The sequence below is a fragment of the Coffea arabica genome, chromosome 9c, assembly GCF_036785885.1.
Source record: "Coffea arabica cultivar ET-39 chromosome 9c, Coffea Arabica ET-39 HiFi, whole genome shotgun sequence".
Lineage (NCBI taxonomy): Eukaryota > Viridiplantae > Streptophyta > Magnoliopsida > Gentianales > Rubiaceae > Coffea > Coffea arabica.
This window is the reverse complement of record NC_092326.1, coordinates 7,833,391-7,904,871: the sequence shown is the minus strand read 5'-3', so window position 1 is coordinate 7,904,871 and position 71,481 is coordinate 7,833,391. Positions and strand designations below refer to the sequence as shown.

The window sequence follows — 71,481 nt, the reverse complement described above, 5'->3', positions numbered from 1 at the left end:
TAAATATTCCTGGGCTTCCATACAAATGGATGTTAAACACTTTTCTGGGAAATAGGAACTGGCTGCATGTCTGGTGGTGATGGTGGCGGTGGCTACTGGTGAGTTAACTAGTTTGGGAAATGAGATTTGAATAGAAAAGAAAACAAAGGAAGAGAAACGTAGGTGTTTCCATCGTTTGGGAGTTTTAGTGACATAGAAAAAAAAAAGGTCGAATGATTTGGAAGTAGGTAAAGATCAGCTATAATTAAAAAGAATCTTCCGTCCAATATGGGCAAGAAACGAGGAAAGTTGTGGAAAGCCTACAAAAAAAAATTTAAATTGTCCATTCTATTTTTGAAAAGCTATTTAATGAAATTTTATTGACTTATGTGTTTAAAATCATCTCCTATCTTTTATAAACTCCTAAATAATATTAAATTTTCTTCTCTTCCTTTTCGTATAACTCAATATTTCTCTTTTTTTTCTTTTTTATTCTCAACTCCTAAATTAGCTATAGATGATGGAAGGAGTTGTTTTGGACTTGGGTAGAGGATAGAGAAGAGAAATCAAAATACATACCTCACGTGGGGTGTTTTAAATGACTGCAATTGTGCGATTGCGTAGCGACCATAATATGCGACTGGGGATTTGGTGCCTCTTAAGTTTCACAAGTGCCAGGCGGTTATGCTCGACAATGTCTGATGATTTGACTTCCTTCAAGTATAATAAAAAGAGAGTGGTGATCACTGTAGCAGCTCTTTTTTTGACAAGTGGCTTGGTACTTATTTGACACTTGGCTGGATTTTTTTTAATGAGAGCGACAATGGAACAAAGGCATACAAGAAACCAACAGAACCAGCAAGAAGACATTCCATTGCCCGTTACATTGTAATAGAACCAATGGGACCCATTTCATTTCAAACACTTCAGACGAACACTTCAAACAACCAGTCCATTTCATTTCAAACATTTCAGACAAACAAGAAACCAGCATCTCTTCTTTTCTTCTTCTTCGGGTGAAAGTACCAGCAAGTACTCTTCCCTTCCTATAGCAAAGATGGCTCCTTCACATGCTTATTGTACTTGGAAGGATGGAAGGCTTGAAATCCCTAAGAGATTAGGTGTTTTCTTTTTCCCCCAAAATTCAGGGATTTTTCCCCACAAAAGTGGCCAGCCGTTTGATTTCTTTCATTTGTACTAGAATTGGTTTTGCAACCATCCAATTTTCCCATGAACGCCGTAATTCTAAATCATATTTTCAGGGATTTGATGTGATAGACATTAAGTGAGTAGTAATTTAGGTTTTTAGGTTTTAAAAAGGAAAAGAAAAGAAAGTGCCCATATAAAGGGTGTATTTCTTTCTCTGAAGACCTTGCGTTTGGAACGGAGCTTTTTCTGCCTCTAGCTTTGGTAAGGGTCCTTTTCATTTGTAATATTTCAAATGGTTTTTTTGCTCCTGTAATTCGATCTGTAATTCAATATAATACTTCACTTAATCAGGTTTATTCTTCTTTTCTTTTTCCTATTTAATTTGCATTGCTTGCATTCTTTGTTGTTCCTTTTGCAGTTGTGTTTGGGTTAGCCGTTCAATTAGCTTTTTGATTTTTCATTTTCGGCCAATTTAGAAGCTTAGATATTTTGATGATCAGTTTCGTTTAGATAAAGTTCACTTCTTGCCATTGATATCAACCTCTTGACTTTACTTAAGATATTGGAATTGATACTTTGTTTTTTTCTGAAAAAAAAAGGATGTTGCTTTTTCAATATTTGTTGACAAATTTTCGTTCCCTTTCAAGAAATTTTTTGTAAATCAAATTTTGGTAGGTTATGGTGCAAAAACTACATATATCATGAATCAAAAATACTACTGCAGAAACTATAGTCACTTAAGATTATGATCTATGAAGAACCTGTATACTTAATTATTTTCCATTGCACTTTTTCTTTGGCCTCTCCTTAAAAAACAGATTTATCAGTCTACTTATTAATTAACTAAACATCCATGTAGAAGCCATGTATTATAGCAACTTAGGAAACAGCTGCAACTTCAGCCATATACAGGGATATAGGAGACCATGGCCACGTTGACTTCCTATCAACAATAAAGACTAAAATTGTCACTAAGAATATGTTAATGATTCATAAATGCCATGATCTCAAAGTCTCTAAATCTGCAAACTATCACCTCTACCACAGGTAGACATGTCTTCATAACCTTATAGGATCAAGTTTTTTTTTTTTTCTGATTTTCACCATTATATAACAATATTAGTAAACAGCTTATCTAGACAATGTTTTGGGCTCAGATCATTTGACTGTGTTTTCGCTAGCAGTAAAACTTAACGTAATAGTTAATGGATCAATAATGAGAGTTATAAGACCATCATTTATTAATTTGATTGATTTTCTTCTCACAATGTGCTTACTTTACTTGAAAGCATATTTTTATACTTCTAGCTCATAACTAAACAATAAGTTTTATGGAGTTATGAAAACGGCGTCTAGCACTGCTACTGTAATTCTTTAGTTTTTTTTTTCATTGTGAATCTTTATTCTTCCTTTTCTTATACTGAATTTGCTTTTTTTTTTTTGCCTATGCTTACAAAATGTCGACCTGTCTCTTCAACTGAAGCTGGCTATTCTATTTGGTGTGCATCTTTTGCTCCAACAAGTTGGTATATTCAGTTCTCAGGTTTGTCTAAGAAACTAAATTTTATGCTGCTTCTTTTTGTTTAAGGGATTTGGATTTTATCGGCTGTTGATTATATTACAGGTTGTGTGTCTCATGTTAAAAGTTTTAAGCTTCAGGCATATTAATTGTTATCTGTTTCATTTTTACATGATTGTGAGATACACGATGTAGTTAATGGTTTTCTTTCTATTATGAGAGTAAAAGCCTTCACATGATGAGAATGAATGTCTGTTCCATATAGAAAGCCTTGCATAGTAATTTTCTTTTTTTGTCATGGACTCTGTGATCAAAGAAAATTGTGATAATGTGCCTACTGTGATTTCTCAGTTTGAGGTGGGTCAAATGATGAGGAAAAAAATTATAGAAAAGATGCAGTTCTCAGATGGAAAAAGAAACGATTAGATAGAGCAATAAAATGTCATAGTGTAGGAGCTTTGCCTTCTGCTATTGCGTCTTCCTCGCCACCTGTAAATTTGAGTAATATGCAAGTGTGTACGCCTGCACTATTCCAGTTTACAGGGAGGCACACTTCCAACCTGACAGAGTATCCTACACAAATGAGTGTGAGATCACAGGCCAAAGCATCTCAAACAAACCAACTTTTTGAGGTAGCCTCTTTAGAAAATCAGATTGTAGACCTTCCTAAGATTGTGACTGAGCTTTCTATTGTTCAGTCTCTTCCCAGGTTGTCTTTATTCGATATAAATTCAAATAGTACGCAAAGTGGTATGGATGCGTCATTTGAATTTGCAAATAGCCAAAGCGTAACTTTAAGACATCATCGGAAAGAGAAAGCTCATGCATTGAAAGTTCAGAGATCTCAGAAAAAACATTCAAGTCAACAAGAATGTATGAGATCGCAGATTATAGGCCCTCTTCCAAATGTCTCTAAATCTGTTCAGCCTCTAATACCGGATTTTGTGTTAGGATCCAGGCGCGGAATAAACAACTATTGAGATATCAAGTGCACAACAATTTAATGAATAAACAAGTCACAAGCATGAAAGATAGATGACACACAATATTTAACGTGGTTCGGCTCCACCATTGAGTCTACGTCCACGGAGAGAAAACCTATTATTTATTATGAGAGGAAAACCCTATACAAGAATACAACTTGAACCCAAACCCAACCCTTGTATACCATCTCTCATCTCCCAAGAATCTTCTCTCACACCCCATGTATAAGGCTACATGATGCCCCTTGTGTCCCTTGTGTGTCTCTTGTGTTGTATGCTAACCCACCTATTTATAAAGAACATTACTACCAAAAAAATAAATAACAATTGAAAATCAATACTATTTCTTAAACTCATATAGAGTAGAAAATAGTATCTAGTTAAATAGGAATTTACTTGACTACTACTTCAAGTAACTAAATCCAATTAGGAAACTAGGTACTTCCCACACCAAATAAGAATTCTATCTAAAAGAAATTAAGCCAATTTCCTAACAAATCTCCACCTTGGCGAAAATTCCTTTTAGCAACCATTTGCCTTCAACTACCAAATAATATGGTACCAAGCTACACACCCGAATCAATACAGTCCTGATACCAAATTGATTCAATCGACAAATGAACATGTGTAGTTATCCCGAGTCCAACCTCTAGTTGACTCGTGAGAAGGTGCCTCAATTCACCATCTCCCTTTACAGAATTTCTTCTTACCACCACTTGCAATCTGGGATCCCCTTCTATGAGCTCTAACCCTAATCATTGAGGCAATCAAGTGGTAAAGTCACCATACTTCTTCCCATTCTCAGGACTGTCTCGCCACATGTGGTTTCCAAGACTCCACCTAAAACGAAAAACTCGTACCTGTCAGAGTCTTCTGGCGCATAGAAATTAGATCTCCTTATTTTTTTGGGACACGTGCCACACCACCCAAAAAACATAGCCAAAATCTAAAATTCATCGGGATAAAGAATCAACCGTTGGAGGTGTGAGAATGTCTCTACCGATTCACGTCCAAAATCAACGTTGGACTCCACCTTTTTCTTGACCCTTGAATCACCTGCCTAGATTCACCGTCAAGCATTTCCATGCTTTTCGACTTCCTATCCTTCACCATCAATGCTTTTTGTCAAACCATTGAAACAAGAATACCACCCATTAAATTGTTCAATTGGTGACAACTACCAATCCACTTGATCTCAATAGTTAACTAGGATCCAACTATGAATCTTGAGCAGCCCAGTCTCACAACCAAGCTCTGATTCCACTTGTTAGGATCCAGGCGCGGAATAAACAACTATTGAGATATCAAGTGCACAACAATTTAATGAAGAAACAAGTCACAAGCATGAAAGATAGATGACACACAATATTTAATGTGGTTCGACTCCACCATTGAGTCTACGTCCACGGAGAGAAAATCTATTCTTTATTATGAGAGGAAAACCCTATACAAGAATACAACTTAAACCCAAACCCAACCCTTGTATACCATCTCTCATCTCCCAAGAACCCTCTCTCACACCCCATGTATAAGGCTACATGATGCCCCTTGTGTCCCTTGTGTGTCTCTTGTGTAGTATGTCAACCCACCTATTTATAGAGAATATTACTGCCAAAAAAACAAATAACAATTGGAAACCAATACTATTTCCTAAACTCATATAGAGTAGAAAATAGTATCTAGCTAAATAGGAATTTACTTGACTACTACTTCAAGTAACTAAATCCAATTAGGAAACTAGTTACTTCCCACACCAAATAAGAATTCTATCTAAAAGAAATTAAGCCAATTTCCTAACATTTTGCTAACACATTTTCGCTACCAAATGCAAACTTGAATAGTTTGCAATCATGTATGTCTATCCCGTCGGAATTTTCAATAGCTGAATCTTCCACCTATAGAAATCGACGGAAACAGAGAGTGCTTAAGATGACAGCAAAAAAAACTAAGCAAAATCAGCTGGATCAAGCACAGAATATAGGATCTAAAAGTTTGCAACCTCTCATAAGTACAACTGAACAGCATAATCCTGAGGGTGTTGAGATTTTAAATCAGTCTAATCAAGTTGTTCACCAATCACAATCGAATGCGTCCCCGTTTTCAGGTACTTAATATAGCACTGCTTATTAATATAGTTCTTCCCATCAAGTAACTGATTTTATGTATCTTCAAAACATTTTTAGCTTTAAATTGAATACTGAAAATCATTTTCTTCCAATTATTTAATTTATCTAATTCAAGTGGTTGATATTGGACTCTACTTTACAGGAATACTTGAACAAAATCAACGGAAAACTAACAGAAAACGTACAGGTCTTTTAACATTTACATTGTTAAATAACTTGGGTATTTTATATCTTATTATTGTTTATTAAACAAGTTAAGCCATTTGAAATCGATCTTTTATTGATCATAGGAAGAGTTCAAAAAAAGGGCGAGACTTGTTAGATTGCATTCCAGGTGCGGCAAGCATTCTTCCAAAACAACCAGATTGCCCACATTGTGGTGCAAAAAAATTTTCCCATGAAACACCCAACTCTTGCTGTTCTAATGGAGACATAGTGTTAGCCAGCAACCCAATTCCAGCTTCTTTAAAAGAGCTATTAACTTCATCTTCAGAAGAGGCAAAATTATTTAGAATATGTATAAGAACAATTAACAATATTTTTGCTTTCACTTCTTTTGGAGTTAAGTGCGACAAGAATCTAGCAAAGAGAAATAAAGGGGTCTATATATTTAGGATTCAGGGGCAAGTTTATCACTTCATTAGTGACCTAGAGGCCTCAAAAAATTTGCAGTTGTATTTTCATGATACTGAAAATGAGCTGACAAATCGTTTAAATGCATGTCCAAGGCTAACAGAAAGTATTATCCAGAAGGTTATGAATATCCTTTAACACAATCCATATGCTCGATTTTTTCGTGGTTTAAGAGAAGTTCATAACCTTGATACTTATTGTATTGTCTTGAGAACGCTACCTGGTGTAGACCAAAGGGTATTTAACAAACCTACGGTCTCCCAAGTTACTGCATTGTGGATTGAAAGAGAAGAAAATGGGGAAACAAGCAGGAGAAATATTCGAGTCCATACTCATGGTGGTCATTGTCACAGTATAGAATATTACTATGGCTGTTATGACCCCTTGCAGTACCCTCTTCTTTTTCCTTTTGGTGAACTCGATTGGCATCAGGGAATCCAAAAAAAAGGAAAAAAAATCCACAAGAAAAAGACTCGAAATAAGAATTCTGAAAGTTCAATTTCCCCAATGCTTGCTGCTACTGTTGAAGAACTATTACAGATGGAACAAGATGGTAGGTGTAGCCAATCTTATTCATCTATTTGTAGTTCAGTTCAGTATAGTAAATTAACTAATTATTCTGCAATTTGTCTACCAGCAATGGCGAAGATTGATAATGATCCAAATTTTGTTTATGTGAGAGAGTATTATGCTTATAAGTTCCAGATAAGGGATGATAATGAGTCTTTTTTGCTTCATTTTGCTAGATTAATTCAGCAATTTATAGTGGATATGTATGTTAAGCTTGAATCTTAAAGACTAGATTTTTTTAGATCACAACAAAAGGAAATAAGGAGAGTTTTTGCAAGGAATACAAGACTCTGTGGCTGCTGGTGAAACTCAGGTAGCAAATATTTGTCAGAGAATTTTTTTTATTGACAAGTTTTATTAGAGAGCCAAGAAATATGAGAAGAAAATACATAGATGCAATGACCTTGGTCCAAAAATTTGGCAAACCGGATATTTTCTTGACCATGACTTGCAATCTTAATTGGTCAGAAATAAAAGAACACCTAATTGAAAAAGAAGAAGCACAGAATCGGCCTGATTTGATTGTAAGAGTCTTTCGTGCTAAACTTGAAGAATTAAAAAATAAAATCCTGAAGAAAAATATTTTTGGTGAAGTAGCAGCCTATACATAAATTATAGAGTTTCAAAAAAGAGGCTTGCCACATGCACACTTCCTCTTAATTTTGAAATGTAAACATAAAATGTTCAGACCTGAAGAGTATGATAAGATTATCAGCGCCAATATTCCAGACAAAGTGAAATACCCACACTTATATAGAATGGTTAAAAAAACACATGATGCATGGTCCATGCGGTGTTTTAAATCCATCAAGTGTGTGTATGACAAAGAATGGCAAGTGTAGGCATTCCTATCCAAAGGATTTTTGTGAGGAAACAACCCAGACCATTAATTCTTATCCAATATATAGGCGAAGTACTAATGGTGTTAGAGTCAAAGTTAGACAGCATTCCTTAGATAATAGATGGGTTGTTCCCTATAATGCCTATTTACTAGCTAAATTTGATTGTCACATTAATGTTGAAATTTGTTCAACAATTTAGGCTGTTAAGTACATCTATAAATACATTTGCAAAGGACATGATAAAATCAATTTTCATGTTAATTCCGATAATCCAAACAGCCATATTGATGAAATCCAGCAATATCGGGTAGCTCGCTGGGTCTCACCACGTGAGGCTAGATGGAGACTTTTTTGTTTTGCTATGGGCAAAATAAAACCTGTAGTAATTCATTTGCAGCTTCACCTAGAAAACTATCAGCCTATAAGTTTCAAAAAGCATCAGAATTTGACCAGTGTTGTGAGCAATCCAAGAAACAAAAAGACAATGCTCACTGAATTCTTCTACATGAATAGAACAGATTCAGAAGCTCAAACTCTGAACTATACATATTTTGAATTTTCAGACCATTTTGTTTGACTTCCTGATGAGAAACGTTGGAAAATGAGAGATCAAGGGGACTCTATAGGAAGAATAAATGCAGTCCATCCGACTGAAGAAGAGAGGTACTACCTTAGGCTTCTTTTAACAAAAGTCCGTGCTCCGAAATCCTTCGAAGACTTGAAGACTTATAATAGTGTACAGGTTAGAACCTTTCATGAAGTAGCACTTTTAAGAGGGCTACTTCAAGATGATAACAGCTAAGAACATTGTCTTGAAGAGGCTTCTCTCTTTCATATGCCTTATGAATTGAGAAGACTTTTTACAACCTTTTTGGTATATTCCTGTCCTAACAATCCCAGACAATTATGGTTAAAATTTGAGGCTGTAATGTCAGAGGATTTTCTAAGGTGTTCAGATTTGACTCCTAGAGAGGTCAGGGAAAAGGTACTGCAACAAATAAGTGGTTTTCTTGCATCAATGGGAAAAAGCATAGCTTCATTTGGATTGGTTCCTAATGATCTATCATCCTTTGATGTTGAGAATTAAACAAGGGAATTGTTAGCTGAAAGAAGCATAACAGTTCATGAAGAAGATCTGAATGCAATTTCTTTGCTTAATGAAAAACAAAGGCATGCATTTGAGATCATATCTCACCGCATATATGAGAACAAAAGTGGGGCCTTTTTTGTAGATGGCCCTGGAGGCACTGAAAAATCATTTCTCTATAGAGCATTGCTAGCTGATGTAAGGTCTAAAGGGTATTTAGCACTAGCAACAGCCACTTTGGGAATTGCTACTTCTATACTACCAGGAGGTAGGACTGCCTATTCACGATTTAAAATCCCAATTGATCTTTTAGAAGGCAGAGCATGTAGAGTTAGCAAACAAAGCAATCTGGCAGCAATGATTAGAGAATCCAAATTGACTATCTGGGATGAGGCTCCTATGTCATAAAGATCTGCAATTGAAGCATTAAATGATCTATTGCAAGATCTTATGAACTCATCAGAAATATTTGGTGGAAAAGTTGTTGTCTTTGGTGGCGACTTTAGACAAACATTGCCAGTTGTTCGTAAAGGAAATCAATCTGAGACTATTAATGCTTGCATAATAAATTCTCCTCTATAGCCTTCTCTTGAAAAATTGCAGTTAACAGAGAATATGAGGGCTCGATTAGAACCCTCATTTACTGATATTTATTGAGAGTTGGCAATGGAACTGAAAAAATCCAAGATGATAGCTACATAAAGATTCCCTCTTCAATTTTGCTTGAAAATAGTGAGGCTGATTTTGCACTAGATAATTTGATAAATTTAATGTACCCCAATACCATACCTGGATCATCAGATGCTAACATTCCAGTCAACCAAGCAATTCTGTCCACAAAAAATAATTTTGTTGATGAGGTGAACGACATTCTCATTAGCAAATTTCCAGGTGAAGCAGTAGAATATCTTAGTTTTGATAAAACCTTAAATCCAAATTATCAGGGACAGTATGAGGACTTTTTGAATTCTCTTTCCCAAAGTGGACTTCCACCACATAGGCTAATCTTGAAGGTTAATGCACCAATAATCTTGCTTAGAAATTTAGATCCTACTGAAGGCCTTTGTAATGGGACAAGATTAATATGCAGGAATTTGAGCCGAAATGTTATTCATGCTCAAATAGTTATAGGTGATTTTGCTGGAAAAGATGTTTTCATCCATAGAATTCCGTTAGAACCTCCCACTGATGAGCAATACCCTGTCCCATATAAGAGAACTCAGTTTTCAATCCGTTTTTGCTTTGCAATGACAATTAACAAAGCTCAAGGACAAACATTAGATTTTGTAGGTATTTATTTAAGAGAACATGTGTTTTCTCATGGCCAGCTTTATGTGGGGTTATCACGTTCAAGAACAGTTTCACAAGTCAAGTTACTCATTAAGCTTCCATTTTTTGATAAATCTAGAATAAATCAGACAAGAAATATTGTATATAGAGAAGTTCTTGAAGCTTCTCAATTAGCTGTCAAGTAAATGAACATTCTTCTGCTGTTTCTTCAATTTTTAATTAATCCTATCATAATTGTAGTCTACATTTAGAATTAAATTCATCTGTTTGTACCATTTATAAATAAGCATGGCAAGACGTTACCTTCCAGTGAATGAGGTCGTTGAGGGAGTAAAAGGATGGACAGTACTGGCTCAGGTTGTTGCGAGAGGACATGTTCAGTTGAGTCGAGGAGCAAGGCCTGTGAACTACTGCCGCTTCCTTCTTACAGATTCTGAGGTAACAAAAAAATAAAGATATTTCTTCAATTTTTGCATATATCTTTGACTATTTTACAAATTTACAACTTTTCTTCTTTATGATGCAACAGGAAACAAAGGTTTCAGCAGTCATCTATGGCAATGATATCCGTTTTTTTGCTGGCATGTTGATGCCATTCAGGAGATACTATATCTCCAGTGCAGCTCTTCGCAAAGCAGAACCAAGGTATAAGGTCAGTGACTACCCATATTCTTGGGTAATCCATAACAGAATGTTGGTTGAGGAGTATGTTGAGCAAGTTCCACCGGTTATTCCGTGTCACTTTGAGCTCACAGCGTTTGAAAACTTATTCAGATTTGCTGACACAGAAAATTTGCAAAGTAAGTTCATGTTTTATCTTAGATAATCCCAATGTATTCCTTATGTTATCTTCAGCTTATCCTTAGATTGAAATATTCCTTTGAATAATAGATATCCAGGATATTGTCGTGCATGCTTTTCCTTCAAGGGAACAAAGTCTTGATTCAACGACTAGAGACTTGGTTGTTATTAATCAAGTGTAAGCCAATTGGAACAAAAGAATAGACTTTCAATTTACTAAATAAACTTATTACATTCTTTAATTTTTATCATATTTATTGCTTTTTTTAGAAAAGGCCAATGCTCCTTACTCTGTGAAACGAATTTGAAGCAAATGAAGGAGCACAGCTGGCAAACACTATCGCAAACAACAACATCATCATAGTTATGAGAGTCAAAGTAACTACTTTTAACTGTAAGTTACAGCTCCCATTGCTCAAGAAATTATTATTGCTTTGCCTACCATACTTCAACTTTAATGAGCTAATTATATACTATTTTCATAGATCTATGTCTAACAACAAGGCTTGCAAGTTGTCTACTGGTGAATCCACCAACTCCTCAAGCCACTGTATTAAGGCAATGGTAAGCATATCATGCTTTATAATTATACATAAAGACTGAAAAATATAACATATCATATTTATGTTCACAGGTATGATCAGAATCAGCAAGAAATTGCACAACTAATTGAGGAGGCCAGTTACAAAGACTCAACCAAATTGCTGCCTCCGTCCAAACTGACTTATACTATTTTCTTACCTTTTACATTAGTGAAAAATGAATTACTTAACTTTGCATCTAATACAATATAAACTATAGGTCAAGATTGCTTGGATACAAGGAAATACTTCTTTGGCAGCTGAGCAGCGATCTTTTTGGTATGCTGCATGTAGTAACTGTCAAAAGGCTGTAGATGCTAATTTGGAATGGATCATTAGATGTCCATCTTGCAGAGAAGAAAGTGCCGTTGAAGCCAGGTAAACAAGGCATGCAATTTTACAACAGTGCTCTTAACAATAATTCTGTTTTATTTCATTGATTAACCATTATTCACTGCTATCATATACTAGATGCCGTATTGGAATTATCATTGATGACGGAACAAGTTCAATGTATGTAGTATTATTTGGTCTAGATGCTGAAAAACTCATTCCATTCACAGCAGTACAACTAAGTGAAGCTGATGAACACGTAAGATGCTGAAAAACTCATACTATTAACATGCAATATCTCTATTTTCTTTTGTCTATGGTTGCATTGATTGGCCTGCAAATCTGGTAATGTCCCTCTAGTTATTTTGCTATTCTTTCCAAGGACAAGACTCAATCGTAGTCAAGAAACAAAATTCCTAACTGGAACTAGCTAAAAGTTTCTTTTAGCCAGCATTAAGATTGCAACAATCTTTTAATTATCTGGTATAACTGAATTCTTAAGTTGCATGTTGAATTTTAGCTAGGAAAAATGAGTTTTAGTTGAGGAAAATTCTGTTTAATAACTGATTAGCTATTGGAAAGAAAAAAAAATAGCAGGAACCGACAGAGAAAGCTGAAGTTGCAGCTTGTTATCAATGTTTCTTTGGAAAATAATGTTAGCAAATGCATGCAATATGTTTATCTCAAGTGTTATAAGATGTTTGGCTGAAAACTTGTAAAAAGTTAGAAATTTGGGCTGGAATGTTAAAGGAAAGTTCCCAGCTCATGTCGTCGGAACTTCCCAGCTCACGTCGCCTTCAATCTATGTTACTATTAAGCTTTCTTCTGAAATTGCATCATGTTTACATTTTCTGGTAGTCTATAAAATTTCTGAAAATACAGGGTATTGAGCTTGTTTTTTTGTTTATTTGCAAAATATAGGGTGTTGAGGTATTTTCTGAAATTGCATCTGCAATTGATAACCGTGAAGTCCTATGCTTTGTCCACCATTTTGACTCGAATTATCAAAGGCAGAAAGATGATAAGTATAGCATCGTCAAAATATACACTGCTAAAGAATTGGCTGAAATCAACCCGGCAATCATGCGCACAGTTGTCTCTAATCCTGTGGAAGAGCCTGTTCCAACTGCTCCAACCATAACTGAGAAGCCGACCAGCACCATTGAACAGGTTGATTTAACTGCTCGCTCCACTGTCACTGACCAACTTGCCACTGAAGGCAAATCTTCAGCCCAACAATAAAAATGATCCTAGATTCAATTGGGCGCAAGTCTGATAATGCAGATAAGCTAGCCTCTTCAAACATTACTGTAAAAAGAAGCTTAACTTTTAAAACTCCAATTCCCAGAACTAATGTACGTTCTGCTGAGAAGACAACCATTGAAGCTGTTCCCTCAATTGCTGGAAAAAATGGTCCTGAAGACAACAAGCTTGCATCTTCAAAATCTGCTCATATGAGCCCTCTCAAGAAACCACGTGAATCTGCAAAATGAAGCAGTCACACAGCCTCATGTCCTCTTTTGTTCATTCTTTTGTTCATCATGGATGCTACTGAACTTTTAGCATGCTATCATTTGCCATCATATTAGAATCCATTAACATTCTCGCTATGACTAGAAGTTAATGAATTCTAATATATGATATTATGTAACTATTAGCATGCATTATGTATCTCTACTTGAGACTTAATTGTATTGAAAGGTGTGTAACTGCTACTGAAATTATTGACAGCAATCTATGAATGGTAATTATGATATTATGTACCTATTTTGCAACTAGAATTGTTATATATGCTTTTCCAATGATCAGTATTTTTAGGAGGGCCAAGGCTGTGCCTTGCACAGCTTGGTTCCTCTAGTGTAATACTATGAAGAAACCTAAGTATTAAATGTGTGGATTATTATCACTTTACCCCCTTAACATTTGGTGCTCCTATTAATTTTCCCCTTAACGCTATTTTTTAGTCACTTTACCTCCAAGACTAACGGTCAAACTTAACGGAGTTTGTTAATTAAAGTAAAAAGACATGTTTAACCCTTAAAATTATTATCACTTTACCCCCATAAAATATAGTCTCATTATCAATTTACCCCCTAGAGTTATTTTTTTAGATAATTTATTCTACCATTAAACCAACTTAGTAAATTAAAAAACTTTAGAAGAAAACACCCTCCTCTTTGCATAATAAAAATAATAAAAAATTTAAAGTGACTCTTCTCCTTTTTAGTATTACGAAAGTTTTTTGCAAATAATGGATTATCAAAATGGTTTATTTTCCATAATTTCATTTTGACTTGGCAGATGCAATGTGCACTTCTATTTTCTTTGAAGAGGTAAATTACGCAGATCATGCATCAAGAAAACCATTGATCATGCTGGATATTTTGAATGGTAAAACATGTGTAGAACTGACTTTTGAATTCTTATGGTTTGCTTAGTTCCCCACAAAATCTATTTTATGTCTTTGTTCTCATGTTTCTTGCAAAGGACTAGCTCCACTTTGTACCCCCAAAATTTTTACCATTTTTTTCACTTTACACTTTAAACGTCAATGTTGGATACTTTACACCTTAAAGTCTCAATTCTAAATAATTAGCAACATAAACTTTCAAGTTTACCGTCTTTAAATCCAATCAATGAGTACGTCAGCAAAATTAATTGCATAGAATACTCTATAATCAATGTTAATTTGCTAACAATGGTCAAATGGGACCAAGGTAATACAATTATAACAAAATGATACATTGTCATTAATTTGTACTATCTTTTATCTCGTTAATTTTACTAATAATATTAGCAAATGAAACCATATAAATCAATGACAATATGCTGCAATCGGTCAAATGAGCCAATGGACCACATTCATAAAAAAAATGATACATTGTTATTAATTTTCACTTTCTTTTATCTCATTTATATTGCAAACATTGTCATTGATCAGACTTAAATGGGACAAAGTTGAAGGTTTATCGTATAAAGTGTCTAAAATTAAGAATTTATATTACAAATTGATTAAAATTGAAGTGTAAAAAACAAAGTGAGAAAGTGGTACAAATTCAAGATTACAAAATTAAATTAACGTGAGGGAGATCCTGAGGGGTGCCCTTCCTTACCTCGAAAAGTTATTAGGAAAGTTTTTACATCCCTCTAACAAAAAAAAAAAGTTTTCTTTTAGAAATCCAATTATATCTCCTTAAAACAATCAAAATTTTCACATATATCCTTTTAAATGTTATACTTTATCCTCCAAGCATTTCAGAAAAGTATAAAGGTGCTCTTTTAGATATACTTTTTCCCTTTTTTAATTAAGCATTAAATATAAATCGTTATTAGTTTTGCCCTTCTCATTCTCCTTTTATTCTGCCAGTGGTTTCTCACTACTCGGGATATCAATACTTGGACAGCTGAAATTTGTAATTTGTATTAAACAAAGGGAAGTACAATTTCTAGCAGCCAATATGGCTTGACTGACTATGAATCGTTAGGGTACTTATCATTTCTTCCCTTCGGAAAAATAGGACTCATCTTGGTGGTGAATGACTTATGCTCATAATACTCAATACAATTAACTTTTTTATTTTTCAATACAATTCACTTACTGATTCGATATCAATAGCAAATAGGCAGAAATGCACACATCTATAGTTGAAATTTTTGACCTTTTAGTTTTCATCCTTTCTGGCTGAAGCTTTCTCTTGATTTGACCAAGATGTCTCCTACTGTTAATCTTGTGTCTGGAGTGTATTGATGATGGATATGCTACCTTCATTTTCTTTGTGGTTTATCACCAATTAACTTTTGTCTTTTTTTTTCCCAACAAACGACAACAGCTTTCATTTATATTAACACTTGATAGTACAAGAATTAATTACAAAAAGGGATACTACCCTCATTTCCTTCTTCCCTAACTCAATCAGCCATATTGGGAAGTCATGTTCCCATTCAATATTATGCACCAGTTTAACTGCAAAATGAGCTAGTGCATGACTAATTTCATTTTTTGTTGTAGGAATAAACACAAAAGAACATCTGTCAAAGCCTGTTCTAAGATCCTGTACATCTTCTAGAATAGTTGCAATGCTGTAATCATATTCACTGCATCTGTTAATTTGCTCAACTATTGATTTGCAGTCTGAATGTACTATAATTTTTGTCCATCCAGGCTTTTTGGCCATCAGTAGAGCATTCCTTACTGCGAGAGCTTCTTCTTTGCTCACTGTTCCTTTCCCCTGGTTTACAATTCCTTTGGCTCTCATTATCGTTACTTTCCAATTTCTTGCAATGATACCTTGTCCAGTCCTGATCCTTTTTGCTGATATGGCAGCATCCGTATACAAACATACCACGTCTTCCCTTAGTTGCTCTCTTCTTGCTTGTTGTCCACTCATGTTCTGGCTTGTGTTGCTCTCCTGTTCTGACTCCCTTGGTTGCTCGAATTCCAACCACTCTTCTTGGGCTTTCTGTACTGTGTTGTGAGGTTCCTGTTTAGCACTATCAAAGATTCTTTTGTTCCTGGCTTTCTAGATTTGCTAGAAGATGTTGATGGTGAGATTAAGTCTATCCTGACCTTGTTCCATCGAGAGTGATTGAGTAGCTTTCTCCCACCATAGCCATAGGTTATGTTGTTCATCTTGTAGCCCATCCCACCTTACTGGAGCCATTTTCCATACTTCTGCTGCATTTTCACAAAAAAAGAGCAAGTGTTCGATGGTTTCCACTCCTTCCCCACAGCAACCGCATCTTCCCTCTCCTTTCCCCGGCCTTTTTGACATAATCTCGTACGTAGGTAGGCAATTCGGTAAGCATTTCCACATAAAATGTTTCAGCTTTGCCTTCACCTTCATGTGCCACAGCTTCTTCCACACACTGTGCTTTCTTATTTCCCAGCTTGTCTTAGCATCTTGTCCTCCCTGTCTGCATTGTCAATACAAAGTCACACGTGAGTGAAAGTATGAGAAAGCAATATCCAATATCCAACATAATTAATAACATCTTATGCCATTCCACCTATTTAGAATGTATTCGGATTTAAGATTATTTAGATAATGTTTTGAGAATAACATTATACCATTGTCCGTAAATAAATACGTATGTGTGGAAATGTGATTAATAAATGTATTCAGCGAATAACACAATAAAAAAAATTCAAATAATGGCCTGGTGTGTATATCGGGTTAATCACACAGATCATGCATTAAAAAAGTCATAATTCATGTGGGATGTACTGAATTAACACGCTTGCTGGTTGTATCCTACTAATTCAGGTCCAAGTCCTTTATCATAGTCAATCCAGTTAAAAAATTGACTCTTTCTGAGCCTAATACGTACTAATAAAGTACGGATTCCAGCATCCGTTATTCTTGACTAACTTGGATTCCATTTTCTTGGTCAAAAAAAAAAAAAAATGCAACGAGACGATAAATGTTTAGGCAATTGATAAGAATTATATTTTAGCAAATGAACTCTTTGCTAGGAAAATTTTTTTTTTTTTATACTCTTGCTTGGAAGAGTAGCAAGACAAAAATAGTACGAATAGATATATCCAAACAGAAAATAATACGAGTAGGTAGAAGATTTAAGTTTCTTCCTATTGTTCTCGTAGACTTTCCATGTGAAGAAAATAAGTGCTGATTCTGTTCCAATAATAGTTTCTTTCCCTTAATCATTTTTTTTTTTATTAATTTTTCCTAGTAAGAAAGGAGTGGGATTTAACAAGTAAAGTAGAAAAACCGAATTTAAATCCAAGGCCTCGAAATCGCGTGGCTTCAACCATAGCCACTTTTTCTCGATCACTTGCAGATATTAAAATGTTTTTTCCTCCGTGGTCCCTAACCATATTTATAAAATAGAATAGAGTTAGGGCAGACCTTCCGCAGCCCCCAGAAAATTGCACTAGTATCCACAAAATTTTGAAAAATTTTCAGTTTTGCGCCAACTAAGTTGTTGAGAAATTAATGGATCACTGAAAAATCCAAAACTACAAGCCTTCTACTTTAGTCAGTTAATTCTCTTAAAAAGCGATATAGTTTTTGATTCATTAGTTGAGTGGATTGTGCGGATTTTTCAATAAAACAAACTGTACAAACTATTAATTAGCTAAGAAAAATGCAAAGATGACTTCTTTGATCAACAAAGCAGAGGTGACATTTGTAATAAAAACAAAAACTTTTCTCTCCTTCCCCTCACAGAATTGCAGGGGCACGAGCAATTGTACAAGGCGCTGCATGTTTTTTGAAAGAAAATGATTGCTTTATTTATAAATTCAAATATGTCATTGTCTGCTCTTTTATCGGGGAATAGAAACTTTTACTTATTATGTGATTTTTTTTATAGTATACATGAGAGTGTTCGAATTCAAAACCTCTCCTTGAACAACCTGAAATCTGTACCTTTGGTCCCACTCTATTTTTCTAAAGTGAATTTATTATTCCAAAATCAAATGACGAGTTTTGTAATTTGATGGAATTGAAATACTAAACAATCCAAAATCACAAATTTGTTAAATGCTCTGGACCTTTTTTTGTAAAACAAAAAAAAATACATGTTGTTAATATAGAATTTACTGAAAGGCAAGAGTATGTTGCTTGTTCTGTTACACAATTAAAAACGTGAATGCACTAGAGCAGAAAAAAGTCTTCCATAGCCTGACTTTGAGGTTCAGGTATGAGGGGTCATTCCCCACACTTAGGCCAAAAACACTTACCAACGAATCTTACAAAGACTAAAACTTTTTTTCAGATGCACCTTCAAAACATTAATTTTGTTCTTTGGAAAGTTTCACAAGCACTAAGGTTGCCCCTAATGTATTTTTGCAAATTGCACCTGCGATTGATTCATATATAGACATAAATGCCGATGTAATATCTTCTCTTACTGTTCTTTAGGGTACAGGATAGATTCAACCAAAATAGTTTCATTCTTTAACAAATTGAACAGACCTTGATAATCTGCAACCACAAAATAATAAACAAGGGGCCTTGAGGAATGGTACGACAAGTCAACAATGGGACCAAGAAGAAATGCATAAATATTGTACAGTCTACAAAATTTTAAGTAAATCTTCACTGCTGAACTTTGCCAAAATTCTTTGCATTGTGTTTGAACTTATTTAGTTCAATTACATAATGAGGCTTTCTGAGACTATGCATCAACACTTTTTCTATTTTTTTTTTCTAGCAGGAGAGGGGTGTGATTTAAAAGCAGGAAGGGTGCAGGGGATTAGAACCCAAGACCTCAAAAGTTGAGGGTCTATTTCACAAGCATCAAAACTATACATCATTTATACAGCCTGCTAATTATGATTTAGCTGATTAATGTCTACAGAAAACACGAACTCTAGAATAGAACATACTTCCTTCTTGATATGTTCTTGACAATTTCTTTGAAGTCTTCAGCACCACATGAAACTCTAAGTAACCCGTGCTGCGTATATCCTAAATCCAAGACGGAATCATCAAGTAAAGAGGCCAGAGAAGGATGATTTATCAGCTTAACAGGAATGCATAGTCTCTCCATGTCTTCATTGTCAGTTCCCACAAGTACAGGAACATAACCTTTCCTAGGAGAGCTTGTTGCCTCTGCATCATTGCTGCTGGACAATCTTACATAAGTAGGGGAAGAGCTCATTTCCCTCCCTTTCATGCTTCTTATCTAGATGCTTGAATGATGTTTTTCTTGTTTGAAAGCAAATCTACTTAGGGAAGAAAGCTCCCAAAGTAGTGAAGTTGTGATGGACTAAAGATGGCTTTGTATGGCAATTGAATTAAAGCCCAGCCATTATCCAATATATAGAACATGGTGGCCCTGTGCTATAGCCGGCATCCATGACTTTTTCATGAAAAGAATTAAATAATGCTTAACTTCCTGATAGGTTGTAATTTTATCATTTATTTTATTATTAATTTTCCCTATTACCTGACCTAATGTGGATTAATTGCTAGATTCTACTCACTTTTGATATTTTGCATTTATTTCAGGGAGTAGAACGAAAATATAACAACAGGTGCTAATTTGGCAAGAAAAGAGTTCAGATGATAGAGTTTGTCCTAGGGGCATTTTTGGAACAACAAAACGTGAGCCCTTGTTGGGCAAATTGGGCCGAAGTCTTCATTTTTCCGCACAGGAGCCGCCGCAAGGAGCACTACTTTATATAGGAAAATTGCGCAAGAAAAAAGGGGTCTTCTTCTTCCTCTGCGGAAGGAGAGCCGCCGCGCAGAGCTTCTCAAAAGAGGACATTAGATCGGAATAGAGCAAACAATGGCAGACAACTCTTTAGCTTAGTCTTTTGACTTTTCCTTGTGGGCTCCAAGTAGCTTTTCCTTTTCCTTCTCGTATGATTGGACAAGTAGAAACCATAGAATCAATTGCTGTAGCTTTGCTATCTTTTCAAACATTGGAACCGAATTGAATTTCCCCAATTTCAAGGGACAATGGCTGCGGCTCTCTTTACAATTTCTGGTGGGTTTAGTTCATCAATTATGAACTAATTTTCCAATTCTAGTCAAGGAGCAACGAAGGCTCTGGTTCATCTAAAAATTGTGAGATCGTTTTAATTTAATCTTTTCCTTTTATTTATTGGTATCCGCACATTTCTTGATTGCTATGCTTATGGTTATTTAATTAATTGATTGTCTTGGATCCAGATAATTAGTTGATTGGGTAATCTATTGTCAATTAGGGCATTAAATCCGTAATTGTTTAATTGCTCTAAAATAGTGACAATTGGCATGATTAGGTTTATGTCAGGGGAATACGCGGGCTAATCTAAAATAACCCTGGTAGTGTGTTATTTGGTTAGAATAGGGCTCCTCTAATACGTAAGACAATTGGGGAATTAAATTCTATGGGCGTACCTAGGATTATTTCTCAATTAGAGCAGTGATTAACGGGCGTACCTTGATCACCGACACAGTAAGGAGGGGTTGACTGCCATCGCTTGTTTGGTAGTTATAACCTATTTATTGATAAATAATTGGAATTGCCTTTGTTTCAATGATCAATTAGGTGAACCATTGCTGAAGTTATTTCTTGGTTAGATCCTTAATTATCACTCATTTGATTTTAGTAATTGGTTATTTAATTTTTAGTAGTTTCTTAGATTTTAGTTGAATTGCTTAAATTGTCACCCCTGAGATAAAAACATCCCCCTTTGTCACTGTGAATTTAAAAAGAAACAATTACTCCCAGTCCCTGTGGATTCGACCCTGCTTACCGCTATCTACAGAAATTAACTTTAGTTTGAGCAGGTTTTATTATTGCACAGGCTTCGACACCCTGTCAATTTTTGGCGCCGTTGCCGGGGACTGGTGCTTGATTAATTAGTTTCTTTTTGAGTTCATTTTTTTTTAAAATTATTTTCCTCTTATTTTTTTTATTATATATATATAGTTTATGACTGCTAACATTCCGTATTTTGGTGATAGACTGGATTTTATTTTTAGAAAGGGTTATGAAGCTTGTGCTTTTTCTAATGATCAATGGGCTGTTGCAAATTGTGGAACTTATTTTGACTCAGGTTATTCAACTGACACATGCCCCGTATTTCAAGATAATCTAAGTTCTCCACTTGATACTTTTGGAGATTTTCCACCCCAATATCAAACGCAGTATGACCCTTATTCAAACGGGTATGATCAAGAATGGTGGGATAATTCCAATTTTGATTATGCAACCAGGCCAATGGATTTTCAACAGCAAGAGTCTCAGCAATCATCCTCCGTGTCAGGTATGTCTCTTGAAGAAATGATGGAATTACTAATTGCTAATACAAATCGATTTCATCAGGAGACACAAGCGAGCCTAAATCGATTTCATCAGGAGACACAAGCGAGCCTTCGCGACCTGGCAGATCAACTATGTCTATTGACATCCAGAATAAATCGATTGGCTCCTCAAATGGAAGAATTGCCCGCACAAACCAATATCAATCTTGAGGAAGATGAGAGTGCAATTGTCCGGCCAAATGACATGGAACTGCAAGAGTTTCAAGAAAACGGATTTAAAGATGCAGTTGAAAAGGAAGCTGAAATGCAAGAAATGAGACTCCAAGATCAACTCGCTCAAGTGAAAGAATCCAGTGAACAATCTCCAAATGCGGTGACATCTCCTCCACTCCTTCATCAATATTCTCCTGACTCTTACTCTCCAATTCCTGTTAACGAAATTGACTTTATTATACCAGACAATTTTGAATTTCATGACAGGAATAGATTAAGAGTGGCGATGGCGAGATATCTTGAACCAATAAATGCAAGTGGGGGAGGAGTGAATGGAGAAGGCAAATTATCATCGACTCGTTTGACGCCATTCACTAGTCCATGGAAGCAAAAAAAGGAAAAAAAATCCACAAGAAAAAGACTCGAAATAAGAATTCTGAAAGTTCAATTTCCCCAATGCTTGCTGCTACTGTTGAAGAACTATTACAGATGGAACAAGATGGTAGGTGTAGCCAATCTTATTCATCTATTTGTAGTTCAGTTCAGTATAGTAAATTAACTAATTATTCTGCAATTTGTCTACCAGCAATGGCGAAGATTGATAATGATCCAAATTTTGTTTATGTGAGAGAGTATTATGCTTATAAGTTCCAGATAAGGGATGATAATGAGTCTTTTTTGCTTCATTTTGCTAGATTAATTCAGCAATTTATAGTGGATATGTATGTTAAGCTTGAATCTTAAAGACTAGATTTTTTTAGATCACAACAAAAGGAAATAAGGAGAGTTTTTGCAAGGAATACAAGACTCTGTGGCTGCTGGTGAAACTCAGGTAGCAAATATTTGTCAGAGAATTTTTTTTATTGACAAGTTTTATTAGAGAGCCAAGAAATATGAGAAGAAAATACATAGATGCAATGACCTTGGTCCAAAAATTTGGCAAACCGGATATTTTCTTGACCATGACTTGCAATCTTAATTGGTCAGAAATAAAAGAACACCTAATTGAAAAAGAAGAAGCACAGAATCGGCCTGATTTGATTGTAAGAGTCTTTCGTGCTAAACTTGAAGAATTAAAAAATAAAATCCTGAAGAAAAATATTTTTGGTGAAGTAGCAGCCTATACATAAATTATAGAGTTTCAAAAAAGAGGCTTGCCACATGCACACTTCCTCTTAATTTTGAAATGTAAACATAAAATGTTCAGACCTGAAGAGTATGATAAGATTATCAGCGCCAATATTCCAGACAAAGTGAAATACCCACACTTATATAGAATGGTTAAAAAAACACATGATGCATGGTCCATGCGGTGTTTTAAATCCATCAAGTGTGTGTATGACAAAGAATGGCAAGTGTAGGCATTCCTATCCAAAGGATTTTTGTGAGGAAACAACCCAGACCATTAATTCTTATCCAATATATAGGCGAAGTACTAATGGTGTTAGAGTCAAAGTTAGACAGCATTCCTTAGATAATAGATGGGTTGTTCCCTATAATGCCTATTTACTAGCTAAATTTGATTGTCACATTAATGTTGAAATTTGTTCAACAATTTAGGCTGTTAAGTACATCTATAAATACATTTGCAAAGGACATGATAAAATCAATTTTCATGTTAATTCCGATAATCCAAACAGCCATATTGATGAAATCCAGCAATATCGGGTAGCTCGCTGGGTCTCACCACGTGAGGCTAGATGGAGACTTTTTTGTTTTGCTATGGGCAAAATAAAACCTGTAGTAATTCATTTGCAGCTTCACCTAGAAAACTATCAGCCTATAAGTTTCAAAAAGCATCAGAATTTGACCAGTGTTGTGAGCAATCCAAGAAACAAAAAGACAATGCTCACTGAATTCTTCTACATGAATAGAACAGATTCAGAAGCTCAAACTCTGAACTATACATATTTTGAATTTTCAGACCATTTTGTTTGACTTCCTGATGAGAAACGTTGGAAAATGAGAGATCAAGGGGACTCTATAGGAAGAATAAATGCAGTCCATCCGACTGAAGAAGAGAGGTACTACCTTAGGCTTCTTTTAACAAAAGTCCGTGCTCCGAAATCCTTCGAAGACTTGAAGACTTATAATAGTGTACAGGTTAGAACCTTTCATGAAGTAGCACTTTTAAGAGGGCTACTTCAAGATGATAACAGCTAAGAACATTGTCTTGAAGAGGCTTCTCTCTTTCATATGCCTTATGAATTGAGAAGACTTTTTACAACCTTTTTGGTATATTCCTGTCCTAACAATCCCAGACAATTATGGTTAAAATTTGAGGCTGTAATGTCAGAGGATTTTCTAAGGTGTTCAGATTTGACTCCTAGAGAGGTCAGGGAAAAGGTACTGCAACAAATAAGTGGTTTTCTTGCATCAATGGGAAAAAGCATAGCTTCATTTGGATTGGTTCCTAATGATCTATCATCCTTTGATGTTGAGAATTAAACAAGGGAATTGTTAGCTGAAAGAAGCATAACAGTTCATGAAGAAGATCTGAATGCAATTTCTTTGCTTAATGAAAAACAAAGGCATGCATTTGAGATCATATCTCACCGCATATATGAGAACAAAAGTGGGGCCTTTTTTGTAGATGGCCCTGGAGGCACTGAAAAATCATTTCTCTATAGAGCATTGCTAGCTGATGTAAGGTCTAAAGGGTATTTAGCACTAGCAACAGCCACTTTGGGAATTGCTACTTCTATACTACCAGGAGGTAGGACTGCCTATTCACGATTTAAAATCCCAATTGATCTTTTAGAAGGCAGAGCATGTAGAGTTAGCAAACAAAGCAATCTGGCAGCAATGATTAGAGAATCCAAATTGACTATCTGGGATGAGGCTCCTATGTCATAAAGATCTGCAATTGAAGCATTAAATGATCTATTGCAAGATCTTATGAACTCATCAGAAATATTTGGTGGAAAAGTTGTTGTCTTTGGTGGCGACTTTAGACAAACATTGCCAGTTGTTCGTAAAGGAAATCAATCTGAGACTATTAATGCTTGCATAATAAATTCTCCTCTATAGCCTTCTCTTGAAAAATTGCAGTTAACAGAGAATATGAGGGCTCGATTAGAACCCTCATTTACTGATATTTATTGAGAGTTGGCAATGGAACTGAAAAAATCCAAGATGATAGCTACATAAAGATTCCCTCTTCAATTTTGCTTGAAAATAGTGAGGCTGATTTTGCACTAGATAATTTGATAAATTTAATGTACCCCAATACCATACCTGGATCATCAGATGCTAACATTCCAGTCAACCAAGCAATTCTGTCCACAAAAAATAATTTTGTTGATGAGGTGAACGACATTCTCATTAGCAAATTTCCAGGTGAAGCAGTAGAATATCTTAGTTTTGATAAAACCTTAAATCCAAATTATCAGGGACAGTATGAGGACTTTTTGAATTCTCTTTCCCAAAGTGGACTTCCACCACATAGGCTAATCTTGAAGGTTAATGCACCAATAATCTTGCTTAGAAATTTAGATCCTACTGAAGGCCTTTGTAATGGGACAAGATTAATATGCAGGAATTTGAGCCGAAATGTTATTCATGCTCAAATAGTTATAGGTGATTTTGCTGGAAAAGATGTTTTCATCCATAGAATTCCGTTAGAACCTCCCACTGATGAGCAATACCCTGTCCCATATAAGAGAACTCAGTTTTCAATCCGTTTTTGCTTTGCAATGACAATTAACAAAGCTCAAGGACAAACATTAGATTTTGTAGGTATTTATTTAAGAGAACATGTGTTTTCTCATGGCCAGCTTTATGTGGGGTTATCACGTTCAAGAACAGTTTCACAAGTCAAGTTACTCATTAAGCTTCCATTTTTTGATAAATCTAGAATAAATCAGACAAGAAATATTGTATATAGAGAAGTTCTTGAAGCTTCTCAATTAGCTGTCAAGTAAATGAACATTCTTCTGCTGTTTCTTCAATTTTTAATTAATCCTATCATAATTGTAGTCTACATTTAGAATTAAATTCATCTGTTTGTACCATTTATAAATAAGCATGGCAAGACGTTACCTTCCAGTGAATGAGGTCGTTGAGGGAGTAAAAGGATGGACAGTACTGGCTCAGGTTGTTGCGAGAGGACATGTTCAGTTGAGTCGAGGAGCAAGGCCTGTGAACTACTGCCGCTTCCTTCTTACAGATTCTGAGGTAACAAAAAAATAAAGATATTTCTTCAATTTTTGCATATATCTTTGACTATTTTACAAATTTACAACTTTTCTTCTTTATGATGCAACAGGAAACAAAGGTTTCAGCAGTCATCTATGGCAATGATATCCGTTTTTTTGCTGGCATGTTGATGCCATTCAGGAGATACTATATCTCCAGTGCAGCTCTTCGCAAAGCAGAACCAAGGTATAAGGTCAGTGACTACCCATATTCTTGGGTAATCCATAACAGAATGTTGGTTGAGGAGTATGTTGAGCAAGTTCCACCGGTTATTCCGTGTCACTTTGAGCTCACAGCGTTTGAAAACTTATTCAGATTTGCTGACACAGAAAATTTGCAAAGTAAGTTCATGTTTTATCTTAGATAATCCCAATGTATTCCTTATGTTATCTTCAGCTTATCCTTAGATTGAAATATTCCTTTGAATAATAGATATCCAGGATATTGTCGTGCATGCTTTTCCTTCAAGGGAACAAAGTCTTGATTCAACGACTAGAGACTTGGTTGTTATTAATCAAGTGTAAGCCAATTGGAACAAAAGAATAGACTTTCAATTTACTAAATAAACTTATTACATTCTTTAATTTTTATCATATTTATTGCTTTTTTTAGAAAAGGCCAATGCTCCTTACTCTGTGAAACGAATTTGAAGCAAATGAAGGAGCACAGCTGGCAAACACTATCGCAAACAACAACATCATCATAGTTATGAGAGTCAAAGTAACTACTTTTAACTGTAAGTTACAGCTCCCATTGCTCAAGAAATTATTATTGCTTTGCCTACCATACTTCAACTTTAATGAGCTAATTATATACTATTTTCATAGATCTATGTCTAACAACAAGGCTTGCAAGTTGTCTACTGGTGAATCCACCAACTCCTCAAGCCACTGTATTAAGGCAATGGTAAGCATATCATGCTTTATAATTATACATAAAGACTGAAAAATATAACATATCATATTTATGTTCACAGGTATGATCAGAATCAGCAAGAAATTGCACAACTAATTGAGGAGGCCAGTTACAAAGACTCAACCAAATTGCTGCCTCCGTCCAAACTGACTTATACTATTTTCTTACCTTTTACATTAGTGAAAAATGAATTACTTAACTTTGCATCTAATACAATATAAACTATAGGTCAAGATTGCTTGGATACAAGGAAATACTTCTTTGGCAGCTGAGCAGCGATCTTTTTGGTATGCTGCATGTAGTAACTGTCAAAAGGCTGTAGATGCTAATTTGGAATGGATCATTAGATGTCCATCTTGCAGAGAAGAAAGTGCCGTTGAAGCCAGGTAAACAAGGCATGCAATTTTACAACAGTGCTCTTAACAATAATTCTGTTTTATTTCATTGATTAACCATTATTCACTGCTATCATATACTAGATGCCGTATTGGAATTATCATTGATGACGGAACAAGTTCAATGTATGTAGTATTATTTGGTCTAGATGCTGAAAAACTCATTCCATTCACAGCAGTACAACTAAGTGAAGCTGATGAACACGTAAGATGCTGAAAAACTCATACTATTAACATGCAATATCTCTATTTTCTTTTGTCTATGGTTGCATTGATTGGCCTGCAAATCTGGTAATGTCCCTCTAGTTATTTTGCTATTCTTTCCAAGGACAAGACTCAATCGTAGTCAAGAAACAAAATTCCTAACTGGAACTAGCTAAAAGTTTCTTTTAGCCAGCATTAAGATTGCAACAATCTTTTAATTATCTGGTATAACTGAATTCTTAAGTTGCATGTTGAATTTTAGCTAGGAAAAATGAGTTTTAGTTGAGGAAAATTCTGTTTAATAACTGATTAGCTATTGGAAAGAAAAAAAAATAGCAGGAACCGACAGAGAAAGCTGAAGTTGCAGCTTGTTATCAATGTTTCTTTGGAAAATAATGTTAGCAAATGCATGCAATATGTTTATCTCAAGTGTTATAAGATGTTTGGCTGAAAACTTGTAAAAAGTTAGAAATTTGGGCTGGAATGTTAAAGGAAAGTTCCCAGCTCATGTCGTCGGAACTTCCCAGCTCACGTCGCCTTCAATCTATGTTACTATTAAGCTTTCTTCTGAAATTGCATCATGTTTACATTTTCTGGTAGTCTATAAAATTTCTGAAAATACAGGGTATTGAGCTTGTTTTTTTGTTTATTTGCAAAATATAGGGTGTTGAGGTATTTTCTGAAATTGCATCTGCAATTGATAACCGTGAAGTCCTATGCTTTGTCCACCATTTTGACTCGAATTATCAAAGGCAGAAAGATGATAAGTATAGCATCGTCAAAATATACACTGCTAAAGAATTGGCTGAAATCAACCCGGCAATCATGCGCACAGTTGTCTCTAATCCTGTGGAAGAGCCTGTTCCAACTGCTCCAACCATAACTGAGAAGCCGACCAGCACCATTGAACAGGTTGATTTAACTGCTCGCTCCACTGTCACTGACCAACTTGCCACTGAAGGCAAATCTTCAGCCCAACAATAAAAATGATCCTAGATTCAATTGGGCGCAAGTCTGATAATGCAGATAAGCTAGCCTCTTCAAACATTACTGTAAAAAGAAGCTTAACTTTTAAAACTCCAATTCCCAGAACTAATGTACGTTCTGCTGAGAAGACAACCATTGAAGCTGTTCCCTCAATTGCTGGAAAAAATGGTCCTGAAGACAACAAGCTTGCATCTTCAAAATCTGCTCATATGAGCCCTCTCAAGAAACCACGTGAATCTGCAAAATGAAGCAGTCACACAGCCTCATGTCCTCTTTTGTTCATTCTTTTGTTCATCATGGATGCTACTGAACTTTTAGCATGCTATCATTTGCCATCATATTAGAATCCATTAACATTCTCGCTATGACTAGAAGTTAATGAATTCTAATATATGATATTATGTAACTATTAGCATGCATTATGTATCTCTACTTGAGACTTAATTGTATTGAAAGGTGTGTAACTGCTACTGAAATTATTGACAGCAATCTATGAATGGTAATTATGATATTATGTACCTATTTTGCAACTAGAATTGTTATATATGCTTTTCCAATGATCAGTATTTTTAGGAGGGCCAAGGCTGTGCCTTGCACAGCTTGGTTCCTCTAGTGTAATACTATGAAGAAACCTAAGTATTAAATGTGTGGATTATTATCACTTTACCCCCTTAACATTTGGTGCTCCTATTAATTTTCCCCTTAACGCTATTTTTTAGTCACTTTACCTCCAAGACTAACGGTCAAACTTAACGGAGTTTGTTAATTAAAGTAAAAAGACATGTTTAACCCTTAAAATTATTATCACTTTACCCCCATAAAATATAGTCTCATTATCAATTTACCCCCTAGAGTTATTTTTTTAGATAATTTATTCTACCATTAAACCAACTTAGTAAATTAAAAAACTTTAGAAGAAAACACCCTCCTCTTTGCATAATAAAAATAATAAAAAATTTAAAGTGACTCTTCTCCTTTTTAGTATTAAAAAAAAAAGTCAAAGTATTAATTTCTTTCTTCTTGACAATCTTATTAATATTGAAAAAAAATAGAAAGATGGAGAGAGGGAGGGGGAGAGCTCAATTCTTTTTTTAAAAATTACAAATAAAAAAGAATTACATACTTTTATTATTTTAAAATTATTTCACTTTTTTGTTTACCACCAAATTCCAATCCTAATCTCGACAACCTTTAAGTAATACGATAATGTTAGACTTTTCTTTTTTTTTCTTTTTTTACAAAATCTAATTTTTTGTCTCCTTCTTTCCTATCTCTTTTCCTTTTCCTAGTATTAATAAAAGTGAAAAAAAGAAATTTGACAAAACTCTTTTATTTTTATGTTTTTTGATCTCTTAAAGTAAAAAAAAAGGAAGAATAACCATTCCAAATTTTTATTTTTAATTATATATAAAAAGGATAAATATATTTAAAATTTTTTGACCATACTAGTTAGATTAACGATGAGGTAAAATGCCTAGAAAATAATGTTAGAAACTAAAGTGATTGTGTCACTATAATCTAAACGAATAAAGTGATAATAACAATGTAGTAATGCTATAAAATAAAAGAGTATTTTTGTCCAAAATTTCTTAACATATTGAATTGAATTACTTCTGGCGGTAAAGTGACTAAAAGATAACGTTGAGGGGTAAATTGATAATAGTGTGTTGATCTTGATCCCTATCTTTTGATGTTTACAAAACAAATGGATGATACTAATATCTCTCCAAGAAATATTTTCAGTTATGAAGTTATGTGATTTCATGAACAAGTGCTATTGAAAGAAGACAAAGGTTGCTGAAAGCTGTCGGACGCTCAAAAAGACTGCATCGGACGTCCGACAACCATTGAGTATCTTCGGACGCAGAAAACCAGCCTACCGGACGTCCTAAGGAATTGAAGAAAAATTCCCAGTTTTACATCATACCTTCGGACACAGAAAACCAGCCTACCGGACGTCCGAAAGAATTGAAGAAAATCTCTTAAACTCTCTGCCTGCTGTCGGACGCATAAAACAGGGCTATCGGACGTTCGACACTGCCAACGGATAGTTGACTGTTCAGCTACTTTCTATCCGTTGGAAGCATTTATGAGGCACTTTCTTGGCTCTATATAAATAGTGGTTGGTCAGATATTTCAAACAATTTTGGCACACTGAAGATACAAAAGATCTAGAGAGATTTTAGTGAGAAAATACTCTTCAAAGAAGATTTGTAGTCTTAGTGGTGTGAGGTTCATTGTAAGCTTTTCATTTGTGAGTGAATACTTCATGAGTGTAGCTCTGTGAGGGTTATCCGAGTGATAGTAAAACTTTCTTGCTTGACCAAGTGCGGCTTGGGGCGAGGAGGAAGTGATCCTTCCTTTGTACACAAGAGTGATTGTAATTCATCAACTTGAAGTAACTTGTTTGAATCAATCTACAAGCTCAAGAGGAGTTGGGTAGTTAATTGGTTTGCAATTCTTTCCTTTTTATTTACTTATTCTTACGTTTATGATCTTTAAATTGTTTATCTCTTCTACTCACAAGCACTTGTGCTTTCTTATCAACTGCTCCATTGTGTGGTCGCCTAGAAAAGGGTTGTTTTCGGGCCTTACATAGTAATATAGTTTAAGAGAGTAAAGCGATAATAACACTAAATATGTTAACTGGCTTTGTAGAGAAGTGTATTAATTATGGGCAAGTGGCAGCTTTTTCGTATAGGGGACAAAGAGGACTGAAGATTTGATGCGGTTTGTGCAATTCTTTTTCAGTGTTAACTATGGCCCGGCATGACAAATGGTGTTTTTAGTTTCTAAAACTCCTTCACCAATTTTTTTTTTGTTTATCTAAAATTTTATTGTAATTTATTATAAAATTTGTCAAAAAAACATTTTGAGGTATGTAAAAATTTTTCTTTAACAAAAAAAACTTCATTTTTCTCCCTTTTTTTCCTTTCTTTTTTTCCCCCTTTCTTTTCTTTCCTTTTATTCTCCCCCATCCCACTACAATCTTCTTCTCGCTCCCTTCCTCCTAAACGGCCGCCGTTGCAACAACATCTTTTTTTTTTCTCTCTCTCCTTCCTTGCTCTCCTCTCTTTCTCTTTTCCTCATATTCCTCTCTCTCCCTCTCCCCTCAGAAGAAGAAAGGAAGAAGGTAATTTTTTGTGTGTGTTTTTAGGTATTTTGAATTGTATATTTTAAACATTTTGAGAAATTTTTTAAGACTAGCATTCTGACCCATGCTATGCACGAATTTATATTTCAATTCAAAACAATACTTATATATTATAGTATAAAATAAAGTATATAAACAAAAAAAATTTAAAGAAGTGCATGCTTAACATGTTAAAAAAAAATTATTTCATAAGTACAAAATGGACTTTCTTAATTTTAATATCTTAAATAAGTTGAAATCAAAATTTGTTAACCTATTATTTGTCAATATATGGTAACAATTTTAGTAAAATAATTTAATTTATAACGATTTATATGATAAAGCAATTGTAAACTTATTTATCAATATATCATTTTATACCCATATATCAAAATTTTTAACATTAAAAATATAAAGTATAACTAATTCATTTTCCTCAATTTTAAAAAAAATTTCTCTCATTTTGTAATCCTAAATTGTTGAGTACTTATAGAATAATGCTCTTCATAAATTTTAATATATATTTAAAATAATCTTTGTAAGATGTGTTTCAAAATTTTCAAAATTTTTAAAAACTATCACTCTTTCTATCCTCTCTTACCTGCTAATTAACTATCCGCTGCCTTCTATGATTTTCAAACCTCTTACCACGGTGTCATCTTTCCTGTCATATCCTTACAATCTCATGCTTTCTTCTCCTCTCTCTTCGTCCGATCTTGTAATAATTTATCTTTATTTTTTGACTTTTCCCACCACTCTTTAACTTCTTGATATTCTCTTTCTCTCGTTTATAGCTAACCTCTAACTTTCTATTTTTGCCACCCAATTTTCTATTCGTTTCCCTTCACCATTCTCTCAAACCCTATAAATTCATAATTTGTTTTTTAGGCTAGTAGTACTTTGTTTTCTATTTAGTAATTTCATAATTTAGGATTCACAAATGGTACTATTATTGATATTTTAAATCCATGACCAATGAATATTATTTTTTTTCCATATAATTTGCCCTTTTACTTAGGATTACTGAGTTGAAGAGTAAAATATTGTTATTTACTTTTTTACTTTTAGTAAGGTTGGTGAATTTCCTCTTTATTTACCCTCACATTAATAGATTTCAAATCAAATTCCTATATAAGTAAGCCACTTCTTACATTTAAATTCAAAAGACATGAAAAAATATATAACAATTAAAAAATTTAAAATTCTATAAAAAATAATGAGGAGTTATAAGTATTCTGATTTAATCATCCATAAAACCATCCCCATAATACCTATAGATATAGATTTTTATAGTATTATGTGTTTTATCCTATTTCTTAGGTTAGGCAAAATTGCATTTCCTATTCCTTATTTTCTTTGTAAGGTTATTATCTTAATTATTTATTTAAATCAGAGCTCAAGAAATGGAATACAAACCCAAATGGTAGTCTCACATTTGACTCATTCCCTCTTCATATCTCCACAATTCAGTGCCTGTTACTCATTCACTCTAGAAAGAAGTTCAAAGAGATGGTAAATTGCAGTTTTTTGTGAAATTATGTTGTTATCTCTTATTATTGGGTTGGAGGAGTTTTAATTGAAATGGAATTGTTGATTGGATGAGTATTAATTAGAGTGAGAAGTTGTGTGAGGGGAGGAGTATTAGTTGGAGTGGTATTCTTATTTGATGAAAAGGTGGACATGATGTATTTTACAAAACAAATTAAATATAAAATGGTAGAAAAATGGAATTGAGAAAGGGAAGGTGTGTGGAAGTTTATTACTAAAAAACGCTTCTCAAATTTATATAGATATAGATTATTGTAATTAAAGTTGTTAAAAAAACTTATAGGAGAAAAACTTAGCAAAAAAACTCCTTTGTCAAACAAGCCCTTAGTGTAGAACTTGTAGAAAAACTTAAAAAATTTTCTTTTTCTATCTTTCCTTTTCCTTTTTTTTTTTTTTTGCTTTTTTTTCTCTCTCTCTCTCTCCCCCTCCTTTCCCCTCTCTCCTCCTCCCCTCACCTCACCCCTTCTTCTTCACTCTCCCTTTCCCTGCTACCTTCCAATTAAATGACAGGTCAAGTTTTGGCTAAATTAGGGTTAAATCGATTAAGACAAAACCTATTTAAGAGCTTTAAATGAGTCGAGTTCAAACCAATATAGAAGATTTTTCTTTGGGTCAAGTTTGAACTTATTGAAATTCTCATTCACAAAGGCCAATTGATAGGATTGTGTATCCATATAGAATTTAGTTGAGAAAATAAGCTTAGTAAGGGTAATTTAGTTTAAGGGCAATATAGACCTTTTATTGTGATGTTAGTATGAGCAAATTAGTCAAAAAATTTTTAATATAATTAGTAGGAGCTAATTAATCCATTTATTATCATATTATTATGTGAGAGTATGGTTTTATAATAGTCAGTATGAATTTGTATCATTCACAAGAGCAAATTAGTTCAAATATTTGGGTTTGTTTGGATAGTGTATTATTTGAAATATTATTTGGAATAATTACTGTAACACTTTTTGTGATGTGATGTATGTGAGATAAAAAGGTGATTGAAAATATAAAAAAGTGCGTTGAAAAATATGTTTATGATGCAAGCAAAATATTATTTGGGATAAGTTTTGTATCCAAACACTCCCATTGTTATGTTGGTAGTAGAGGCATATTAGTCAAATAACTTTGAAATTAATTAGTAGAGGCAAATTAGTCCATTCATGTTATATTTTATAATATGGGAGTAGGGTTATATAATTATGAGAGTATAAATTTGTACTGTTTATAAAGATAAATTAGTAAAAAATTTTATCATCCTATTTGTTAGTCATTCCAGAATGACTAATATCACCTTGCCCATAGGAGTATTTTATCCCATAAATAGAAAATTAATTCGGATAGTTTGAATGTATCATCCCATATATAAAATATAACCAAATATGGGATGACACCAGATGATTAATTGAATCCTGTGTGTCATCCCGTGAATCAAATGGGCCTTAGCCCTAAGGCCCATTTGTTTGGGTGAAAAATGTTTTTGGGAAAATATTTTCCATTATTTGGCTGATAATTAATTCGAAAAAATAATTTCTAACAGAAAATAAGTTACGCCGTGCGGAGGAAAATAACTTTTATTTTCCTTTCGTAAGCCTCCAGCAGTGAACCATCGATAAAAGACCAATCCCTTCTTCGTCAGTGATAATAGACCATCTCCAGCAACGTCTCATCGGCAAACCACTCCCTTCTTCGCCGGCGGCATCTCCAGCTGCGGCAAAGACCCGCTTTCAGAGGTAAGCAACTCTTCCAATTAGGTTATTCTCCTTTTAAAAATCAGCTACAATTATCATCTCTCTCTCTCTCTCTCTCTCTTTTCCTTTAAAAGCAGCCAATGTTAACGGCTCATACCCACTCTGGCAGCGACATCTCATCCCCGTTCCTGCAACAGCATCTCTAACAAGGGTGAAGACTCCTCAAGTATTTCCAGAGGTATGATGGTCTCTTATTAGTTTTTTTTCCTCCCTTTTCCTTTGAAAAATTGTCTAGAATTACTGGTGTAGATTCTTGAAGTTGGATTTGAATGAATTTTTGTGGTTGCTTTTGTTTTAGTTTGTTTTTGCCGGATTAGGGTTACATTTGATTTGATTGATGCTAATGAATTAATTTGGCTGCTGAGTTTTGGGGGTTTTTTGATACGTGGAATCTGATTATTAATCTTGGCGCTTTTGTCTCCGCCCTCTAACTTGCTCAGAATCCGGGTAGGGTAGGGTAGGGTAGTGTTTTTCTTACAATCTGGTGAGACCATTTGTAAAAGTTTTAGTGAATTCATTGAGTTTGTGAAGCCACGGGCTGATTCTTGCCATAGCTGCTTGATTGAAAAGGGAATATAACCGTGGAAACACAAAAGGCTTTGGACATATTCCCAAATCAATGAATGTTTTGACATTGCAGCAAGCGAATCACCCAATGGCAATGACGACTCTGTCGTAAAATGATCACTCAGGTTTGTCGTCTTGGCAAATACAAGAAACCACAAATAAGTACTCTAATAAAGAAGATGTGGCCAGAAGTAAAACCGGACTTACACAGGACATAGTCCATAAACATCATGGGGAACTGGGGACAAAATCACCAAAACAGAAAAAAGGTGCTGGGTTTATCTTGTTGGGTTGTTAAATAATGCTAGCTTCTATAAGGGCTGCACAAATCTTTTATTTATAGCAGTACTTATCAGCGTTTAATTTCAGATAGACTCATGAATTCCTTTGGTCCTTTTCTCGAGCAACAAATATATTGATGGAGTTCTTGTTGGTTGGCAAATTTCAAAGTCTTCATTCACTGTCAAGGCTAGGCTTCGTAGTTCTCTAAAACATCTAGATGATTTGGAAATGTTGCAGCACCTTTCCCTGTTTCTGATGATACCTCTATCTGTCCTAAATCATTTAATCTTATCATTTATCACATGTATCCTGCTTGCTTCATCACTTGACTTTATTTCCAAGTGCCAAGTTCCAACATCTAGAATATCAAGAAAAAACCTTATTCTGGTCCCATTTTGGCATTTTCAAGTTAAAAGTTCTTGTTTTTCTAAGGAGTAATACTTGTACACATTTAGCTGAGGTTATGTCCCTAATTTTAGAAGCATGTAAATCTAAAGTCACATTGTTTAGACATTTAAAATAATAAGTCTAGAACTTTTAGATCAGGACAAACAATGAGAGAGAGCACTTGATATTCCACTGACATCAGGAAACACTGGCTTTCGGATGTTCTTTTCACATTGTGGAAAACTGGAACAGAGCCAGGTTCTAATACTTGTTATATAGGTCTAAACCAGTTTTTGCTTGACAAAATCTTACGTCCTTTGTGTACAGAAAATGAGTTCTGGAACGCTAGAATTAGATGGGCTGTCATGATTTTCATTCTTGTTGCTATTGTTGTTATTTCGTTTACCTGTCTTATTTAGAGCAATTGAGTTATAATAGGTTGTGCTTCACGGGTGGAGAGCAATTTCGTTTACCTGCTACTGTTATATCACTAATAATTGGGCCTTTGGGACCGTTTTCCATTTGGAGATGTGATTTTCATTTTTGTTGAGCAATATTTTATATTTTGGCATATATTTGCCTCTGTATGTATTGAATTGTTCCAGATTTTTGATTCAACTGAGGCTGACAACATTTTAAAAGCAGGGATTTGAGTCACTCTAGGCTTGATAGGTGCTTTTATGTACCAATGGTTCTAATTCTGTACCATGAATAAGGTTTTTGATTCTGGAGCTGAAATCTTGGTTTATATTCCTTATAGGATTCTCTGCATTTAGGTTCTTCCCCCTTTATCACTTTTTATTTCCTAAAGCTGATAATTTTCACTTTCATTTTTCTTTGGGCATCTTTGGTTTCAAATTTTTTTTATTTTCCCTACTTTTTCAAAGGAACAACATAATGACATGATACTATACCAATAAAGAATAGTGTTCAGCTAGGTTTTCTTGATTTTTAAGTCTTCTTTCCCAGCCCCAGTGCAATAATGAAAAACGAACCAAAATATGTGTTTTATTTAGTTCATTTCACAAAAGATGTTGTTTCTAGTGCAGAGGTTATCTAATTTTTTTTAGTATGACTGATTTGAGACAATAAGGAAATGTTGCGGCATCCAATTTGATAGACGAGACTCTCGGCCCTTAATCTTTTTTTTTTAAAAGGAAGATAAAAAGCCAATTCATTAGTATCATTAATAATTCCATTTAAGAATTCATGGTGTAATATGAATACATATTTTATAAAAATGATAATATGATTATAATGGATAGAAACTAAAATTAACTTGTAATGAAATGAATGTTTTGAGAGTAGAAAAACATTTGCAACATATCAACAAATATATCAGAAAATATTTTCATTGACAAACCAAACATCGGAAAATGATGGAAAAAGAAATTTGGAAAATATTTTCACTTAATAACCAAACATTGGAAAATTATGGGGAAGGAAGTGATTTTCCAGGAAAATGACTTCGATGGAAAATATTTTCATATTTTCAGTCCAACCAAACGGACCCTTAATGTTAAAACGGCAGCTTTAAATAGGTGCATGTAATTGAGTAGTTGTCTGGAATGTATGCATTTGTTTTTATGTTCTATTCAAAAAATACAGTTTGCATTTTGCAATGAAAATTTCATATTAGTTTGTTTCGATAAATTCTCGATCAAGTTTCAAAGTATAGAGTCTGATTCGTAATCAGACAGCTAGAAATCCACTCACCAACATCTTGACGCTGTAGATGGAGCTGGTGGGTGAGGTGGAGACAATGGAAAATCCACAATAACTTATGAGAGCTGATTTTGCCCATAAAGTAGTACTTGGACTTGAATGCAAGCCTCGTAGACCGTCTGTCATTGTAATTTTGAATATATACAATCAATGTCAATCAGAGAAACTGTGTTGTAATTTTGAATATACAATCAATATCAATCAGAGAAATTATAAGAAAGTATATATAAGATTACAAGAACTCACAATAACAGAAATAATACAATTCGACTTGAATTTAATTAGAAAGTATTTACTTAGTATGAAGCTCAGTTTAGAAAGTATTTACTAAGCAGTTAGAAAGCAGGGCTCTTTCACTAAATACTGTGAATTTTATACAAAATTTGGGAAAAAAAATCACTATTTTAGTTTGAGAAACATTGGTTGTGTGTGAATCCCAGATTTATTAGATGGGATAGTTCTGACCTTTTTGTACTGAATGTTGTATTTCTCTTAGGATTGTCAATAGGATCGGACTGGGTCAAGCTTGGCTCGTTCAGCCTGAAAAAAACCGATGAGCCCGACCTTTAAGTGAGTCGGTTTGAGTTTGAATCTAAAAATTAGATCTGAATTAAATATAAGCTAAACTTGGAGCTCATTAGACCCATATCCGATATAGGGCCGGCCCTTAAATTACCTATATATGTAATATTTATATTTTGATATTATATATAATTATATATCCAAATATATTATTACTAAATACTAAATATATATAAATTATAAAACACAAAATTACATTTGAAAACTCCTCTACTTTCTTGAGAGCTAATATTAGTAATACATAACTAAAAACTTTTTTTTATTGTCGATTAAATTTTTGTGTTGACATAATATTCGTTAATTTCTTTTTTGTCTAGAAACACAAATCATCAAGCATATTTGGATTCAAGTCACAAAGTTATGAAGAAGTTCCAACCTTTGAAAATGTATTGTATTTATGACCACATGTTTTATTATTATTTTTCATGTACTTTAAACGAATTAGATATTATTGAAAAATTCTTAGTTTATGTACTTTTTAAGAACTATATTTGTTCATATTTAGTTTAATGTTGTAGCCCTATGAATGTTAAATTAGTTTTACAACTCAATAGTTATAGTAATTATATTAAGAAAATTGAGGAGCAATAAACGAGTTTGAGCTAAACCCGAATAATATTCAAAACTTGAATATTTTGTGAGTTGAGTATGATTATCACATTTATTAATCCCAATCCTAAAAGTGTTACGAGCTAAGTCTGAGCTTTTGAAAGCTTAGTTCATATGACCCGATTGACAGGCCTAATTTCTCTTGATTTAGGTGAAACAAAATCAACATCAACTGCAAAATGACAAAAATAAAAAAATAAAAAAATAAAATAAAATCTATTTGTAGATCTACTGATCAACTAAAATTCAAGCAGCGTCGTTTCCCCATAGTGGATTTTTCATAGGTGTAACTATGTATAGGAAAAAACTGAATTACGACATCGTTTTCTGAAGTCTTTTTTTTTTTTTTTTAATTTGCGGAGGGCAGTTGGGGATGGGCCAGAGGGGGCCTGGGGTTGTGATTTCGATTTTCGGCATAATTTCAAAAAGGGAGGAAAATCAAGAATGCTACCAGACTCTCCAACAACCTCCTCATTATTTTCCAGTTGAACTCCTTTGGAAAATTTCTCATGAATTTCCGAAGCGCATAACATGGAGTAGCAGCATGTTGCAGCACTTGATAAGAGGCTGAGATTGGCTAAAACATTCGTTTCCTCAGCTCCCCTACCTTATCTTCTGGTTGGCATTCTCATTCCTTTCCCTCTATCCCATCTTTTCAAGCATCTATCTGTACTGAACCGATACATTAATTTGCTTTCCTCATTGGACCAACCAATTATAGTCATTAATTACCTTTTTCTTTCCATGCCCTGAAATCGGGCACAACATAACTGTACCTGCCCTTTGGTATCCTCACTCGTTACTGTTTCAGCAAATCTTTAGTGGGTTGGCCTTTGTTTTCCAATTTTTCTTTTGGTTTTACTTCGTCTGCTTGCTACATATATGATGGTTGTATTGGTTTGGCATCAGATATTGGAGTAAAAGTATAGAGATTTGATTTAATTGTCTTTGACTGCAATTTCTGATCTTGGTTCATAGAAGTTATTTTGTTATTTTTGGTTGGTTATTGAATGATTGAAGGCCTATCTATGATCTAAGAGTGGTCGGAAGTTAAATTTATATGCCATCTGTATGAAAACTTATAGTATTGATTCTTGTAGCTGCCTATACAAGTTCATGTGGAAATGGAGTTTCCTTCATTATTGAATTCACTTCCTTAAAGCTCGCATTTTGCTACATTTTGGATTTGATCCACATCCCTTCTTTCCGCTTTTTATTGCAGCACTTCACTATATACTAATGGTTATTGTGTTTAGTTGAATTTTAATGCAAATTGTTGATGAATTTTATGATTGTCGGTATGGATTTTTGGCATTGAAAATGATATAATGCTTATTTTTGGCTACAATCAGGGAGCTTTGATGGAGGGATTAATTAGTGCACAATTGAACCCAATTCGCACCCATTCTACACAAGAAAGTTCTGTTTTTTTCCCTACATTTTCTCTGAGGATAAAGACAATTGGCTTTGGTAATAAATTGGAGGCAATGAGAAATCTTAAATCAGACACTTCAATCAATGCTTCGGTTCAGCCATTGGAGGCCTCAAAAGAGGGCCAGTTCAACAAAGCATTGCCATCAAAAGGTAATTTTCAAGGTCTGAGAAAAACTTTATTTCTTGTATGTAATGTATAAAATATGATGACATATTAGATTTAATAGTATGTACGAATGAAGACAAGGATGAGTTTTAATTGGTGATATGTCTAATTGATGCATCCTTTAAATTTGTAAGAGGTCCTTGAGGTGTGGCGCGATGCTGATGCTGTATGCTTTGACGTGGATAGTACAGTATGCCTAGATGAGGGCATTGATGAACTTGCTGAGTTTTGCGGAGCTGGAAAGGCTGTTGCAGAATGGACTGCTAGGTGATATGCCTTCGATAGACATTTGTTTAGATGTGCATAGAATTGAGTGTTTGATCTGATTATGTGCTCATTACTAGGGCAATGAGTGGTTCTATTCCTTTTGAGGATGCCTTGGCTGCAAGATTGTCTCTGTTTAATCCTTCAATAGCACAAGTCCAAGATTTCCTTGAAAAGAGACCTCCAAGGTAAGAAACTGTATTCAGTAATGAGAAGTTTATGCTAGAATTGCTTCAGTTCTTTTGACAGTTAATGAGGCCTATATACATCATCTACTATCTTTAACAATTCAATGTAAGCTCCATATGCTTTGGACATCATCACGTGTGGAGAAGTGAAATACAGGCGTAAACCTCCAAAAAAAAGACACTCTACTTGTTTTATCTCTCAATCTTGTGCACAGTCAATCAGTTTTTATCATTACTGCAGTGCAATTTTGAAAACTAAAATGGTGAAGTTTAGTTGTGAATGACTTGACTACAACCATGTAAAGTCGCACCTTGTAGTTGTTCAATTTGGATTACGATTATGAGTTACACATATCTTTGACATGCGAAATTTGCATTTTAACAAGATCTAGTATCAGGATGTGCATATCAGACCTTTCAGAATGCCTGCCATCTTGAAGGTGTGCTCTTCTGATTGCACACAAAACCCTGATTCAAGTGAAATAATTAAGAAACAATTAGTTTTATGCAACTACTCTATTTGGACAATATCTGATCATATTTTACTGTCTTTTGAGTTTTTGCATCTGGCGTTGCTTTGTATATAATATGCGGTCTGTATTGTTATATAGCATGGAACTTTACGCGAAACTAAACCATTTAGTGTTTTTCAAGCCATAGCTGATCTGTATTTTCCAAGTAATGAAAATGTCTGGGTTAATTGAATTCCTTGGTTTGCAGAATTTCTCCTGGGATTGATGAGTTAGTCAAGAAGATGAAGGCTAGAAACACTGATGTTTATCTGATCTCTGGAGGATTTCGCCAAATGATCAATGTATATACTTCTCTCTGAGTGGCTTTTGATATATCTTTTCTTCTTCACATCCAGATAACAATTGAGGCTAGGAGTTCTTGGATCAATTGCCATTGTGTCAAGATGCCGATTAGCATACTATAGTCATTATTGATGTTGATTAAAATATTCTCTGAATTGATGGTTCAAATATTGGCCAAAAAATTGAGGTTCAGTAACCTGATTTTTATGTTGCACTGCTTCCAAGTTGATACTTTTCCTGCATCAATATTACCTGTTTTAATAGTTCCTTGCTTTGAATCCCCAAAAGAATCGCACATGTTTCATCTGGAAGCATACTTTGTGCTTGCAACTGTGTCAAAATTCTAACTGCTACAATTTAACAGCCTGTTGCATCAATTCTTGGAATTCCTGTTGACCACATTTTTGCCAATCAACTTCTTTTTGGAAGTGCTGGAGAGTTTTTGGGGTTTGATACAGATGAGCCAACGTCTAGGAGTGGAGGAAAAGCTATTGCTGTTCAGCAGATAAGGAAGGTAAGTTGAACTCTTAGTAGTTGTTTGTTGTGTATTGGTTTTTAGAATATTGACCAAATACTTGATAATGTTTTCAGGCTAATGGATATAAATTGCTGGTCATGATTGGAGATGGTGCAACTGATCTTGAGGTAAAAAAGTGTTCATCTTGTCTAGTTTGGTGACCACTTCATCTACGGAATACAACCAACCCAAGGAAAAAAAATCAAGAAGTAAATCCCAACGAGAGTTAACTTACTACATGTTAACTTGAGTTTAACATGGTCCAATATCTAGAATCTAATAACTGACTTTATCTAAAGTCTGCATACAGTAATAGCAAGACATAAAGATTTAGACCTCAAACTTGGTAAATCCATGGAGGAATTGATTCCATACATTGACTTTAATTGCTTCAAAGTAGTCTATAGTGGCTATCTTAAAACCTGTTCAAGCTTCATGCATTATTAATATCATTCTAAGTTTTGGCCCAAAAATGCATCTAAATTGAATAAATGAAGAGCTTTTACTCTCATGTTGCTCGCAGAATTTATACTCCTTTCTACTTGTAGGCTCGCAAACCAGGAGGTGCCGACTTATTTGTATGCTATGCTGGGGTTCAGCTTCGAGAAGCTGTTGCAGCTAAAGCTGATTGGCTGGTGTTCAATTTTAAGGACTTGGTTGATAGCCTGGAGTAGCATGCACCCATTTTTCTTGATTGATACCTTTTTTCTGTTTCCTTTTGGGTGGTGGTTCTCTTTCTTTCACTTTACTATTATTGATTTTTTGGGGGTACTAGAGTTCTATGGGTTATAACTACCATGCTTCCAAAGATCTTCTGCGTCAGTATATGTATTCTTTGACAAACATTTTATGTATGTAATTTGTGAAAATGACAGTCCTGAACCGTCTTGCCCATTCCTGATGATAGATTGTACATAGAATCTCATTTAGTAGCTGCTAACAGCAATGAAATAACTGAAAAACTCGAACTAGCTTAGTACTAGTAGTCAAATCATATATGTTTAAACCATGAAAGCATACTCTTTAATCGCAAAAGATAGAGTGGACCTATGTTAGCTGATTAAGAATACTGTTATAGTACTTAAATCATCAAATCATTATATCACCATATTCACTCCTCCTTTAATTCTAATATAAATCTTCCAAGTGTTACTTTGGCTGATAGATCAAGTACTTTGATTGTGGTTTTTGGTGTAACTATTCCTACAACCTCTATTTCTATATCTTCAGTCGTACACTTGCCTAATTTTTCTTTTAATCAACTCTCAGTCAGTAAAATTACCAGAGCTCTTAAGTGCTTTGTCTCATCCTTCTATGAATATTGTATTTTTTAGGATCGGAAAATTTTGGTAGAGGATGTGAGTTTGGCAGCCTTTATAGACTTGAAACTTTGAAAATGCCAAAGCCTGTTACATGTTTGTTCATCATGACACCTCTTGAAGTTTACTGTCATTTGGGTGATTTATCTTTACCAACTTTGAAGAAATTGTTTTCAAATTTTCAAGATTTATATAGTGAGATACGTCAATTTGTGAAGTATCTCTGTTTGCCTTATTTGCCTAGGTCAATAAATAGGTTGCATATCCTTTTGAATTAGTGAACTCTAATATTTGGGATCATTGTCCAATAGCATCCAAGTCTAGTTTTAAATATTTTGTCATTTTAATTGATGATTACTCTCGTATTACTTGATTATATTTAATGAAAATTCATTTAGATTTATCCAATATTTGTTGTTCCATACTGAAATAAGAACACAATTTAATATGTCTATGCGCATTCAGCAAGGTGATAATAAAAGAATACTTTTGTAAGCTTTTTAATCTATATACGTAAGAAAATGGAATTTTAAACCAATATTCATGTCCTGATATGACACCATAAAATGGTGTTATTAAAAATAAATAGGCACTTACTAAAAGTTGTTAGAGCTAAGTTATTTCACCTAAACATTCCTAACTAGATTTGGGCAGATGCTATTTGACCAACTTGCTTTTTAATTAATTTCATGAATCTGTACTTGCTAGTGAGATATCGTATTTAGTTTTGCTTCCATCTAAACTAGATTTGGGCAGATACAATTTCACCAACTTACTTTTTAATTAATTCCATGAATCTGTACTTGTTATTGAGATATCGTATTCAGTTTTGCTTCGAACCTAATCTTTATTCCCTTCTGAGTCGTGTATATTTTGATGTCCTTGTTTTGTTCATGACATCTATTCCAAGCGTCTAAATTAAGTGAATGTGCTACTTGTTTTGTTCATGACATCCGTCCCCAAGCGTCTCAATTAAATCCAAGTTCCCTAGTACCCCTATACTAGTGTGAATAACATTTGTTTGGATTGCAAGATTTTCAAATAAAAACTTAAGATTTTGTTTTGCTTGCATCATACACACAATTTTCAACTTTCTTTTTATCTCACATACATCACATCACAAAAAGTGCTACAGTAATTATTTCAAATAACTTCCTATCCAAACAAACCGGCTACACATGGTGCTAATTAGGGGTGCAAACGAATCGATCCGAATTGAGTTTTGATCCAATTGAGTCGAATCTTAACCTAGATTTATGAAACTCAGACTCGAGTTCGACCTCGACGAGCTCAAAATGTAAAACCCGAGTTTGAACTCGACTCGAATTGAGTTCGAGCTTGAGTTTAAAAAATAAAAAATTTATTTAATTTTTAAAAATAAATAAAATAATAATTTTTCTTAACAAATAATAAAATATTAATGATATATATGTAATTTTACTATTAAAATAATATATATATATATATATATAATCGAGTTCGAGTCGGCTTGCGAGTTAATGAATTTAATATTTTTGAGTTCGAGTTTGAATTTGACTTGGTCAGCTCAAACTCGACTCGTGCTTGAACTTGAGCCACTTGCGATTGGTTTGATTCGTTTGCAACTCTAGTGCTGACGTTATTGAAAGAAATAAAAAGAGAGGGTGGATTAAAAAGTACAATTAATCAAAATCTAAGATTTGTCTAGCATTAGTTTAAAGTATAATAAAATGTGTATATCATTCAAGAATTGTGTTTTTGCGAAAGATGGATCCTGTAATAAGAATAGAAATTTATATTAGAAAATGAATGATATATGGATAGAAATGAATGTAGTCACATGTTTTATTCATTTCAAAATGAAATACTTATAAACATTATGCATTTGATTTGATAATCTTGTATGAAAGTGTAAACATTTTTCACACCAATCAATTTTTAGCACGAAAGCCAATATTGGTGGCTTAATTGACACTATTGAATATTTGTAGAGTTCATACTACAAAAGAATGTTCAGTGAAACTTGTTTTAATTAGAAATGAACTTGCTAAACCTTTTGAAGTATTTCAGTGGGGTCACTACTGTGTATACTTCGTTTTGTAACCAGTTGTTTTTCCCTTTGTAATCTTGCAAGTTTGGAATTTAGGTGCCGTTAAAATGCTTGTAGATGAAATTCGTCAATGGCGAAAGTAAGATACGTAGTCTTTTTTTTTTCTTCTCACTGTATTTAGTTTGTGTAGATGACAAATAAAAATGGGTTAGTGGTCATTAGTCTTGTGAATAATTATGAGCATAAATTACATTATGACAATAAGATGCGTAAAATTATGAAAATTATAGGGATTGTAATTCAAACGGGCTCCTAAATTTTGGATATATGATTTTCATAGTGATAAGTTTTTTAAATTATCAATTAGTTATTATTATTAGTTGTGTGTGTGGTGTTAGACGTGATTTGGAATTCGAAGATGTGATTTTGCAGGGTGATTATTATCCTTTTGTTTGCATGGGTGATTATTATCCTTTACTTAAAATTTTGGAGTTTTGATTTTGTGGGTTAGTGGGTCATTAGTTAATTAAAATTTTGAAATTTTGATTTTGTGGATTAATGGGTTATGCGAATTGGAAGTGAGAAGTGATAAGGAGAAGTAAAAAGGATTATTGAATCAAAATAAATCTAAAATTATATTAAAAAGGGAATTTAAATTTTTGATGTTTGTGGAGGCTCCTTATTGAAAACCTGTTTTCTAATACATATAAACTAGTGTGAATACTCGTGCTACACACGGTGCCGGTATTATTGAAAAAATGAAAATAAAAGGGTGAATTAAAAAATGTTAAAAAATTGTACCAACACAATTAAAATGTAATATCTGTCAAATAATAGTTTGAAATATGATAGAATGTGTATATCATTCAAAAAATGCATTTTTCAGAAGATAGATCCTGAAAAAATAATAAAAATTTATATTAGAAAATGAATGATATATGAATAAAAATGAATATAATTAAATGTTGTTAAAATGAAGTACTTACAAATATTATGCATTCGATTTGATAATCTTGCATGAATATACGAACACTCTTCACATCAATCAACTTTTAGTACGAAACCAAAATTGGTGATATAATTAATTCTATTGAATTTTGTGGAGTGCGTACTACAAATGAAAATGTATGATCTTTGCATGAATTGATTCGTTGGTTGAACAACCTATCACCATTGTCCAAAGAATTAAGTACATACGAAATTCAAAATTAGTGGAGCAACCTACCATCGTTATTAAAAAAAATGATAGGTGGCAACAAATGGACAAAATAAGAACAAGTTTTTTAAATATTCGGTATTTTGATGTGTTTTTATTCTTTTGTATTCGCGATTTTTAAGAGTTGTAAGATTAATAATATTATTGATTCGCAAATGTTGTATTGTTCGATTTGCAAGTCTTATTTGTATTCAAGATATTTTAGAGTTGTAAAATTAAACAATATTATTGATTTGAAAAATATTATAATTTATGTTTTGCAAGTCTATTTTATATTAATGATTTTTTTAGATTTGTAAGATTAAAATGATATTATTGATTTGATAAATTTTGTACTTTTTGATTTGCAAGTCTATTTCGTATGAATGATTTTGTAGAGTTGTAAAATTAAATAAAACTATTCAATTTAAAACTATTGTTTTTTTGGATTTGTCAATCTAAATATTTTTCTTTTTCTTTTTCTTGGGAGAAGGATATATTACCTTGTAAATCTGACCCTATGTTATAGATTAACCGATCACTAAGTAACCATTCAAATTGAGGAAGGGTATGGTTTGCTAAATTAGAAATGAATTGATTATTTGATCCATGAGCACCCTTAATTTGTGTACTTAAGATCATATTTAAAAAATATTAAATATAATTACATGAGAAAGGTATGAGAACATTATCAATTTGTTCTGCTGTAACTATGTTAGCAGGCACAACATCGTGCGTACCAATTTGTTCTGTTGTAACTATGTTAACAGGCACAACGTCTTGCATAGTAGGAACAAATGATCTTCAGATGAGTCTGCATAATTTTAATAATTCATAAACATTATATCATCAACAGTAAATATAGAAATAAAGTGTATAAATTACATTAATAGAGTTGAAAATGCAATGGTAATGGTTAATTATGTGTTAAAAATAAGCGAGAAACCTAGATCTTACCATCGTTATGGCCATCACATGGTGATGTTGGTGTGAGGGGAACTTCAATAATTACTGAGTCATTATGTATTCCATCTAATATTATGTCATGTAAACAGTTGATTTAGCAAGATAATGCAGCAAAAAGTATAATTGCAAGATGAGTTTGACAATATAAGAAACTTTATATTTTCCATGATCACGCTGGATCATTGGTGATATCGAGCTTGAGGAGAGGTAGAATTTTCATTTCTTTGATCTAGAAATGCATTAAAATATATATTAAACTAACAATCAATAGTTTTTGTATTTGTTTTAAATGTAATGATGTGATACATTGTATGAGAATTGTTAACCAAAGAAATACAATAGTTAAAGAAGAAATAGCATCAATGATCAAATATACAATTGTATTCTAATCAAAAGAAAATTAAGTACCAATAGAATTGTTGTTAACACCCACAGTTACTACAGTAATCCCTATATAAATATATTTTGGTACATGTAGTAATTTGAAATATATGGCTAAAACCACTAACATGCACGTGGCTAGTAGTTTGTTTTTGTATAGTATTGTCGGGGTATCTATTTTTGAAAAAATTAAATTTGAAAGGTTAAAAAATAAATTATGAAGGTTAACTAATATATTTCTTTTATTCCGTGTGTTGGAAATGAATTAGTTATATTAGTTGCATGGAAAAAGGTTAAAAATTTAAAAAGTACTATTTTAGTATCTAATCTATATTGTATTTATGTACCTTATCTAAATCCTTAACATATATTAAAAAATTTGAATAAAGCTCCAAAAAAAATATCTAAAGAAATACTAAAAGTACAGTAAGCATCAAATGTTACCCTTCCCTACCTCTCATGCAATACAGATAGATGTAAAAATATATTTCATTAATTTTTTATCCGGATAGAAACTATTCATTAATGTTTATGCTCAGACTTCAAGGACATATTCTTAACTATCGTTGGAATTATATGTTACATAAGAATATATGTTTGAAAGTTTTGAAAACTAAATATTGCAGCCTTAGGTGCAGAAGATATAAACAACAGGCAACGATTTAATCTTTAACTAAAATGAAAAAGTTTTACTTGATTGTAGTGTTTTAAAGGAGGGATTGATGTCTTCATAATCTGAGCTAAAGCGTCTTCTCGCTTCTTGAAGTGATAGGTAATAGGGAAGAAGTATGTATGTATACTCCTCGTAAAGTTGAACTATAACTATCAATAACATAATTAAATTTGGACGAAAATGCACTTAAAAAATTGCTGAATTTGTTACATATTCTTTTTCTTTTCTTCATATGCATTTTAAGATGCTAATATTTCCAATCATTATGTTTTCAACCACGCGTCAACCATTTTAAGTTATGAAAGCCGTCTGTTGTGTCAACCATGCATTTTCCTTTTTTAATGTTTTTCTTACTGTCTCGTTAGTTTCTACAGTTTTCTTATTAGATGATCAAACGTGGGGGAAATATGGGGAAAATGTGAGCATGATTATATGATTTGTAGTATATTCAAGAACTTGATACTCAAATCACCGATGAGGTAAAATTTGCCTAAATAAGCTTTACAGTGCCCTAATTCCTTGAAAAAAAAAACGCTAAATAGTCCTAATTGGCATCGCAAGTTACAGCAACGTGCCAGTGGCATCTAGGCATAATTTTTTTTGGTCAAAATCTAGTCCTAATTGGTTCTGCTGTTTCTTGATCATGTTGTATGCTCCCGAATTAAAATTGTATTAAAAATAGCATGTGAATGAGCATTTGTCTTTAATTAAGGAGTAAAAAGAATTTAAAATATAAATAAATACAAAAGTATAAAAAGGATTTAAAGTATAAATATATTTAATGATTTATGAAGTAGATTATGGGAAAGTTTTAAATTTTAAATTTGACCAGTGATAGGGTTGGTTATAACCCACTACTTGTCCCTTAACTTTTAGCTGCACTTTACCCCCTCAACTTTACATTTAGTTGCACATTTGTGATTTTTTTGAAACGTGATTGTAATTTGTAAAGCTCATTTGTAGGGGTGGTTATAGGGTTAGTTTGGTGATAAATATTTTTTAATTATAAAAATGTAACATTGTATTAAAATAGCATACAAATGAGCATTTGTCTTTAATTAAGGAGTAAAAAGAATTTAAAGTATAAATAACAAACTATAAACGGGTTATGAAGTAGATTGTGAAAATGTTTTAATTTTTAAATTTGACTGGTGATAGGGTTGGTTATAACACACTACTTTTTATGTATTAAAACAAATACAAAAATCTAGAAAAAAGAATGAGAAGTTTGAAAGTCATTGAGAGGGTCTTTGCTAAAAACCTCTCCTGCAATACATATAGATATAGATATAGATAGTGTGAATATCCATGCTACGCACAGTGCTGATATTATTGAAAGAAATTAAAAGAGAGTGTGAATTAAAAAAAGTAAAAAAATTCTACCAACATAATCAAAATCTAAGATTCGTATAACAATAGTTCAAAATATAATAAAATATATACATCATTTTAAGAACTGTGTTTTGATAATAATAGAAATTTATATTAGAAATTGAATGATATATGGATAGAAATGAATGTAATCACATATTTTATTAGATTTCAAAATAAAATAAAATATTTATAAATATTATGTATTCGATTTGATAATTTTATACGAAGGTGAAAATATTTTTCACACCAATCAACTTTTAGTACGAAATTCAATATTAGTGATTTAATCGACACTGTTGAATATTTGTGGAGTTCATACTACAAAGAATGTTCAATGAGATTTGTCTTTCTTGGAGTGAACTTGCTGAACCTAATTTTGAAATCTTTCAGTGATATTACTACAATGTAGGTTTTAGTTTGTGATTAGTTATTTTCGCCCTTACCTTCGTAACTAGTGTGAATACCCGTGCTACGCACGGTGCTGGCATTATTAAAAAAGTAAAAATAAAATGATGAATAAAAAAAGTTTAAAAATTGTACCAACATAATTAAAATGTAATATCTGTCTAACAATAGTTTGAAATATAATAGAATCTATATTTATATGTATTGAGGAAGGGATTTTTATTTGAGACCCTCTCAATGGCTTCTAAATTTCTCATTCTTTTTTCTAAATTTTTGTATTTATTTTAATACATAAAAAGTAGTGGATTATAATCAATCCTATCACCAATCAAATTTAAAATTTAAAACATTCCCACTATCTACTTCATAAACCGTTTATACTTTGTTATTTATACTTTAAATCCTTTTTACTCCTTAATTAAAAACAAATGCTCATTCGTATGCTATTTTAATACAATGTTACATTTTATAATTAAGAAATATTTATCCCCAAACTAACCCTATAACCACCCCTACAAATGAGCTTTGCAAATTACAATTACGTTTCAAAAAAATCACAAATGTGCAGCTACATGTAAAGTTGAGGGGGTAAAGTGCAACTAAATGTAAAGTTAAGGGGTTTACTATATTTAACTCAAAAAAAATCCCAAAAACGGAACAAGTAGTGGGTTATAGATTTTTGTATTTATTTTAATACATAAAAAGTAGTGGGTTATAACCAACCCTATCACCAATCAAATTTAAAATTTAAAACATTCCCACAATCTACTTCATAAACCGTTTATACTTTGTTATTTATATTTTAAATCTTTTTTACTCTTTTATTAAAGACAAATGCTCATTCGTATGCTATTTTAATACAATATTACATTTTTATAATTAAGAAATATTTATCCCCAAACTAACCCTATAACCACCCCTTCAAATGAGCTTTACAAATTACAATCACGTTTCAAAAAAATCACAAATGTGCAACTAAATGTAAAGTTGAGAGGGTAAAGTGCAGCTAAATGTAAAGTTAAGAGGTTTACTATATTTAACCCTAGAAAAAATCTTAAGAACGGAACAAGTAATGGGTTACAAATTTTTGTCTAGATTTTTGTATTTATTTTAATACATAAAGAGTAGTGGGTTATAACCAATTCTATTACCAATCAAATTTAAAATTTAAAACATTCCCATTAGGGATGGCAATGGGGGCGGGTGCCCGCCCCGCGGGGTAGAAATGGGGTGGGGGATGGGGCGGGGCGGGGGTAGGGGCGAAATATTTACCCCCGATATATATATATATATATATATATAAGATATTTGTCTAAAAGCCTTAGTGAAAATGTAAATACGAGAGCCTAATAGAACAAGAATTCTTTCTATGGCCTATGATATCGTTTATAAGCAGTTCCAACAACCATGAGTTTATTTTCCCCTTCATTTTGCTGATTTTCTCTTTTATGTTTTCCATTGATCTTTGCCTTTTGTTATTTATGGATTTTAACTGTTCTTGGTATTTTTGGTTAATGTCTGGGAATTCTTCCTCTCTCTCTCATTAGTTCTAAAAAATGCTTGGACATATGAGGAGAGTTTTGCTTTTCGTAAATTAATTTATTTACTCGCGGGGGACCACGGGGGAAACGGGACGGGGGATGGGGGGCAAGGGACGGGGGATGGGGCGGGGGACGGGGGACGGGGGGAGTTATTTGACAACGGGGCGGGGGTTCACCCCCGCCCCATTGCCATCCCTAATTCCCACTATCTACTTCATAAACCATTTATACTTTGTTATTTATACTTTAAATCCTTTTTACTTCTTAATTAAAAACAAATGCTCATTCATATGCTATTTTAATACAATGTTACATTTTATAATTAAGAAATATTTATCCCCAAACTAACCCTATAACCACCCTACAAATGAGCTTTGCATATTATAATTACGTTTCAAAAAAATCACAAATGTGCAGCTACATGTAAAGTTGAGGGGGTAAAGTGCAACTAAATGTAAAGTTAAGGGGTTTACTATATTTAACCCTAAAAAAAATCCCAAGAACGGAACAAGTAGTGAGTTATAGATTTTTTTATTTATTTTAATACATAAAAAGTAGTGGGTTATAACCAACCTTTTCACCAATCAAATTTAAAATTTAAAACATTCCCACTATCTATTTCATAAACCGTTTATACTTTGTTATTTATATTTTAAATCTTTTTTACTCTTTAATTAAAGACAAATGCTCATTCGTATGCTATGTTAATAGAATGTTACATTTTTATAATTAAGAAATATTTATACCTAAACTGACCCTATAACCACCCCTTCAAATAAGCTTTACAAATTACAATCACGTTTCAAAAAAATCATGAATATGCAACTAAAGGTAAAGTTGAGGGGGTAAAGTGCAGCTAAATTTAAAGTTAAGGGGTTTACTATATTTAACCCTAAAAAAAATTCCAAGAATGGAACAAATAGTGAGTTATAGATTTTTGTCTAGATTTTTGTATTTATCAAATCGAATGCATAATATTTGTAAGTATTTCATTTTAACAACATTCAATTACATTCATTTTTGTTCATATATCATTCATTTTTTAAAATAAATTTCTATTATTTTTTAGGATCTATCTTCCGAAAAAAGGCAGTTCTTGAATAATATGCACATTCTATTATATTTCAAACTATTGTTAGACAGATATTACATTTTAATTATGTTGGTACAATTTTTAAACTTTTTTTATTCATCATTTTATTTTTACTTTTTCAATAATGCCAGTACTGTGCGTAGCACGGGTATTCACACTAGTGTGCATATTATTCAAGAACTGCCTTTTTTCGGAAGATAGATCCTAAAAAAATAATAGAAATTTATTTTAGAAAATGAATGATATATGAACAAAAATGAATGTAATTGAATGTTGTTAAAATGAAATACTTACAAATATTATGCATTCGATTTGATAAATACAAAAATCTAAACAAAAATCTATAACTCACTACTTGTTCCGTTCTTGGAATTTTTTTTAGGGTTAAATATAGTAATCCCCTTAACTTTACATTTAGCTGCACTTTACCCCCTCAACTTTACGTTTAGTTACACATTTGTGATTTATTTGAAACGTGATTGTAATTTGCAAAACTCATTTATAGGGGTGGTTATAGGGTTAGTTTGGGGATAAATATTTCTTAATTATAAAAATATAATATTGTATTAAAATAGCATACGAATGAGCATTTGTCTTTAATTAAGGAGTAAACCGGATTTAAAGTATAAATAACAAAGTATAAACGGTTTACGAAGTAGATAGTGGGAATGTTTTAAATTTTAAATTTGATTGGTGATGGGGTTGGTTATAACCCACTACTCTTTATGTATTAAAATAAATACAAAAATCTAGACAAAAATCTATAACCCACTACTTGTTCGGTTCTTGAGATTTTTTCTAAGGTTAAATATAGTAAACCCCTTAACTTTACATTTAACAGCACTTTACCCCCTCAACTTTACATTTAGTTGCACATTTGTGATTTTTTTGAAACGTGATTGTAATTTGCAAAGCTCATTTGTAGGGGTGGTTATAGGGTTAGTTTGGCGATAAATATTTCTTAATTATAAAAATATAATATTGTATTAAAATATCATACGAATGGGCATTTGTCTTTAATTAAGAAGTAAAAAGGATTTAAAATATAAATAACAAAGTATAAACGGTTTAAGAAGTAGATAGTGGGAATGTTTTAAATTTTAAATTTGATTGGTGATAGGGTTGGTTATAACCCACTACTCTTTATATATTAAAATAAATACAAAAATCTAGACAAAAATCTATAACCCACTACTTATTCCATTCTTGAGATTTTTTATAGGGTTAAATATAGTAAACCCCTCAACTTTACATTTAGCTACACTTTACCCCCTCAACTTTACATTTAGTTGCACATTCATGATTTTTTTGAAACGTGATTGTAATTTGTAAAGCTCATTTGAAGGGGTGGTTATAGGGTTTGTTTAGGGATAAATATTTCTTAATTATAAAAATGTAATATTCTATTAAAATAGCATACGAATGAGCATTTGTCTTTAATTAAAGAGTAAAAAAGATTTAAAATATAAATAACAAAGTATAAACGGTTTATGAAGTAGATAGCGGGAATGTTTAAATTTTAAATTTGATTGGTGATAGAGTTGGTTATGACCCACTACTTTTTATGTATTAAAATAAATACAAAAATCTATAACCCACTACTTGTTCCGTTCTTGGGATCTTTTTTAGAGTTAAATATAGAAAACCCCTTAACTTTACATTTAATTGCACTTTACCCCCTCAACTTTACATGTAGCCGCACATTTGTGATTTTTTTGAAACGTAATTGTAATTTGCAAAGCTCATTTGTAGGGGTGGTTATAGGGTTAGTTTGGGGATAAATATTTCTTAATTATAAAATGTAACATTGTATTAAAATAGCATACGAATGAGCATTTGTTTTTAATTAAGGAGAAAAATGATTTAAAGTATAAATAACAAAGTATAAACGGTTTATGAAGTAGATAGTGGGAATATTTTAAATTTTAAATTTGATTGGTGATAGGGTTGAATATAATCCACTACTTTTTATGTATTAAAATAAATACAAAAATTTAGAAAAAAGAATGAAAAGTTTAGAAGCCATTGAGAGGGTCTCAAATAAAAACCCCTTTAGATATAGATTTGAGATTGGAACTCAGTTGAAATGCTTATAAGTAGGATGACACGCAGTCTTTTTTTTCCTCTCACTCTATTTGGTTTGTGTGGATGACAAATGAAAATGGATTAATATTGGTAGTTTAATTGACTATGTTGAATTTTGTAAAATTCATACTATAAAAGAATGTTCGGTGACATTTGTTTCTCCGATGCATGTGGAGGCTGCTTGTAAGAAACCTGCTTTCTAATATATATATATATAGATAAAGACTTTCGGGTTGCTCGCGCGCACGCTCCGCTTGGTAGTGCTAGACCGACCCAAAAACGGAGATCGCCGAGGACGCCTCATCATTTATTTCTTCATTTTTTCTGGTCAGAAAAAACCCAATTGAATCCCTAGACTTATTATTCCTTGAATTCTCAGAACCGGAGATCGCCGAGGAAGCCTCATTATTTATCTTCTTCATTTTTTTTCTGGTCAGAAAATTCCCAATTGAAGCCCCCAGACTATTATTCTTTGAATTCTATTTTTTTTTTCAATTTTTAGATTTATCATATTCATCTCTTTTCCCCAATAGCCATCAGTTCGACCTGGTCCATTTTTTTTCCCACCCAATCTTTTAGCCATTTAAACTCTAAAGACTTTTTCCCAAAAATTCTCTCTTAGCTTCAGATTTTTAGAAACCCGGATCCCATCTAAAAACTAGAGACAAAACCGAGAGAAAAATCTCACCCCGTCCATTAGCCATTTAAACTCTCAAAACCATTTCCTAAAAATTCTCTCTTAACCTCAGATTTTTAGAAACCCGGATCCCATCCGAAAACCAAGCGAGAAAACCGAGAGACAAAGATAAGAAAACATAAAAAAAAGGAAAAGAAGAGCAAACGACAGAGGGCGGAGGAAGTTGCCGCCATCGCGTTCATTGTCGCCGCAAACCCAACCACTACCACCGTGGAATCTGCTTGAAGGCACTGTAAAAATTCCTCAACTCTCTTGCTTCTACTATTTTATTTTGTGAAAATGCTACGTTATGTGTCTTCTTGCTCTTAAATTTCTGTGGTTGGTATTTGTTGAAATCTGAATTTCTTGTGACTGGGGTTGGACTAAATCTTATTTTTCTGCCAAAATACGCGCTGGATTAGTTCTTGATATATTAGAAAATGTTCAACTTCTGTCATGTCTATAATCTGTTTCTGGAAATGCTTAAGTGAAAATTTGAGCTATAGGTATGAATTTCCTGAATTTGGAGAGGATTGATTCCACCAGTCCAAAGCTGGTCGGAGTTTGGGATTTCACTGTCTGAGATTTCGCCGGTGAGCAGACCTCACCAACGTAAATGAGTCTAATCAAACCGAAAGCCTTGGTATTCACACTTGTTTGATTATTTTAAGGAGCTTGTAATTTTGTTCAAATTAGCTTATTTATTTGTCAAATCTAGTTTGAATCAGTATTTTTTATCAAGTTTGAATGTTATGAAACATGAAGGGTCGTTCAAGTTTGGTTTGTCTAGTTGACGAACCATGAAATTTAGTGTATAGAGTTTGTTTTGATGTTCGGGGAAGAAGAGGCAATGGTCCAATGTTGCCAGAGGCCGACGAATATTGACTGAAACAAAGATGAAAACGCAGCAATCCTGCTCTGTTCAGTCGAGAAGGAGAAGATTATTAAATTTTGAAATTGCAGCATTAGTCCTTAAAATTTTCTAGCTTTTGTAATTTTAGCCCAAAACTTATTTTAGGTTCTTTCAATTAGGTCCTTAGGATTAGATTAGGTGATTATTAGTTAATTAATGCTTCAATTTGTCGAGTTCAGTTCTAATTTATTTTGTTTTCTCTTTTTAAAAGTGATGTAAGGCATAGGTGCATGTAATCTTGTATTCCTTTTCTTTTCTTTTCTCTTCAGTTAATTACTTTTCATTTTTGCTATTATTATGGAATGAGATCGTGCGGGCCGTGAGCACATTGCTTCTAGGCTTTTCCTATGGAATCTTCGGAATTAATCTTTTGTTTACTTCACCTTATTGGTTATGCATGTTTTATGTGTTTAGATATTAATTACTTGCATGTTATGTGTTTAGTAATAGATTAATTCAACTTTGGCCTTAAACTTAGGAGAATAAAGTTAAACTCGCAACTAGTTTTGTTAGGTGTAGGGCGGTTCTTGAGGGTAAAACTTCAACATTTCCCCCTCACAAATATAGCTTCTGAACACATTTCTCTGATTTCGAAATTTCAAAAGGCCTAGAGTTGTCTAGTTAAAGGGTTTTAATGTGTTTTTTTCAAAATAAAACTTATCTTTTTTTTAGATGACTCGGTGCACCTAAACTCAATACCGAGTGGCAATTCAAAATTTTCAAAACCCCTTTTTCTAGGCTTTAATGAGCTCAAATCCGTCGCCTTTGCAAAGTCTTATCCACGCCCTTTTTCTTTTTATTTCCATATTTTAATTTTAAAAACAACCCAAAAATCATTTTAAATAAACTTTTATATTTTTATCTTTTTATTTGAAAATGAGGCGCAACAAAGATATCTGAAATTTATTTTCCTACTGATACTTGATGTGCCTCTTCACTTGAGTAGGTGCACCTAACTTCAATACTGAGTGATGACTCCAAATTCTTCAAAAACTCTTTTTCTAGACTTTAATGGGCCAAAATCTGTTGCCTTTACAAACTCCCATTTTAGGCCCTTTTTATTTTTATTTTCCATATTTTTATTTTAAAAAAGCCCAAAAATCATTTTAAACAGAAAACTTTTAGATTTTTATCTTTTTATTTAAAAAGATGTGGTGCGACAAAGATATTTGAAATTTATTTTCTCACTGATACTTGATATGCCTCTTCACTTGAGCAGGTGCCAAAGAACTTATACTTTTCAGGATTGCAGTAGTTGCTTGCAGTTATCATACTGTAATGATGAGGAACACTATTTGTACGACATTTATGATTTTTTTGCATTAACTTTGATTGTTTCATAACACTGTAGACATAAGCCTTTGTTCAATATGGCATCAGTTCTTGATAAAGTTTTACCCATTTGTACATCTGATCATGCAAATGAATGGGCTTCCAAGCGGAAGCTGTTTTTTCACAAATCTGTGAAAGTAGATGGAAATATCTGCTATTTCTTATTTTTTAATAATTAATGGAGGCTTAAAAGCGAGTAGCATGATTCTTTTTAGAAATTTGTCATGAAAAGATGATGTTATTCATATTATTTGGAGAATATGATCCTCCAATATTCATCTTGTGCAATCTTCTCCTCAATTTGACCAGATATAAATTCAATCAAGCATGTCACACTCCCAGATGAGCAACCTGCCTTAGAATATAGGATTAACTTTTTATGCATTGATAATGTAGTGATTTTTTCACTAGCAACCTTGGATGCATGTCACATGTGCATGATTTGAATTTCAAATTTGAATTCATGTTATGTGGCGATCTAAACCTGCTTGTGTAAAAAATCTTTTCAATGACAATGTATAAAAACATTATCCTAGAATATAACCTTTTTGTTTTCTATTTGATTAAATGTAGATGGGTGATGTAGCCAAGGACTTGACTGCTGGAACTGTTGGAGGGGCTGCACAGTTGATAGTTGGGCACCCATTTGACACTATCAAGGTGAAGCTTCAGAGCCAGCCACCTCCACTTCCTGGCCAGCCTCTCAGGTACTCAGGTGCCATGGATGCTGTCAGACAAACATTGGCAGCTGAAGGCCCAAGAGGTTTATACAAAGGTATGGGAGCTCCCCTCGCCACTGTTGCAGCCTTCAATGCAGTGCTCTTCACAGTAAGGGGTCAAATGGAGGCTCTGGTAAGATCTGAACCAGGTGCACCACTTTCTGTGAACCAGCAGGTTGTTTGTGGGGCAGGAGCTGGAGTTGCTGTGTCATTCCTTGCCTGCCCTACGGAATTGATAAAATGCAGGTTAGCCTCTTATTCTGAATCATTAGTTGTATAGTTCCAAAGCAATGTCTTTAAAGCATAAGCTTGTCAAGTAACATTTAAATTGCTTTTTGATTTGAATGTGGAGTTTCTATAGCAACAATTTATTTTCTGCTATTTTCTGTTTTCTGTTTCTATCTCCGGTTGTTTTTCCCAGTGTTTGCAGGAGAATTTTTTTAATTTGTGGGTGGGGTCTGGGCTCATAACTTTGCTGATCTTTGCTGGTTGTTGAAAACATTAAGCAGAGAGATAAACAAAAAGTGAAGGGCCTTGTACGGTGGTGGAAACTATATTAATTACTTTCAAACATTTTACTTCCTGCAACCATCCTATCATTTGTAAATGTAAAATCTGAGATATGCGGCAGTGCAGAAATTCTTTGCACAAGCCATTATAAATGTCCATCCTATGCACAACAAAAGCTAATAACTATAACATGTGCTGATGCTAAGTGTCTAGAAATGCTTTTAAATAATCTTTTGCACAACTAGTGCAGAAAATAACTAATTTTAGGAAGGATACTTGCAAATATTCTGTTTCAAAAATAGTCCCCCCGCCCCCCAAACAACAACAAAAAACCCCCCAAAAAAAAACCAAAAAAGAAAAAGAAAAAGAAAAAGGGCTGTTAGGATCTACCTATCTTTTGATTGGAGTAACTCCATTCATGCAGGTTGCAAGCTCAGAGTGCATTAGCAGGTTCTGGCTCGGCTGCTGTGGCAATCAAGTATGGAGGGCCAATTGATGTTGCCAGACATGTAGTGCAGTCCGCAGGTGTGACGGGTTTGTTCAAGGGTTTAGTTCCCACCTTGGCACGTGAAATACCAGGAAATGCTGTGATGTTTGGTGTTTATGAAGCAATTAAGCAGGTCCTTGCAGGAGGTCAAGACACTTCTATTTTAGGGCGAGGTTCTTTAATGTTGGCAGGAGGCTTAGCTGGTGGTTCCTTTTGGCTATCTGTCTATCCAACTGATGTTGTGAAGAGCGTAATTCAGGTTGATGAGTACAAAAACCCCAAGTACTCTGGAAGCTTTGATGCTTTTAGAAAGATCTTGGCATCAGAGGGGGTCAAAGGCCTGTATAAGGGTTTTGGACCTGCCATGGCACGAAGTGTTCCTGCAAATGCTGCTTGCTTCTTGGCATATGAGATGACGAGGGCTAGTTTAGGGTAATTGTTTCAATTGGTACCAAATCAAAGGGCTCAGGTGGATATCTGGCCATTCTTAACTTTCACCTTGAGACTATTCTTTTGGCATTTGCTGGAATTGATGTCCCAGAATTGTTAATATGTTGCTGTTAGTCAATTTTCTCTTCAAAAATCTCTGCATTTCACAATTATGAACTCTTCACTTGTATGGTTTTCACAGAGGGCCTGTACTAGAGGATCTCTACAGGAGTATCTTATACTCCACTGCTATAAAACTTGTGAATTTGAAGATGATAAAATGTGTCTGAGAATTGCATTAAAAAGCAGAGGACATGCGATTTAGGTATTGTCATTCACCAGGAAAAAGAACACCTTCTTTGCGTGTGACATCTAAGTTATTTTTTGGTTGTTAATGTTCTGCAGCTCTTCGAGGAATTAATATGGGCTTTGTAAGATACAATAGCTGTTATTGAATAGAATAACCTTCTCCACGTCGTTATGAAGCTGCCGAGCTGTGATCCCGAGAAGTGCTAGCATACCAAATCAATCATGGATGGTTGTATGGTCAAATATTCTGAGGTAGGGGTCGCTGGCTATCTTGTCAGGAGTTTGGCCATCAAGCCTACTGGCAAAATCTCTTTGCATGTTCACATGCTCAAGCTTATCAAGAGTAGCTATGTGCATCAGCTCTTCCGGCAGCATGCCTAATGATTTGCAGCTCCTGATTATCAAGGTGGAAATGCAGCTTTCTCCACCTTTATTTTAGCCAATTGATGTAGGTCTCTGAGCTCAAGGAGTTTCAATCGGTGAAAGCCGTTCCCGGAAATGACTAGCTGTTGTCCCTCATATGCAAATTCCATCTTGAGGAACGACAGCTGCCCCAATTGTTAGATAATTTTCAAAATTTGGTCATTTGTTTGTATGTTGGGGGTCAGTCTTAGGACCCGACGTAGAGGCCAACATATTCTGGATCTTATAATTCAATCAAGTTCGTGATGTTAGGCGCCTGACTTTGAATCTAGAATAAGAAGGCGCCCGACTTTGAATCCAACATAAGACTCATCATTGTTTGGTTTTTGCGATGATTAAAAGATGTTCAAGTTTATTATTTGGTACATTTTCATATGTTTGACGGTCAACTACCGTTCAAATGAAATCTAAACATTTAAAAACTATTTGAACACTTGCATTGGTGTTGAGGAACTTTTTGACCAACACAGTTGATGGAAAGTCACAGTGGAGCAAGTTTACAACTCTTTATCATTCTTAATTTCAACTCTATAAAGGTCTAGTAGGAATAATCACTACCGAAGATTATTTTCCTACAATTAGAATTCTCTGCAAAAGCACAACATGGTTCAAGTAGGTTTGTCTAACTTTGTGCAAGAATCAAAGGCAAACACTCTTCAAATTATTCTGAAGGATATTTGTCCAAGGCCTTTACATACTAAATTCTGGACAAATAAAGTCTAAAGAAAAGTGATCTCAAGTCACGATATGAAGTTTTTTTTGCATTATTTACTTTATAACTTTTAGCCATTTTTTCTTATATTATCCCTAACACTAACTTTTCTAGTATTGGCATTGGGTCATCCATGAGATCTATGGATCTCCAAGACAACCGAAAGAGATTTGGAGGAAATTTAGGAGGCAGCATTCTCAACTTCCCGAATAGTTTAAGCTCTATTACATGATGGAGCTTAGATAATCCAACTAGAGATGGTGACTTGCGTTCTTCAACACCATAAAGATGTAAAGTCTTTAGGGTTCCAACCTCACATAAATGCATGCATAGCTTATCTATCTCTGAGATGACATCTACTAAAATCCCCAGACTTGTCAAAGTTATGTTATTATGCATAATGTGATCAAAGTGTATGCATGCCTAACAAAGTCTGAAGATTCATCAATCCTTCAATCTTAAGTGACTTATCAAATCTTATATCAGACGCATATAGATGCCATAAACTTTCAAACTTCCAATTGAAATTTAAAACTTCCACTTGCAAATAGTTGAATATGTCAAGAGTTTGTAGGTTTCGCAAGCAACCTAGGGAATGAGGGAGCTATTTTATGACTGAGTCTCTAAGACTGAGGTACCTCAATAGCCTGACTTTACCAATTCCTTGTGGCAGGCATTCAATGCACAGATTCTCTAGGTCTAGTACCCTAAGCTTTGTGAAACATATAAAGCTAAGACTAACACTTCTTTCATATCTACAAACATTAAAATACAGAAGAGACCAGAGATGAGGTGTGGAATTCACAAAATATATGTGATCCTGAGAAAGAATATGAACAGCAAGGTACCTGGATTTAGCTGAAATTTCATCATCTCTTATGTCATGGATTTGAAAAAAATTTCATCCTTTGCCAATTTTTTTTTTTGGTCAAAACATCCTTTGCCTTTCTGATTGCCAAGTGTCATAATAAATCATGGATCCAACAGCTTTTTATCCTCTCATCAGTGGTCATTAGTGCCACCCGAACCATATTTCTGTTAAAAAGTTGTTCCACACCATATGATGCAGTTTCGTCCAGATTTTCTGCATCTCTTTTTTGAAACATTCCCTCTGCAATCCACATATGGATCAATTTGCGCATAGAAATCTCAGTATGTTCTGGAAACAAGCCCAAATACAAAAAGAAAAATTTTAGATTGGGAGAAAGGTCGGCATAACTTTATTCCAAAATTGTTGATACTCCTCCATTCTGGCCCCTCGATAAGTATGTGCTAATGTTGTTGAGTACTTTCTCCCATTCGCTCTTCATCTTTTTCTTGCTCAATAGCAGGCCACCTAAAACCGTTATGGCCAGTGGCAGACCAGCTCACCACCTTGCAATCTCTCTGCCTACATTTTTCGAATCCAAAGGACACCCATCATTAGCCCCATTACTGAAGGCCTTTTTGAGAAACAATTTCCAGCTATCTTCCTTGCCCAAAGCTTTCAGCTCATATGGGATGCTAAGACCATCCGCATGGAGAGGAATATTCGTATTGCGGCTTGTAAGTAACAATCTACTTGATCTACTAACATCAGGAAGGGCCCAAGCAAGACAATCCCACGCTTCCTTCTTCCATACATCATCAAGTACCACAAGATAACATTTTTCTTGTAGATCTTGATAGAGCCTTTGTTTCAAGTCTTGCTCTTCCATCTTTTCCAAAATTTCTAGCAGCGCGTTACTCATTGGATTCAATTGCTTTATGATTGATCTCAACATCTTTTTGTGATTGTAGCTTGAAGAGACACAGAGGCAAGCTCGACACTCAAAACTTGTCCACACATCAGCATGGTTGTAAACTTTTCTCGGTAGAGTTCTCTTGCCAACACCTCGCACACCAATGATTGAAACCACACGGCGGTTTTTGTCTTCTTTCAAAAGTTCTGCCACCAGGGATTTTTTGACCTTCTCGAAGCCCACAATATCCTTTTCCTCTCTAATTGGAGAGGATCGCCCGAGCCGTTGATGCTCTTCTCCATGTGTACTCATCCTCTCTCCCAAGATTTCTGATACCATACTTTTCATGGACAATATGCCAATTTGGTAACAAATTCCTTTATCGTTTATGCACTCAATTTACTGGCAACGATCTTGAAGAAGCGCTGAACTTCCCTGGGCTGAGCTGACCTGATGAGCTCGGCGTGCTGACGAGAAGAGCGTGTTCCAACTCTGCAAGACAAACAAGAAGAGATCTCTGGGGTGACGAACAGGGGAACCCCGATGTGGTCCCCGGAGTCACTCCGACGGTCAAGTTAGTCTCCCGGTGAACGGAGTTTACTAGGAGTAAAGCAGTTGGGAGTATTTTGCCAATAGTGAACGTACCTTATGCAGTTGGTGTGCGTTGCCATTTATACCCGTTCGAGAATCCGACCTCCGTACGTTTCGGCACCTGCTCGGGATAGTCTCAATCCCGCGCTGAGTGGGATTCTCCCCGCTCTCTGCGAGATTGTCCCCTGGAGCCCTTCGGAGCCCTAGCGGTGGTGTGTCCCAGGACGATTCCCATGAGCCTGGGATCCAGGCCCAGCTCAAGCCTCCCTGGGCTGCCACGTGTCTGGGTTCAGGACGGGGCCTCTGCACTAGCTTCCTAGATTAGGTAGGGTTTCCAAACAGACCTAATCTACACCTCTGCCACGTGGGAGACCGGCGTCACCCTGCTCTACCAGGGTCACCTCTGGTACAGTGCTGTCACTGAAAAGTTGCGCTCACGTCCTTTCGGCTGTTGCGTCTCTTCGGTTTCCGTATTGCTCTTAAATGCGTTCACATGGGGACGGTTCAAATTCAAGCAGCCGCTTCCTCCCATTTCATTCCCTATAAATAGGGATTTCCAGATTTCCTCCGACTCTATTTGCCATTTTCCTCTTTTCGTGTATTTTCTTACTCTCGGAATTTCCAGCGATAAGACCTCCGGCCCACAGTGCCCAGATTCCGGCTGTTCCTTCATTTTTTTCCATTCCGTTCACCAGTAAATCCTTTTCCTTCCTCCTTCCTCCTTCGCTCCCTTTACCCTTTGCCATCTTCTGCTTTTTATGTCGGATCAGTCCGGCGTTACTTCCACTGCATCTGGGGTTCCAGCACATCGTAGAGCCCTTAGGATCCTTATTTCTTCTTCGTCTTCATCTTCATCCTCATTTTCATCTTCATCTTCCTCTCCTCCACTTTCTTTCTCTTCTGCCTCTAATCCCAACTTCCACATCTCTGACCTGGTCGAGCCCATAATCATCATGAGTTCTCCATCTGCCCATTCTCCTTCTGCCCGAATCCTGGAGGAGGTGGCCGAGCTCGACACCCTCATTGAGTAGCAGGCCACTTCCGTTCCCTCCCCCAGTCCCCACATGACTCCCTTGACGGAGCCCAGAGAAGGGCTGGTGAGGACAGGGATTCCTTCGAGGGGACCCCTGCTTCCGAGCAGGGGGATGATCCTGGATTCGACTACGGTTATCCTGACCAGTAAGAGGTCACCCTCTCACCTGAGGAGGTTGCCGAGCTGGTTAGGTCTTTTTCCATTCCCCCCGCCTTCGAGCCGAGGGCTGCCGGGCCCAACGACCCAGCCAGCCGACCTCCCCCCGGCTTTGTAGCCATCTATAGGAAGCAGCTGGTCGTAGAATTTTGACTCCCCATTCCTCCGGCCCTAGCCGAGATCCTGAGCTACTGGGGGTTCAGAATCACCCACGTTCATCCCAACTCGATTGGAATTATCATCGAATTCCTGATCTACTGTCAAATCTGCTCCATCCCCTACTCTCTTTCTCTCTTCCGAACCTCCTACACCCTCAAGCTCTCCCTTTCTGGGTGGTACTACTTCTCTCGTCGAACTATTAGTAAAGTTCGGGGTGGGAAGGGTACCCAAGATCTGCTCTTCGGGGTCCCCTCTTCCATAAAGAATTGGAAAGGGGACTTCTTCTTTGTTAGATCCACGCATTTTTTTCCTAATGTGTGGAAGGTCGGGGAGGTCGATTCCGACCCCTATCCGGGGGACTTGGATTCCGAAGCCTTTAGCCAGCTGGTGAGCTCCACGGTGAAGCTCTATGCGGCCAGGTTCTCCACCGAGCAGATATCTACGACCGGGCTGATGGAGACGTTGTCCGGATCCCCTGGAGAAGTGGTGCCCTCTCCTACCGACTACGACACCTGTAATGCCGCCTCTGTGCCCCTGTAGTCCGTTACTTTCTTTCTTCTTTTACTAACCTGTGTGTGCTAACCTGCAGTGAGGAGGCTTTCCAAACTGTTGGGCACGCCTTCCAACGTGGCTGCCCCTACTCCGCAGCAAGAGGCTGCCAAGAAGGCCTCTGAGGTCTCTCCAATTCCTGGGGGCAGCTCGGCCCCCCAGAAGGAAGCATCCCACTCCTCGTTCCCCTCCAAGCAGGTTGCTAGCAAGAAGAAGGCGACCGGACAGAAGAGAGGTCGAGAGGACGAGCCCTTCCAACCCGAGAAGAGGCTTGCGCCGTCTCCAGCACAGCCCCCTCTCCTGCTAACGTCGAGGGGCGCCTCTCATGCAGGTCCGACCCACCTGGGGATTGGCTCAGCGGAGGAGCACGCGCGGGAGAAGCCACCCTCCAGTCTGTGGTATTTTCGCCATGTGGCCCCCTCGAAACCGGGCCAGGCCCCCTCCATGCACGAGCCCCGTCATTTTTGTCCGTCCTGGGGACTCTCCATCAACGACCGAGCCCAGTTTTCTGAGATGGCTCGCGAGTTGGTAGCGGGCTAGATCCTCCTGCGTGACAGGAGGTGGATGGAGCTGGCCAACCCGTCCGAACTCCAGGACATGTATTACACCGCCCAGGCTCAAGTAAGCTTTCTTCCACTGTTTCTGCTTCTACCTTGGGTGGGGTCGACAGTATGCTAATTTTTCTTTCCGTTCCTTAGGCCAATGCCGCTGGAACTGCCCTGGTGACCCGTTTCTCCGAGCTGTCTCCCGACTTGGAGAAATAACAGAAGAAAAATCGGGAGACCGAGCAGAGGCTTGCCCACGCTCTAAAGGAGACGGACTCCCTAAAGGGTAAGTTGAACAAGGCCGAAAAGGAGTTGGAAGCGGCTCAAGTCCAGCTCGCCTCCACCAGGTCAGAGCTGGACCAGGAGAGGACGGACATGGAGAAACGAATGAAATTATCTAACCTTGACTCATAATTTTCGCTTGCGCCGAACTCTGATAATCAGAACGGTATGCCGACCTCCTGGGTCGAGCACCAAATTGATCCACCAAGGCTCTCGGGTCGAGCATCTATCAAACTTGAAACTAATAACTAAATTGTCAAGGACAATATACTAGGGCGACATCAAACTATCAAACTAAATTAGCAATCGAACTCTAATAACCGAAGCGACGTGCCGGCTTCCAGGGCCGAGCACCCGATCTTAAGGTTTTAAGCTACACAAACCTCCTGAGTCGAACGTCAAACTCTCAAACTTTAAGGACATCTCATTCATTCATTGCCCCCCGCTAAGTGCGCTAATGTAGAATTAACAATCAAATAGCGTGACAGGTCAAGATAAACGGTTTTTATAAACTTTGTAATGAAGATTCGAAGTCGAACATTTATTTAGCTTGACCTGGAAGCGTATTCCGAAGAACAGGCAGCATGATATATCAACCTAACCTAGGAACAAACGCAAGTTCGAAAAGTGCCAAGTGCGGGGTACCTCTACTCCATCTAATTTCGCAAGCTTACAGTACCCAACTCGACTCGCCTCCAGTACCTTGTACGGCCCCTCCCAGTTCGGATCGAGTTTGTTAGAACTATGAGCTCGACTGACTGAGTTCCTTCTTAAGACGAGATCTCCCGGCCGGTACTGCGTATTCCTCACCTTTTCGTTATGATAGCGGGCGAGTTGACTTTTATACCTAACCATCCGTATCGCCGCTTCCTCGCGTTTGGCTTCCAGCATGTCCAAGTTACACCGCAGTTCCTCTTCATTGGCTGCCGCAACAAAGTTCTATGTCCGAGGTGATGGGAGGCCAATCTCCGCTGGTACCACCGCTTCTGCCCCATAAGTCAAGGAGAAAGGGGTCTCATGAGTGGCTGTTTTCGGCGTAGTTCGGTAAACCCAGAGGACACTAGGGAGTTTCTCTAGCCAGTTAGACTGGGCCAGTTCCAACCCAGTCTTCAGTTCTTGCAGAATGGTCCGGTTAATGTTCTCCACTTGGCCGTTGGTCTGGGGATGACCGACCGACGTGAAGTGTTGGTTGATCTCGAGCTCCCCACACCAGCTCCTGAAGGGGTTTTCCGCGAACTGCCGCCCGTTGTCAGATATCAAGACACGTGGGATCCCGAAGCGGCAGACTACGTTCTTCCAGAAGAATTTCTGAACTGCTGTCCCAGAGATAGTGGTCAGAGGCTCCGCTTCCATCCACTTTGTGAAGTAGTCGATGGCCACCACGAGATGTTCGTATCTCCCGAGAGCTCGAGAAAAAGGTCCCAGAAGGTCTATTCTCTACTGGGCAAAGGGCCAAGAACTGTGGATGGGAATCTTCTCCTGAGTTGGCTGGTGACGCAGCGGGGCGTGCACCTGACAAGCTCGACACCGCTGAACTAGCGCCGCGGCATCTCGAAACACTAAGGGCCAATAGTAGCTTAGGAGCAGACACTTTTTGGCCAACACTCGGGATCCCACATGCGCCGCACATAAGCCTTCATGAATTTCACGGAGGACGTAGTCGCCCTTCTCAGGAGTCACGCACTTTATCCAGGGGGACAAATACGACCTCCTGTAGAGGGTCCCCCCAACGTAGGCGTACTTGGTAGCCCTGAGCTGTAGTCGGCGAGCCTTGGTTTTGTCCCCGGGGAGGACACCTGAACTAAGGAAGTCCACGAGGGGAGTCATCCAAGAGGCCGGGCTGTCTATAGCCAAGACTTGGATCTGGTCGATGCTTTTTTGCCTGACTACTTTCACCAAGACCTCCTTGTTCAGGTGAGCAAACGAGAAAGACGCCAGTTTTGACAGAGCGTCCGCGGGCTTGTTCTGTGATCTTGGCACCCGCTCGATTTCAAAAATATCAAATAGGGTGATTGCTTCTCGTACCCTAGCCAAGTATTTTTTCATGATGTCCTCCTTGGCCTCGTACTCTCCGCAAACTTGGTGGATTACGAGTTGCAAGTCACTCCGGATTTTGATCGCGGTTATACCCATCTGGTGGACTATCCGCAATCCGGTCAATAGGGTCTCATATTCCGCCTCATTGTTAGATGCCGGAAAGTCAAATCTGAGCACGTAGGTCAGCTCTTCCCCGATGGGTAAGGTGAGCAGTAGGCTGGCTCCGCTCCCTTCCTTGCTCGAGGCCCCGTCCACGAATAGTACCCACGGCTCTTCCGGCCGTTCCTCCTTGGACAAAGAGCTCGGCTCAGCCACGGACAAACAGGCTCCCTCAGCAAGGAAGTCTGCCAGGGTCCGAGCTTTGATAGCGGTGCGAGACTGATAGCCGATGTCGTGCTCGGCCAGTTCGACGCCCCACTTGGTCATTCTGCCCGAGACCTCAGGCTTTGTGAGTATCTGTCGTAAGGGCTGATCAGTCATGACAATAATACTGTGGGCCTGGAAATAAAGTCGGAGTTTCCGGTTAACGTGCACCAGGATAAGGACCAATTTTTCTGCCGGTGTGTACAGCGTTTTTGGCCCTTGTAAAGCACGGCTGACGTAGTATATTGGCCTTTGAGCCCCTCTGTCCTCCCGCACCAAAACGGCGCTAACGGTCTCGCTATAATCAGACAAGTATAGGAACAGGGTTTCTCTCTGCTTCAGGGCGGTCAAAATGGGCAGCTCAGCAAGATATGCTTTCAGGTCGGCGAAGGCTCTTTAGCATTTTTCAGTCCATCGGAAGTCTTTAGGCGCTTTTAGGATTCAGAAGAAGGGTAACCCCCTCACTGCGGAACGCGAGAGAAACCTACTTAGGGCGGCCATCCTTCCCGTGAGCCGCTAGACCTCCTTTACGTTCCTCGGAGGGGTCATGTCTATGATGGCCTGGAGCTTATCCGGATTGGCCCGGATCCCTTCTCGGGACACAAAGAAGTCTAGGAATCTTCCCGACCTAACCCCGAAGGTGCATTTCTTTGGGTTCAGCCGCATCCGGCTCTCCCACAGGATATCCAAGATCTTCCTCAAGTCGGGAACGAGCCGTTGGTAAGTTCGGCTCTTGATAATCATATCGTCCACATAGACCTCCATACTCCTACCGATCTGATTCTGGAATAACTTGTTGACCAGGCGCTGGTAGGTAGCTCCAGCGTTTTTTAGCCCAAATGGCATTGTCTGATAGCAGTAAGTCCCTTCCTCAGTGATGAAGGAAGTCTTTTCCCGGTTTTCTTCGGCCATCTCTATCTGGTGGTATCCCTTGAAGGCATCCAAGAATCACAAAACGTCAAAACCTACAGTAGAATCTACTAACCTGTCGATCCTTGACAAGGGGAAGCAGTCCTTTGGACAGGCCTTATTGAGATCTGTGAAGTCCACGCACATCTTCCAAGACTGGTCCTCCTTCTTCACCAGGACCGGGTTGGCTAACCACGTCGGATAATGTACCTCCAGGATGATTTTGGATTCCAGCAGCTTGCCGACCTCCTTTTTGATCACCTCATTCCTCTACGGGGCGAAACTCCTTTTCTTCTGCTTCACTGACTTGAAGCGGAGATCTACGTTTAGGTGGTGGATGGCCAGGTCGGTCGGGATCCCGGGCATGTCCTCAACCGTCCACGCGAAGACCCGGAAGTACTCCCTGAGCAGGGCCTTCAGACCCTCCTTTTCCTCGGGAGGTAACAATGCGCCGATGCGGAGGACCCGATCAGACCTATCCTCTCTCAAGGGGAACTCCTCGATCTCATCCTGGGTGCCCAACTGCCAGACCTCCTCCCCCAGGATGTAGGGTTCCAAGGTGGTCGTCTGGGCGACCACCTTTTCCTGTCCTCGAAGCATGGTCAAGAAGCAAGTTCTGGCCACTTCTGGGTCTCAATGCACCTCGGCTATTCCTCCCGGGGTGGAGAATTTGACGCTGAGGTGGAGCGAAAAGGGAATAACTCAAAGGGCGTTCAAGACGGGCCGACCTAAGAATACATTGTACGGGGATTGTTGTTTGACTACCACGAAATTGACGGGAATGGTCCGGCATTTGGGCGCCTGCCCTACCGTGACCATCAGGGTGATCATCTCCTCCGGATTGATGGGCGGCCCGGTGAAGCCCACCAGGGGTATCCGAACAGGGGTCAACTGCCCATCTTCCAAACCGAACTCCTTGAACACCCGGTAGAACAGGATGTCCACCGCACTTCCTTGATCGACGTACACTTTCTTCACCCGATAGTTGTTCGTTATGACGTCCATCACGATGGCCTCGTGGTTTCCTGACGCCAGGGGAACCGCGTCCCTCGATCCGAAGGTGATCTCTTCGTCCATGCG

General features: G+C 35.7%; 6 protein-coding genes and 1 pseudogene across 10 annotated transcripts; 5 read left to right on the top strand and 2 right to left on the bottom strand.

The window, feature by feature from the left end:
- The first annotated feature begins 9,658 nt into the window (after positions 1–9,658).
- LOC140014103 (uncharacterized) lies at positions 9,659–10,363 on the top strand. The gene has a single exon (XM_072064501.1). The coding sequence runs from the start codon at positions 9,659–9,661 to the stop codon at positions 10,361–10,363; it is 705 nt and encodes a 234-aa protein (XP_071920602.1).
- Positions 10,364–15,735: 5,372 nt separating this feature from the next.
- Positions 15,736–19,534, bottom strand: LOC140014102 (uncharacterized). The gene is made up of 3 exons (XM_072064500.1): positions 19,245–19,534; positions 16,461–16,807; positions 15,736–16,358 (listed from the first exon to the last, which is right to left on the bottom strand). The coding sequence occupies exons 1-3, from the start codon at positions 19,532–19,534 to the stop codon at positions 15,736–15,738; spliced, it is 1,260 nt and encodes a 419-aa protein (XP_071920601.1).
- Positions 19,535–21,571: 2,037 nt separating this feature from the next.
- Positions 21,572–24,684, top strand: LOC140014101 (uncharacterized). The gene is made up of 3 exons (XM_072064498.1): positions 21,572–21,617; positions 22,415–22,550; positions 24,282–24,684. The coding sequence occupies exons 1-3, from the start codon at positions 21,572–21,574 to the stop codon at positions 24,682–24,684; spliced, it is 585 nt and encodes a 194-aa protein (XP_071920599.1).
- Positions 24,685–25,046: 362 nt separating this feature from the next.
- On the top strand, positions 25,047–25,751 carry LOC113708353 (uncharacterized). The gene has a single exon (XM_027230815.1). It carries the CDS (start codon positions 25,047–25,049, stop codon positions 25,749–25,751), a length of 705 nt encoding a protein of 234 aa, XP_027086616.1.
- Positions 25,752–34,771: 9,020 nt separating this feature from the next.
- Positions 34,772–43,379, top strand: LOC113707611 (phosphoserine phosphatase, chloroplastic-like). Of its 4 annotated transcripts, none has more exons than XM_072065048.1 (10): positions 34,772–34,931; positions 35,059–35,127; positions 39,469–39,719; positions 40,454–40,685; positions 40,836–40,968; positions 41,046–41,153; positions 41,874–41,967; positions 42,333–42,482; positions 42,560–42,613; positions 43,034–43,379. In XM_072065048.1, the coding sequence occupies exons 4-10, from the start codon at positions 40,463–40,465 to the stop codon at positions 43,157–43,159; spliced, it is 888 nt and encodes a 295-aa protein (XP_071921149.1). In that variant the 5' UTR covers positions 34,772–34,931; positions 35,059–35,127; positions 39,469–39,719; positions 40,454–40,462; the 3' UTR covers positions 43,160–43,379. The 4 variants fall into 4 exon arrangements, with proteins under 4 accessions (XP_071921149.1, XP_071921148.1, XP_027085672.1 ...); XM_072065047.1 differs by having other exon boundaries at positions 35,027–35,127; XM_027229871.2 differs by lacking the exon at positions 39,469–39,719.
- Positions 43,380–55,701: 12,322 nt separating this feature from the next.
- LOC113708959 (mitochondrial carnitine/acylcarnitine carrier-like protein) lies at positions 55,702–60,782 on the top strand. Of its 2 annotated transcripts, none has more exons than XM_027231709.2 (3): positions 55,702–56,470; positions 59,041–59,432; positions 60,121–60,782. In XM_027231709.2, exons 2-3 carry the CDS (start codon positions 59,041–59,043, stop codon positions 60,617–60,619), a joined length of 891 nt encoding a protein of 296 aa, XP_027087510.1. In that variant the 5' UTR covers positions 55,702–56,470; the 3' UTR covers positions 60,620–60,782. The 2 variants fall into 2 exon arrangements, with proteins under 2 accessions (XP_027087510.1, XP_027087509.1); XM_027231708.2 differs by having other exon boundaries at positions 55,703–56,475.
- A 2,494-nt stretch (positions 60,783–63,276) lies between these two features.
- On the bottom strand, positions 63,277–64,116 carry LOC113708354 (disease resistance protein RPP13-like; annotated as a pseudogene).
- Positions 64,117–71,481: the final 7,365 nt, after the last annotated feature.

Excerpts from the sequence above, each read along its gene's own strand:
- LOC140014103 (XM_072064501.1), top strand. The coding sequence starts at position 9,659 with ATGTACCCCAATACCATACCTGGATCATCAGATGCTAACATTCCAGTC.
- LOC140014102 (XM_072064500.1), bottom strand. The coding sequence starts at position 19,534 with ATGAAAGGGAGGGAAATGAGCTCTTCCCCTACTTATGTAAGATTGTCC. Across the intron at positions 16,808-19,244 it reads AAGAACATATCAAGAAGGAA|ACAGGGAGGACAAGATGCTA; the intron begins GTATGTTCTATT and ends TTGACAATGCAG. Across the intron at positions 16,359-16,460 it reads ATCACTCTCGATGGAACAAG|TACAGAAAGCCCAAGAAGAG; the intron begins GTCAGGATAGAC and ends CTCACAACACAG.
- LOC140014101 (XM_072064498.1), top strand. The coding sequence starts at position 21,572 with ATGGATTTTCAACAGCAAGAGTCTCAGCAATCATCCTCCGTGTCAG. Across the intron at positions 21,618-22,414 it reads GCAATCATCCTCCGTGTCAG|CAATGGCGAAGATTGATAAT; the intron begins GTATGTCTCTTG and ends TTTGTCTACCAG. Across the intron at positions 22,551-24,281 it reads CAGCAATTTATAGTGGATAT|GGAATTGTTAGCTGAAAGAA; the intron begins GTATGTTAAGCT and ends GAATTAAACAAG.
- LOC113708353 (XM_027230815.1), top strand. The coding sequence starts at position 25,047 with ATGTACCCCAATACCATACCTGGATCATCAGATGCTAACATTCCAGTC.
- LOC113707611 (XM_027229871.2), top strand. The coding sequence starts at position 40,463 with ATGGAGGGATTAATTAGTGCACAATTGAACCCAATTCGCACCCATTCT. Across the intron at positions 40,686-40,835 it reads CAAAGCATTGCCATCAAAAG|AGGTCCTTGAGGTGTGGCGC; the intron begins GTAATTTTCAAG and ends TAAATTTGTAAG. Across the intron at positions 42,614-43,033 it reads ATGGTGCAACTGATCTTGAG|GCTCGCAAACCAGGAGGTGC; the intron begins GTAAAAAAGTGT and ends TTCTACTTGTAG.
- LOC113708959 (XM_027231709.2), top strand. The coding sequence starts at position 59,041 with ATGGGTGATGTAGCCAAGGACTTGACTGCTGGAACTGTTGGAGGGGCT. Across the intron at positions 59,433-60,120 it reads ACGGAATTGATAAAATGCAG|GTTGCAAGCTCAGAGTGCAT; the intron begins GTTAGCCTCTTA and ends CCATTCATGCAG.